We start from the raw sequence: 66,832 nt of genomic DNA, 5'->3' as shown, positions 1-66,832 counted from the left end.
GCAAGATCAAGTGGGAGTCAACATTCCATCCTTGTGTCATGTTTTGTCCCTTAGGTGTGACTTATGACCTATACTTGTTTCGGCTAACAAGTATGGTCAAACTTAGCGGTTTTCGGTTATGACTATATTTTGCATGTATGCTTGGTTGTTTGTTTTACTTTATGTAATGTGTGGTTGATAGATATTAGGATATCCATACCGTCACATAGGAACGACAACAAGCATAAAACGGGTTCTAATATATATTTGGTAATATCGCGTCAATTAGTTTAAATTAAATGGGTTTATTAAAACTAAGCGATTACTCACATATAATAAAATTGGTTTTATTATAACTAGAACCTTGAAAATTGGTTTTCAAAATCGCCATATTTCTAAATGCATGTTAGGATATGGCATAATGTTTTTCATACTAGAATATTGGAAAACTTAAAAATCCCTTTTTCATAATTACCAAGGAAACAAGTCTAACACCATCCTTTTGTAAGACACTTAACGTATTAGGAAACTTTAAATGGGATAAAGGTCACCTAACCATTTTAGAGCAAACTAATATACTTAAGGTAATATTAACATATTTGTGGGATAAAGGTCACCTAACCACTTGTATGTTAATCTTACATGTTTATACAAGTAGGACGACTTGAATTGGAAACCATGTGATAAAGGTCACCTAAGCATGGGGTCCAATGGTGTTGATGGGATAAACATGCCAACACGAAATAAGGATTTCGAATGGTCCCCATACCTCTAGAAGTTGCAAAGGGTTGCAATTGTCAAGGTTGACTACCTTGTTAAATCAAATAACGGGATAAAGGTCACCTAACCGAAATTTGATTTATCGTTGGATTCTAGAATTTAATTATTATTTTAAAATTTGGAATAAAAGGGTATTAATAATTAAATTGTTTATAATACTAAAATAAAACTTTGTTAAATTTTGTAGATGGCCGCTAACAATGCAAACACCTCTACCCATAACACCCGTAACCTATCCTTAAGAACCATCCTTGAAAAGGATCGTCTAAACCATAATAACTTTATGGATTGGTATCGCAACTTGAGAATAGTTCTCAAGCAAGAAGAGATATCATATGTCTTAGACGATCCCATTCCCGACGAGCCTAACGTGGAAGATGAGGAGGCTTATTACGATTGGGTTAAGTACACCAAAGATTCGGTGCAAGCCTCTTGCCTCATGTTGGGAACTATGATTCCCGAAATCCAAAAGGATTTCGAGCATCATGGGGCATACGACATGATAACTCAATTGAAGGAAATGTTCCTTCAACAAGCTAGAGCGGAACGTTTCGAAACGGTTCGAGCGTTTCATGCATGTCGTATGGAGGAAACCCAAAGCGTCTCATCTTATGTCCTAAAGATGAAAAGCTACATTGAAAAGCTTCGTAGGTTGAATTGTCCCGTCTCAAATGAGTTGGCTACGGATTTGATCCTCAACTCTTTGACCAAAAGGTTTGAAACCTTTGTCATGAACTATAACATGAACGGGTGGGACAAAAGCATTGGTGAGCTTCACGCAATGCTAAGAACGGCCGAAGCGGGAATGGGTAAAAGGGTTTTACCCCGTTCTAACAATCAATGAAGGCAAAAGGGGACATAACTCCAAACCCAAAGCAAGTGTTGCTAAGGGCAAGGGCCACGTCCAAGGAAAGGGAAAGAGGAAAGCCATTACGCCCTACAAACCGAAGGAAAAGAAGCAAAAGGTTGCGACGCAAGATCCATGCTTTGAGTGTGGAGAGATAGGTCATTGGAAAAGAAATTGTCCGACCTATCTCAAAGCGTTAAAAGATAAGAGGGATGCGGAGCAAACCTCAGGTATTATCTTTACTATATATGTTGAACTAAATGTTATTTCTTCAAATACATGGGTACTTGATACCGGATGTGGAACTCACATTTGCAATTTGTTGCAGGGGTTCAAAAGAAGTAAACAACTCAACAAAGGGGACATTAGTCTCTTTATGGGCAATGGAGCAAGAGTTGAAGTCCAAGCTCAAGGAGACTACATGTTAAAGCTTCCAAGTGGTTTGGAAGTAATTTTGAAAAATGTTTTGTATGCTCCTAAGTTAAGGAGAAACATTATTTCCGTGTCCCTTTTAAAACAATGTGGCTTTGATCTTAAGTTTATTGATTATGATATTCATGTTTTGATGAATGGCATATTTTATTTTAAAGCTATACCCATGAATGGTATATATGAAATAAATCAAAGTGGTATGTCACATAGTAGTTCAATGTATAATGTCAACACCAAGAAACTCAAGAAGGACTTGGGTGATTCCTATCTTTGGCATTGTCGCCTTGGACATATAAGCAAGAATCGCATGCAAACTCTTCGCAAGAGTGGTATTCTAGAAACCAATGAGTTTGATTCATTTGATGTATGTGAATCTTGTTTACAAGGCAAAATGACAAAGCAACCCTTTAATAAAACTTTTGAAAGGTCAAAAGAATTATTGGGTATCATACATTCGGATGTATGTGGTCCTTTTAGACCAATGACTAGGAATGGTGAAAGATACTTCATTACCTTTATTGACGATTATAGTCGATATGGTTATGTGTACTTAATGAAACACAAAGATGAAGCTTTTGAAATGTTCAAAGACTTCAAAGCTGAAGTAGAAAGACAACTCAAGACCACAATCAAAGTACTTCGTAGTGATAGAGGAGGTGAATACCTAAGTGGTATTTTCAAGATCATCTTAAGAGTTGTGGAATTATTTCACAACTTACTCCACCTGGAACACCACAACATAATGGTGTGTCTGAAAGGAGAAATCGTACCCTATTAGATATGGTTCGATCGATGATGGCTAGAAGCACTTTACCTCTATCATTTTGGGGCTATGCTTTACTTTCCGCTGTTCGCATATTGAATATGGCTCCAACCAAGAAAGTGGAGAAGACACCTTTTGAAGTATGGCATGGAAAGGCTCCATCGCTATCATTCTTAAAAGTTTGGGGTTGTGAAGCTTATGTAAAGCAATACACCCCAAACAAATTAGAAGTCCGATCCACTAAGTGTATCTTTATAGGTTATCCTAAAGATGATTTAGGATATTACTTTTACGATCCTAGTGAGCAAAATGTTATTATTGCTCGAAAGGGTAAGTTCTTGGAAACTAAGTTCCTTGAGGAAGGAACTAATAGTAGAACAGTGAAATTTGATGAGGATCAAGAATCACAAGATGATACACAATTGGTTGATACTAGCACTCAACAAGAGGTTGTTGAAAGTGATCAAGTGGTTGATCAAAACACACAAAACGTTCGCAGATTGGTAGAATTAGCAATCCACCTGAAAAATATGGATTTTTTGTAGAAGGTTGCTACGTGGTAGATTCGGATGAACCGACCACATACCGTGATGCAATGTCCAAGAATGATTGTGACAAATGGCTTGAAGCCATGAACGTTGAGATGCAATCCATGTATGACAACCAAGTTTGGGAATTGGTTGAACCACCACTCAACTCCAAAGCTGTTGGAAGTAAATGGGTTTTCAAAAGGAAAACTGATATGCATGGAAACTTGGATACTTATAAAGCAAGACTTGTAGCTAAGGTTTCACTCAAACTCAAGGGGTTGATTATGATGAAACTTTTTCGCCTGTGGCAATGCTAAGTCTATTAGGATATTATTTGCCATAGCTGCACATTATGATTATGAAATCTGGCAAATGGATGTCAAGACCGCTTTCCTAAATGGATATCTTGAGGAAGATGTCTATATGGTTCAGCCTGAAGGTTTTGTCGATCCAAAACATCCTAATAAAGTATGCAAGTTAAAGAAATCAATCTATGGATTGAAACAAGCATCTAGAACTTGGAATCATCGTTTTGATGAAGAAATCAAAAGTTTTGGATTCATCAAGAACGCTGATGAGGCTTGTGTGTATAAGAAAGCTAGTGGGAGTATAATTACCTTCTTAGTATTGTATGTCGATGACATTCTACTATTTGGAAATGACATTCCAACCATGGAAAAGCGTTAAGGCTTGGCTTGGAAGTAGATTTTCCATCAAGGATCTTGGTGAAGCTGCCTATATTTTGGGAATAAAGATCTATAGGGATAGGTCAAGGCGCTTGATAGGTTTGAACCAAAGTACATACATGATAAGATCTTGAAAAGGTTCAAGATGGAAAACTCCAAGAAAGGTTTTGTACCTATTCAAAGAGGGACCATATTGAGTTCAGCTCAATGTCCAAGCTCAAAGGGTGAGCAAGACATGATGAAACAAATCCCATATGCTTCTGCTATAGGATCCATCATGTATGCGATGATATGTACTAGACCGGATGTGTCATGCGCTTTGAGCATGACAAGCAGATACCAACAGAATCCAGGAGACAGTCATTGGATGGCTGTTAAGAGCATATTGAAATACCTTAGGAGGACTAAGGATATGTTTCTGATATATGGATCTGGTGAGGAAGAACTCGCTATAAAAGGTTACACGATGCGAGCTTCCAAACTGATCGAGATGATTCTCGATCACAATCTGGGTTATGTGTTCACTCTTAATGGAGGAGCTGTCTCTTGGAAGAGCTCAAAACAGGAAGTGGTAGCATTGTCCACTACAGAATCAGAATACATCGCCGCTTCATTGGCAGCTCAAGAAGCTGCATGGTTGAAGAAGTTCATTTCTGATCTAGGGGTGGTCTCTTCCATTCAAGACCCCCTAGAAATCTTTTGTGACAACGAGGGTGCGATTGCACAAATCAAGGAACCTCGTTCGCACCAAAAGACAAGGCACATAGAGCGGAGATTCAACTACATAAGGGATGAAGTTGAAAAAGGAAAGATATGTATTCGCAAAGTTGGAACTGATCAAAATCTTGCGGATCCATTCACGAAGCTCCTAGAAAGACCGGAACATGAGCGTCATGCGAGTGCTTAGGACTTCGATATTCTAGTAATTGGATTTGATCTATTTTTGTATTAAAGTTTAAAAGACTTTTGTAATTTAACTCTTTTATATGATTATGGAATCTTGAGTTAAATTCTAATTTTGCATGTTTAATCCATGAATAAGTTATCTTATTCTAAAAGTCCGTAGTCGATCACATTTGTGGGAACAAATATGAAGCAAGACTATTATGAACTAGGATTGGTGGATATTCATAAGGAATGAATATGGAGCATAGGTTTGCTGCCAAAGTTCATAGATATTTGTGGGATACAAATATTGGACTGACCCGCTCTCAATATTACTACATGGAGTCGATTGACTTGATCATTAGTAATTTTGAGTAAAGGAGAATTTCATATTATCCTTAGACCTGAGATGTATACTGGGTCTTGATTTTCACCAAGTATTACACTTTGACTCTCCCCTTCGCTATTCGTAAAAGATGGTACATAAGGATGAGCTCAGGTGGAGTACAAAGTGATAGTGAGAGGCGTATACAGTCAAGACGGAATTTGTTCCTCTTATGTGTTGAGAGTTTAGATGTCTAAGGCCTGATAAAGTTGAATTGTAAAGAGAATGATCACCTATGTCTCTTAGATTCAACATGACATCTAGTAACAAAGGGATATAATGATAGATTCACCTAAATCATATCAAGTAAGGGACTTGAAGGGATGATGTTATTGAATGGCACTTCGTCAAACACATTAGGGGTGGTGAACTGTTGTTAGGCGGTATTCACCACTTGCATTAATTTTCTATGTATCTCGTGCAAGTGGGAGATTGTTGGAATTACGTATGCCCGAGACACATAATTATACTAATGTGGCTAACTGTGTTTGATCCAAGTCGGGTCATACCCAATAACAAGCTAGACGACACCAAATGTATTCTTTTAATGATTTGATCATTTAAACGAATACCGAACACTACGTGTGTAGAAAATTGGTTTTCTAAACAAACACACTTGAGGATTTAAATAAATTATCTGGATAATTTGTTTATATAAATTAATTATTTAATTGGTTAAATAATTACATAAATGTATGTGCATTTTATAAAAATGAGTTTTATAAAATAAAAGGAGATGTTTTAAATGGTTAAAACAAAACAACAAAAAAAAAAAAAAAAAAGAAAACCGGCCACCCCATGTGGGTGGTGGTTTTGGTTCAACCAAATGTTTTGTCCTTTTGTGTGGACCATCTCTTTATACTCCACCATTCACAAGACATGCAATTTTTTTGATCTTGTCCCCATTTTGAATTCAAGAGTTGAATCAAAAAAAAAATCCTCTCTCTTTTCTTCCAAAAACTCACGGCTCATTTGGGGTTTTTTGGGAGAGCTTGGTGAGCTTGTTTAAGTGTTCATAATTCCTAGCAATCAAGTTGGTGTTGTTGCAAAAGCTTGGGGTATCACACTCTTGAGGTCTTCTTCCTTGGAGGCTTGCCATTCATCCACCATCATCTTCAACATCTTGCTTGTTCTTCTAAAGGTAGAAGAAGGTACACTTACATTTTGTGAGCATTATGTTCTTGTAATTTTGATCCTTGTTAATTGGGTTTTAGTTTTAACATAATGGTATGTTCATAACAAGATTTATAATCTAAGCTTCCGTTGCGTTTTCTAGTTAAATATGGTTAACTTGACTTTGATAAACTTGTATAAAACCCAACAATTTGTTCATCCCTTGCGCGCATCTCAATACCAGTAAGAAACGGACCCCAGGGGATACAATGTATGTAAGCATATGGACTCGTGCATACTCACTCACAGTAAAGGAAACTTAATGCATTGCTCAAAAATCTCTATAAATTCAAATTTTGATCAGCATTATAATGGTTTAAGACAAATTGTGGTGATATGGTAAATCAAACTAAGCTTGAACCAAGATTAGCGGCTGATAGTTTCTGATATTTTGTGCTCTAATTGAACAATTAATCATATCACAAAAACACCTGAAAGTTTGTTATAAGATTTAAGTGGACAACAATATCAATAACCGACTTAACGCCAATCACAATATCGCTGAAATATAAAGCTGTGATGGAAGGGCAATTTGGTCAATATGATTCTCTGCTTAAACTCACCAAAAATCCAAAAAAATATATATACTACTTTTGAAAAATCATACAAAAACACAAAAACATTTTTTTGTATTATGTTTAACTTTTTCGGATACTCTACCTGTAAATATTTTGTAACAAAAATGCAAATTACCAAAAAGATTTTTTCCTTTTCATTTACTTATTATTTAATCATTTTTTAGTTTAAGTGTTTGATCGTAAAACACGTTAAGGTATTTGATCATCGGGATACGGGATTTCCTTGATTTATTTATTAATTATTCTTTTATTTAATTGATTTATTTATTCAATTTAAAAATAAATAAATCTAGTTCGTTATTTATGAATAACGAATGGGGGTCATTTACAACGAATTAAAATTCAATTTGTTAATCTAATTCGCTTCCGCCACTCTGTAACGAATGACCTTTAGTTCGTTATACATAACTTAATGAATCAAGAATAAATTACTGCTAATTCGTTATTTATTCGTGTTAATTCTTAATGAATTAATTTTAATTTCGTTTGCCACGTGTAACAATTAAGATAACGAATCGACTGCTTCGTTATTTCAAATTTAAACGAATCAGATGATTCGCTACCTTGGAGATTGTGCCACATCAGGATATATAGGGAAGAGTGAAAACCCATTCGTCTTCACTGTTTATTTTCATCTTCCTTAAGCAAAGTTACGTTGTCCAAATTTTCTGAAAATCTCAACATCGTCTAAATTGTAATCTGTTCATTATTTCTGAATCGTAAGGTAATGGCGATTATGGCGTAATGATTTTCGTCAGTGTTGATGAACATCTTGAGGGTTAATTGATCGATTATGTAATCGGTTTTTAAGTTATACATAAAACCTGTAATATAACATGATTTTGTCCCAATGGGCAATCTGAATCTTGATACGATGTGTTTCCGAGATCCTTGTGGTCATCTGCTCGGCTTTACATCGTTGATTATGTGCTAATTGATTCAGCTTCAACCTTTGACTATTCATGTTCTTGCTAATTTTGACTTGCACTTCAATTAGTCAAACATTAAGCCTCTTTATGGCCATTCGTTATGATGTGACGAATTGGAACTAGTTTGTGTCCAATTCGTTAAAAAGAACAAACGAATCAGCATAATCGATAACGAATCAAGATTTAATTCGTTATTCCTTCACTTCTGATTCATTAGACCTACTTCGTATTATTTACTTGATAACGAATTAGTTAATTCGTTATGACGAATCAGATTATCTCACGAATGACATTTTTAAACTATTATAAAAAAAGTTTATAAATTATTATAATATTAATTTTTTAATTTATTTGTATATTATGTATTATCCATTATAGTTATGGCTGATGAACATGCTCATGATCCTCCTGCTGATGAGCCACAACAACAACAGCAAGAACAAGATCTTATGTTGCTCTTGTATGACAAGAAGCATAACATATGTGCTTTTGTCGGGACGAATTTTGCTAACAAATATGTGTTTGGTGATTTATTAGCTTTTATCAGACGTTCACCCATTTATTATGCAGTAACGGCTAGACTGACTGTTCATTTCAGTAGTGTTCGACCTTTTTGGTACTCAGCTCGCTACATAGAGTCCAAGAATCACATAGTACCTGAAGTCCAAGGACAGTCTATCACGATTACTCATGGTGTGATCTGTCGAGTTCTGCAGTTTGGGGATAACATGGATAATCCATATGAATTTGACAAAGGGTTGATTAGAGGACTATTTAATTGTGTGTTCTACGCTGGTGATCTCGACATGTCCATGTACAACAAGGCATACTTGTGTCCCACATACAAGTATCTACTACATGTGTTAATACATTGTCTTGGTGGACGAAAGGGCGGCTTTGATGAGTGTCACATCATTATACAATCAGCGTTTGTTGCATTGATTTTAAACAAGCCCTTCAACTTCTCTGAGATGATTTTTATCATCTAAAGGAGAATTGTCTTGTGGTGAATTGACGCAAGAAATTCTTAATGTATCCGCGCTTTCTTCAACTGATTTTCCAAGACTTGATTCCAAACTTGGTGATTGATCAAGGTGTAGTTGATGATGTGTTGCCATTGGAACACATGAAGGCTGATACCGTCAAGCGTATGAAGTCATATCGAAAGGATCAACAACCAAGGAATAAACGCTTGATTGGTCATCTGGTCAATCCGGCTTATGTATGTCCTCCTAATGATCGTTGGATCCACGATGACTTGGATTCTGAGCGTGAAGAAGGACCAGGTGGGAACGATGGTGATGGTGGTGATGATAATGAGGGACAACGACAAGTTAAGGTTGAGGCAGCTGCTGCTCAAGCTGCTCAACGTAAACGGAAAGGGAAAGAGGTGCTCGGTGAAGGGTCATCTAAACGTCGTGTGACAGCTGGTGTTGGTGTTTCATTTGGAGTTCAGCCTCCAAGGTCGACTGGTATTCAAAGACTAGTGGTGCCACTTACTACTAGCACCTCGGAACTTACATTTACGACCACACTCGCATCGGATCCTAGGCTTGGCATGATTCCACAATCCGTTTTATCTACAATCCCAAGGCCTACTACCGCTACATCGGTGGTTTCACCAACACCGACGATGATGCCTCCACCACCTATGGATATTTCATTTATGAGGCTAAATCGACCTGAAGGTCCTGTGCAGCCGGTGCCTCCCTCCTTTCATGCTATGCCACGTGAGACTCAGATGAACATGCTTTTGAGTCTGTTTCATCTGTATGAAAATCAGATGGCTGCTGAATGTATGGCTCAAGAGCGTATGCTAGAAAATCAGAGAAGGCTAATGGGATACGTCTCATTCTGTAAAAAGGAAACAAAGGCCCTTCGTGAGATTGTTACGTCTCAGGGGGTGAAGATTAAAGAACAGGATGATCTGATTCTACAACTTACTTGTAAAGATGATGCATTGAAGAAGCTTAGAAATAACGAAGAGGATCCAGATGCCTCGGGTGCAGGAGGAATGAGCCGAAAAAATCTCACGGTTCATCCTCTGGTGTAGGTACGAGCGGGGTTGCTAGTAATGTTGATAAAAAGTTGGTCGTTTTTCAAGACTCAGCGAATGCTAAGCCAATCGAGTCGATAAAGGCTAACCTTGTTATATTTATTGATGGTACAGGGGTGGTCAGAAGCATTATGAATGCTGATGAGATAGAAGTGGGACAGTTTGTGGAACGGTCCTTAACACGAGAGCATATTTCCATACTGATGGGTTAATATGAAAATGATCTGAACATGTTAGAGACTGAGAATAATGTGGAAGTTGAAAATGATGAGGAAATCTTGAATGATCCAACGATTCAGATGAACACGTCATTTATTTATGAAGATGAGGAGGTCGAGATTGAGGACGTGACGGCTGAGGAATACCCTGATCTCTTTCAACGCAACATTGATCAGGGTGCTCCAGTATTTACTGAAGAAAACGTCAAGCAGCCGAAGATAACTTGGAGAAAGTCTCAAAGTGCAAGAGCGTTGACACAAGGTTTGATTCGAAGTCGGATCCATCTGTTGCTGATATTCAAGGATGGTTTGCATGTAGAGACAAGAGAGCACGTAATATTATTGATACATACAGGTATGTTGATAAAGAGCTGAAAGTGGAAGCTGTTGCACGTGCTCAAGCCAATCAGATGACTTCCTTTAAAGCCGTGTCAAAAGTGCGAGGTGACATTATTTCATGGCTTTACGATTCTGATTTAAAGGTCTGTATTGTTAAATGGGAGAACGGAGTCCAGTACAATGAAAACATTACTGACGTTCTCTCATTACAGCGATGGGATGTTCGGACCCTCGCGTGTCGACTTTTCATAAACCGTGGTGGAAATTGTCCAGCATAATGGTTTCATTGACATTTGCTCTTCGAGGTCAATCATGGGTTTAAGTTCTTCAAGCCGCAGATTCCAATCCGTAAGCGTATTGACAAGATAGATCCAAGAACGGGTTGGAGGAAGCTTGTGCTTAAGGTTAAACTGTCAAAGACCATGAAGCGTGTACCAGTCAAGACGCTTAATCACCATATGTATTTATCTTTCAACCGCTGGTATTATGACAATCGTACTGGCGAGGCCGTTATTGTTTTGGGAAAGGGTTTAAAGACCAAGCTGGTTAAGATTATTGATCCAATGTAGCTCGTGAATTTGAATGAGACTGACAATGACGTGCTCTTCAAGAATAAAATATTGATCAAGTGTAGTGAAGACTATGACCGAGCAATGCAGTTTCAACGGGTTGTTCGTGTATGTCACGAGCATGGAATTCACAGTTTCCAGGATTGGCAGACGAAGCGCTTCAGATAAGTTAAAGACAAAGAGCTCAAGACGAGGGGGTGTCTGTTAGTGCACGGTTTTACGTCTCGAGTCTTTGTATTTATTGTTTTGTCTTTATTATTATTATTATAATGGAAAATTTATTAATATTATAGTCTAGTTCTTTAAAGTAACTCTAGTTCGTTAAGGGTGTTTAACGAACTAGACAGTTAAGTTAATGTTCCTCCCATTCATTAAGGATGTTTAATGAATGGGATGTAGTTCGTTATGTATTATGTCTTTGCTTGTAATGTAACGAAGTGGAGTCTCGTTACGGAATGTGTAACGAATTAGCTCCATCTTCTATAAATAGAGGTTATACCTCAGAGTAATTTAAGTTTTGGTTTTAATGTAACAACACTCTGTCCGATTCTCTCTCGATCAAAACTTCATATAATATATACATAATACTCATACTACAACTAATATAATATATATATAACAACCTAATTAAGAGTATTCAATGAACTAGATCCAGTTACACGTATTAAAATATATTAGATCTGAATTGGTAATTATACTCAGATCTAAGGTTCAAACAAGTGGTTCAAACAAATACAACACTGGTCTTTTACCGGCAGACCCTAAAGAACTGGAAATGCATTCTTTCGAATTCAATTTCCTTTGCTGCATACATTTTACAAAACCTTGGTTGCCTCGAAAACTTAGGGAGAGAATCTTTCTCTTTAGTAATGAGGTGAGAAAAACATGACGCAAAGTCGACAAAAGGCCACCATTTTGTAGAGTTTACAAAAGAGTAATGAAAAGAAGAGCAAAAAGATATGAACGATGCTTTGGATGCGTAAACTGGTCCCACGAAGGAAGATGTAGAAAAAGTCAAACTCATTCTCAATATGATTATACAAAACTAATGAGGGTGGGGGGCTATTAGGCTCAAAGTTGAACAATCCATTACAGTTGGGAGTTATGTTCAGAGCAGGATTGAGGAAGAACTTATTCACATCCTCGACAAAACTAGTCTTGACGATCTGATCTTAAAAGAGTCACTAGGTTTGTAAAAGAAAATCAGCAATCGGGAGAAAAGAGCTAACCATTGAAGACATCTTAAGACTCCTGACAATCAGCAGAATTTTTATTTACCATCCTCACCATCATTAACCTAAACCCTTGAACCACCACAAAATACCAAATCCCTACTCACACAATACCAACCTATATTACCTTCTGATCTATGCAACCCTTCACAAAGGTGGATATTTGAACTTGTTACAAGCTTATTTATCACATGTCACATTTTGGCTAAGAGTATTCACATATATACATCACAGGTATGATCATATATAAAACCGAATGTTAGTGAACATTGTTAGAGCGTGACGTTTTTCATAAACAGAAGCTCATAAAAACAAATCGCCTTTTTATATATTACTACATATATTCCCATGATTTAAGGTTGGTTATTTTGTTTTCATCTTCTTGTAACTCTGTTGGGGATGTTTAAGCTATGGTCCTAATTTGCTATTTTTAGAAAATATTTATAAGTAGCTTGCTTGAGAACAAGCAAGGTTCAAGTGTGGGGATGTTTGATGCATATAAAATTATACATCTTTTTAGCATCAAATAATCCCTAAAAACTGCAACTTCTATCAAATAATATAGTTCAAATGGCTACTTATCATGTTAAAATGTATTTATAAATCTTCAAGAAAAGACAAAATAATTGACAGCTGGACGCGGGGATGTGCCTTAGAAGACATGGGGCCGTGGTCACTTTTCAGAAAAGGCAAAAGAAAATATAACAAGACACCAAAATCACAGGGCAGTGCCTCATGAAGCACGCCCCCTGGTGATTCATCATGTACGATCTGACATAGCATTAAATGAGAGTCGACAGATTGACACGGGGGGCGTGCCTCATGGAGCACGAGGTCGTGTCTGACCTTCCAGACTGCCTATAAATAGAGGAGCATGTTGCACTCATTTGGTGTGCTTAAAGAAAACTTCTATACGGGTTTCACTTATAAAAACACACACATTACACTCATATTGAAGATCTTGTGGAGAGTTTGAAGGCTTGGAGGCTGTCATCATCATCCATCATCATTGAAGAAGGAAGATTCACCCACATTTGGTTAGATTGTTCTAGTTTGATCATGTGTTTGTTATCTTCATCTCTTTTGATGTTCATAACCATGCTCATTATGAGCTAAACTCCATTTACCATCTAATTTCTATGAAGAAGCTTTGTTCTACTTGATGATTACATTAAATATGTGATTTAGTTTAGTAAAGTACATGGTTATTTTTCAATTATTCTTTGATGAAATATGTTTATCACTTTAACTCAACAAATCAAGGTTGATGATTAACAATCATTCATGATTCACTCATGTTCTTGGAGACTAGAAATGGCAAAAACAATTCCTTGATAACTTATTCAAGATAAAACATGGATCCTTATATTGTACTTAGAAATGATGAGATATAAGTTATGATCTATTTCTCTAGTTTTGATAATTCTGAAATAACATTGTTAACACGATTGCTTAGGCTATCATGCTAGTTAAAGAAATCATATGTTAATGGAATGTGTAATTATAACATAATTAAATCAACCAAGGGGAGGTTGTGTGACTAAACTATAATCACCCGAAGCTGTTAGAATTGGTATTTGAGAAATCAAAGTCAAACATAATCTTTCTACTTTATTAAACTACCTGCCTACTTAAATTGACATTCTCGTGATAGTATGAGATTAAGCAAGGATGGACTTGAAAATATGCATGCTACTTTCTTTTATGCCATGAAATATGTTCACTTAGAAATGAGAAAGAATGGAGTGGATTCTTGATCTAGATGGTAACCTTCATATAATTGATTTACTCATTTAGAATTTCTCTTCTTGTTCACCTATATATTATATATAAGTATTTCTATTAAAGTTTAAAAATCAACCCCAAAATGATTAAACTCTCCAATTAAAGTAAAATGAAGATTTATTATTAGAAACATTTGTGTCCAGGAATCGATACTTGGTTATTACCAATACTATTCTATATATACGATAGGACACTTTCCTATTTTGTGTGTGTTTAGTCTTAGTAAAAATCACGTTTATAAATTTAAAACACGATCTTGTGCGAAAGCTAAAATTTCACCCCACACTATTTTACCACACTACACACACCACATCAAGTTTTTGGCGCCGTTGATAAGTATGTTTGGTAAACTTGAGCTTGCGGGTGCGGGATTTGATAAGTTTGGGTTAAGTACGAATAATCTTGCTTGATGAGAGGAGCTTGAAGGACGTGGAATTGATAGATTTGGACTTGATGGGCATGGGTAATGTAAAAGGGTGTCATTATAGCTGGAGCTTGGTTAGCATGTATAATCTAGGGGGCACATATCGCGGAGGTGATTAGGGTCTCCACAATGGTAGCAAGCACAGGTGGTAGGGGCATCAAATTGGGTTTAGATATTGACACATGTAATTTACTTTATTGTCTTTTAAGCTATGATACAAATTATGTTGCACTCCAGCATGTTCCGTCGTAGGTTTGGGTGTGACAAAGAAAACCCCTCCAAATAAATTAAAATAAAATAAAAAAATTATAAAACCAAAAAAAAAAAAGTAAGAAACTAAAATGTTTATCTAACATCCTCCGTTCCACTAAAAAAACAAAAAAAAATTCTCGGGGTTTAGTTTTTTTTTTCAGTTTAGTTTAGCTTTAATAAGGTTTAGGTTTTTCATGATGTGTGTGTGTGTGTAGGGTGAGGATCTTAAGAGAAATTTTTAAACTTGAGAACTTTGAGAACCATTTTGAGTAATAAAAAAACTCTATGAAATATTAAAAAATTATAAAACGAATGAATACGGAAATTTTAAAAAAGTAAAAAAAAAAAACAAAATTTTTTATTTTTCATCCCGGTTTCATAAAAAAAAACTTAATTATACACATATGTATATGTGTATTTAATCTGATTTACATAATGTACACATATGTACATTATCATTTATTTTAATTGTACATATGTGCATAAAGAATAACATTTATAAAATTAAAAAAAAATAAGTATTATACATATGTGCATAGTTTTGCTAAACCGATATATATTTTATTTTTTATGAAATAGGGATGAAAATAAAAAATTTTGGTTTTTTTACTTTTTTTTATTTTCACGTTTATTTTTGTTTTATAAATTTTTTTTATTTTTTATAAAAGAGTTTTTTTTTTGTTACAAAGTGATTCTCAAAGTTCTCAATTTCAAAATGGTTCTTACATGATCCTAATCCTATATATATATATATATATATATATATTATATATATATATGGTGAGAATCCTTTGAGAACTCGAGAACCATTTTGGAACACAAAAAAACCTCTTTAAAAACATATTTAAAAACTATTAAAGGAAAAAGAGTAAAAATACCAAAAATTTTATTTTTCATTCCGGTTTCACAAGAAAGCAAAAACTAATTATACAGATATGTATATTTTTATTTAATCTTCATTTGCATAATGTACAGTTGTACACATGTGTATATTATCATTTATTTTAATTGTACATAGGTGTATAAAAAATAACATGTATAAAATTAAAATATAAGTATTATACATATATGTATAATTTTGCTAAACAGATCTTTTTTATTTATTTTATAAAACCGGGATGAAAGATACAATTTTTTGGTGTTTTTACTTTTTTTTTATTTTATAAATTTCATGTTCGATTCATGACCCTGCATTTGATTCTAACGATACCAAGGTGATGATGAGAGAGTAGGCGTTCACTAAATTGATTCTTGAATTGAACGAGTTTTCTCTTAGCACACTACCAAGAGTGTTCATGGGCGTTACCTTAAAATATGAGGTTATTTTTTATTTTATTTTTTATTCAAACTAAGTTATTTAAAGAATTTTCCCAATAAGTAAAAAGTCTTTCGTCTCACTCACCTGCCACCAAAAACAATGAAATCATTGAGCCTTTCTTAAGTTTTTTTAATAATTATGATTTTATTGTTATGTTTATTTTTTATTTTAATAAATAAATGATGGAAGTATGCTATGTAAACTCGGTTCCATTCACACACCATAAGGAACAATGGGTGTTTGTAGCCCACCAATTTCCCATCTTCTTTCTTCCCAACAAGAACAAGAAATCATTCTTGATCATCATCTGCTGCTCTTCATCAAAAAGAATTAACAACAATACAAAGGAGACAAGTGCTGTTGTTATCCCTCCCAACAATTTCACTCTGTAGCATTCAACTGAACTCAGCGGCGTCTGTTTTCGACCCGATAACAGACGCGGAGAGTGTGGAGGTGCTTGAAAAAGGGAGGGAGTTTCAGGCACAGGGTGATTATGTTCAAGCTCTTCAATACTTCACTCAGGTAGGTAGCTATCACATTTTATGATCCATATTGTAGGATTTTTAGGTTCTTAAAGTATATACCTTGGGTTGATCAGTCTAGGGGTGTGTACGGTTCGGATTGGGTCGGTTTTGGGCTAAGTCGTTACTAGTGGTTTTATTGTACGGGATTAAATTTCATTACATAAGTTATATTTTATGTATTTGGAATTAGTACATGAACTCACACGTGTATGGCTAATGAAACTTGAACCAGCAAGTGGATCCCTTTCTCGATACCATTTTTGCTGTCAATTAGGCACCCGTGTCTTATACACGGTAAGACCTGTTAATAAATAAGTGCGTTGTGTGATTTTTTTATTTTTTTTTTTATAATTGAAATTAGTCTTCATCATTTCTCCTTATTGGTACATGAAACTTAAAACCGTCTTATAGTCATGCCATATAAAGTAGTTAAATGAGTCGTATTCATGTTTGATACTTGTGTTAAGCGCGTCGTTTCTAACCTGTTATTCATGTTAACACACGAACTGACAACCCTACATTTTTCTATGGTTATTTGTTTTCTTATAGTTTTCTATTGGGTTGTACTTGTAACACTCGTAGTTATCAAAATCCCATAATAATTTAAAACATTAATAATAGCATAAATGGTAAACTTTCGTTTACAGGTACGCAATTACATTGTTACACTAGCTCGTGACAACCTTAACATAAACATACTAACTACAAAACACGGGTATATAAAGTTTTCACCTTTCCATCTTGGCTTTCGTAGATGTATCACCTGAAAGTCAAAGGTGAACCGGCCCGACCCACTTGCAATTTTTTTATTTTAATTTTTTGATAGCATTCCTACTTTTTATTATGTTATAAGACAAATAAAAGGATCCAATTACAATATAGAGACAGGTAAGTTGGCAACAAGCTGCGCCGCCACCCCCGTGTCATTAAATCTCCGAATTGAGTTGAAGAAACACTAACCGGACCCCGGGCAGATTACTGGTAACCTGGGGGTTAGATAGATGTTTCCCACGAGGGGTTAGACCCTGAGAAGATGGTTCTTCTGATAACCTGCAAAACAGACACCGTGAGCTTGTCACTGAGAAGGGGGGGGTTCCTCCTTGTGACCACCCTCCGGCGTGAGAATCAGACTAGATTGCTCTTTAAATATAAGTGTATATTAAGAGATTGCTAGAGCAGATATCAGGTATAATATGATGATATAAGATAAGATGAGATGGTCATACCATTTGTGGTATTTATAGCCGAAGGTAGGTTTCCAAGGAGGTGTGGCCGGCTGCTACAGTGTTCCTGTTCCACCAACAGTGGCCTACGCACGTGCCCTGGTGGTAGTTGGTGGGTAGGCAGCGGCTGATAGTGACCAGGCCTGCTGTGTACTATTCCTTTTCCACCAACTGCCGGCTACGCACGTGGTATGGCAGTAGTTGGTGAGTAGGCAGCGGCTAATAGTGACACAGTACAGGAGCATGCTGCTCGCCATACTGTGGTCAATAAGCTGTCGTATCTTTAGTCAGATCTTTTTCCCATACCTCGTCAGGTACAGTACAAAAGATCTTCCCGTATCGTACGGACTGGCTTATTTGGGCGGGAGTATTCCCCCTCCCGCCCTTGTGCGGGATTGTTCCCGGCTTTGCTCATTCCCTCAGGTGACACTGAGTGATTGAGAGCTAAGTGCCTTGTGCGTGTAGCCTTGCTGCGCGGGTGGCCTTCCCTGATGGCTTGTATCCGAAGCTGCGGGAACAGGCGGAGTCCTTCACCATCGGGAGGCATTTCCTGCGGGACCAGCTTGCGTACTGCGCGTAAGGACGTCACGTCTCTGAGCATGGTTGGTCCTGCGGATCCAGTTGGTTTCTGCGCAGACGTCCCTCTTCAAGGTGAGTCTTGCGGGTCCAACTGGGCTCTGCTGGGACCTACCTCTTCAAGTCCCCCCAGTCCAATGTTCTTCTCATGAGTGTTTAATAAAGTGAGGTGAACTTTTGGACTTAAGCAAAGGGTTTTGAAAAGGGTTTTTTAAGGTTTTCCATGGGGATTCCTCCCGCGGAAGTCCTTGTCACTTGCAGAAATTCCCGAGTTTCCTGCTTGGTCTTTGGGTATGATGCGGGTAGGTCTGTAACCTCCTCGCAAGTCAGGAGCGTTGAGTCCCACTTGTGTGGATTCTCCATGAGGTTTTGGTAGTTTTGAACATAGTGATCAATTATGTTAAAACCACCAATTCCATCCTGGAGCTTCAAACAACGTAGTTCTCCACGTTCCCGCTATGCGGGGATGTTATTTCCGTTTCCGCAAGCATTGCCCAGAAGATCCTTCTTGGTTTCAATTCCCAGCGGAGCGCTAGGTATGTGAAGGGTTTTGCCTTAACACTGTACCCGCGCTCGTCTTACGGTTACTTTACTTCCAAGGTATTCCTGGCGTCAATTCCCTGCGGGTGCTAAGTATATGAAGGGTTTTGCCTTTACACTGTACCCGCACCCGTCTTATAGTTACTTGGTTGCCGAGGTATACTTGGCTTCAATTCCCTGCGGGTGCTAGGTATGTGAAGGGTTTTGCCTTAACACTGTACCCGCATCCGTCTTACGGTTACTTGTTCGCCAAGGTTTTCTTGGCTTCAATTCCCTGCGGGCGCTAGGTATGTGAAGGGTTTTGCCTTTACACTGTACCCTCATCCGTGTTACGGTTACTTGTTTGCCAAGGTTTACTTGGCTTCAATTCCCTGCGGGTGCTAGGTATTTGAAGGGTTTTGCCTTAACACTGTACCCGCATCCGTCTTACGGTTACTTGTTCGCCAAGGTTTTCTTGGCTTCAATTCCCTGCGGGTGCTAGGTATGTGAAGGGTTTTGCCTTAACACTGTACCCGCATCCGTCTTATGGTTACTTGTTTGCCAAGGTAAGGGGTATTTTCCCGCTTACTTTTTGATTTTGAATTTTGAATTTTGAAATTCGAAGAGTTGGTGGAAAGATAAGAACAGTCCAAACCTCTAAAACGTCGTGCGACGGTTTCTTCTGACTGTGTCAGGACGTGCAGGAAGTTATGGTGACGTGACAGTACATGGTCATTCCAGACGCTTTTTCAGGCACGTGGGCGCGATTTTTCTGGCGCGTGGCCGCGAAATTAATGGTATGCGTCCTGTCAACAGCTGTTGCCAGCTTGCTTTTTGCCACGTGTCATAGTTTCATTGCACCTTCGTTTTCTCTCTCTTCCGCATTAATTTCATCGCATTAATTGCGATTAGTATATAAAGGGGTAGAGGGTTCTTTGTAATCCACACTTTCACTCCTCTTCATCTTCTAAGCGATTTCCGGCGAATACTCACCTTTTCAGGCAAGCATTCTCCCGAAATCGTTTTCTTCTTCTCTTACAAGATGTCTCGTGATCTCGAATCTACAGTTGATGACAAGGGTACCGCTGGCGAGTGCCAGTGTGCTCTGCCTGGCGATCTGTATCGGTACGTCGTCAGGAAGTTCATGCTCGAGTCTCTCGAACCTGAGTTTCCTGAACCCCATCAGACGGTGTACGATGCCCCCAGCGGCAAGATCGGGGTTTATGCTGCATTCTTTGTTTATGGGAATCTTAGGTTCCCATTGACAAAGTTTGTTTACCGTGTCCTTGAGAGGCACGGTGTTCATTTGACCGAGTTGCATCCCATGGCGATCGCCAAGATTCGCCACTTCGAGTGGGTATGCCGGATACTGGGCATTGAGCCCTATGTTGACCGCCTGATGACCTTCTACACTTGGAGGTGCATCCAGGGGTGGTACACATTGACAACCCGGATCAAGGGTTTGAAGATTTGCGCAACCGACCGCAGTCTTCGTTCGTGGAAGAGGGAGTTCTTCTACCTATCTGCTCGCGCCATCCCCCTTGCCATGAAATTTAAGAACGGGCAAGTACTTCCCAGCCTTCACGCCTCCAACTACGAGGAGGCGGAATGGTTTTCGAAGATATCCCGAGTCCAATCTCCGGTTTACCGGTTTGCGGAGTCCGGGATGGTGATGTTGGGGATGAGCCGGGTGTGGAAGGCTGCGGATGCGCATAAGATCCCAATCGTCCTCGAATACGGTTCGAACTCTGTTCCTTACGGTATGCTTTCTTTCTTTTTGTTGATTTAGAATCTCTTCTAACTTTTTTCCTGTTTATTTCTGAGGGGAACGACTTGCAGTCGCTCTTGAACCCGCGGGAGGCTGACGGTCCCGCTCGGATGGGTACTCGCGCTCTAGACGAGAACGAGTTGCCCATCCTAGAACAAACGGCGGATCGGTTCGTGGAGGTCTATCCGCTAGGCCATGAGATCCTTAGCGCCCGTCGGCCAGGTAAGGCGCTATTCGACCCTCGACCCCTCAATGTTGAAACCTCTGCTGGAATTCCTCTAATCGTATGTTCTGATGAGGAATCCGCAGATGGTCCTCCATTGGTGCGGAAGAAGAAGGCTGCCGGCGGGAAGGGGAAGGAGAAGCTGGCCTCCACTGCCGATCCAGCGCCTCGGTCTGATTCCGAGACCGAGAGCGAAGAGGTGGCGGGGAATCCCGGTGGTGATAAGACCACCGCTCCGGAGGTTGCGACTGTCACCTCTGAAGAGCCAAAGAAGACGACGGTGACCGGCGCAAAGAGGCCGGCTCCATCGGGTTCGTCCCCGCCTCTCCGTACCTTTAGGCTAAAGAAAACCCGTAAGTACAACTTTAGCTTTTATCTTCATAGTTAAATATCGTTATAACACTTATCTTCTTTACGCAGGCGTGGATGTTGACGCATTCCAGGGTGGAGTGCAGAGTAGTACTTCTACGCCAATGACGGTAGGCTTGGTCAGCCTACCTGAGGCGACGACCCAGGCGCCTGCGCCTGCTTCCGCTGGTCCAGTTGCTCACTCCTTTGAGCCGACTGTTCCAGCTGTGATGACGTCACCGCCGGCTGTGAGTGCGATTTTTACAGCATCCTTCACCGAGCCGGCGGTTACTATTGCCGCGGATTCCGCGGCGGCGACCGCGGCGGCTGCTACCATGCCCCCGTCATCGGCAACGACGGCCGATCCATCAGGTACGCATGGGGCTTCTCGCCAATCTCTGCCACCTTCCCATCTGCCTGACCTCTTGGATGGATTTCCCTTGGGTTCAGGTGATGGGTTCGGCGGCTATCGGCCTGTTATTGACCCTACAGGTGCGTAGGGTTCTTTTGGCCCTTTTTATATATTTTTTCTTATCATCTTTTCCTAACTGCTTTATGTTTTTTACAGTGTCGGATTCCAATGAAGTGTATGTTCCACGATAGAACATTCGCCGAGGAACAACCCTTCGCACCCCTGTGGAGTGCGTGGAATGGGCTCGTCACGCTGCTCCCAGTGGTGCGTTGGGGGAAGCCATGGCTAGCTACCAGGAGGGTAGGCTAAGCAATGAGCTTCGGGTTCTCCTGGCCCGGATGCAGCCGTGCGTTGAGCTGCTTTGTCGTGAAAACGACAAGTTAAAAGCAGCTCGCCTTAAAGAAGTGGCTCAGGCGCGGGCTGTCCGGGAGGAGAACCAAAGGCTTTCCGCATTGGCTGCGGAAAAGGAGAAGGCCTTCAAGGCCCTCGAGGTTGAAGTTCAGGCTCGACTTGAGGCCCGTTCCAAGGCTGCCCAAGCTGTTAATGAACAGCTTCGGCTGGCTAAGGAAACTGCCAGGAACGCAACCGAGAGGGCCACCAAGGCTGAAGCTGTTGCTGAGCCTCTACGCGTGGAGAATGAAGAACTTAAAGCCAAATTAGAGGCTCTCCAGCAGGCTCATGATGCCTTGGCGATGGAAGACGCCAAAAAGCTCCAAGAAATCCTGGACCAGAGGGGGGTGCTTGACCATGCTGAGCGTAAGCTGAAGGGCGTCGAAGAGGCTGCGGCTAAAGAAGTGTTGCTTGCCAACCTCAACAAGAGTGAAGCCGATCGCGCCCATAACGAAGCTCAAGCTGCCCTCCAAGAAGCCCTGGTTGCCAAGGAATGGCTTCTTCGAGAAGCGTTGTCTTAGGTAAGCTTTTCTTGTCTTTACGCTTTTCTTTGTAAATAGAAAAGGTTTTAACACTTGTATATTTTCTTTTGTAGGTTGTGCATCGGGTCTTTGCTGAGACCACTTACGATGATGCTATGAGCGCAGCCCTCAACGCTTCTCACGAGGATGGGGAAAAGGTCGGCTTCCTGCTTGGTCTAGGGTTCGTTGAGAAAGGCATCCCGCCTTCCAACTTCCCTTTGTACAATGTTGATACTGAAGCTGTTTACGACCAAGCAGTGAATCAGTACGCCGCCTTCCCGCATCCGGTGGTGGAGAAGGTGAATGAAGTTGCTGCTGCTGATGATGGGCTAGCTATCCTTAAGGCTTTCCTTGAACTGCCACGCTCTACTGACGGTGCTGGTCCAAGTGGAAGTGGCCCTGAAGCCTGATCCTGAAGATCCCTTCCCACTGCTAGGATAGATTTAGCTTGTATAGATTTATTTTCTTGTAGGCGGGTAGTTACCCGGCCATTCTTGTAATGAATCATTGTGAAATATAAATCTTTTTGCGGGTAAGACCGCTACTTTCGTTGGGTTCCTTGCTTTGTAAACGTTGTATGACTTGCATACTTTAGTTTAAATTAGCAATTTTCCAAGTGTTTAGAATAAGTTAACCTTTGAACGTGGTAGATAGGTGTGAAGTTTTGCTTCCTCTTCCGTGATTGTGCGGGTAAGACCGTCACTTGCACGTAGTAGGATGGCTAAACTTTACCATCTGACCTGCGTGTAGGTTTTCCTCATCTTTTGAGGATAAGTTAACCTTTGAACGTGGTAGATAATAGGTGTGAAGTTTTGCTTCCTCTTTCGTGATTGTGCGGGTAGGACCGTCACTTGCACTTAGTAGGATGGCTAAACTTTACCTTTATCTGACCTGCGTGTAGGTTTTCCTCATCCTTTCTGAGGATAAGTTAACCTTTGAACGTGGTAGATAATTGTAAGGCCCCGAACCCGGTGACCCTACTTTAGCGTCGGATTTACTCATAAACACAGTTCTTCAAATCAGAGTTTATTAAAACTTTTCGCGGAATATAAAACGTCAATCATTTGTTACAAAACATTAAATCTTTTCTTTGATACCATAACACAAAACTTTATATTTAAAACATCTTTACTTCTTTCTTCAGATGCCAGCCGTTCAATCCATGCCGTGTGTCATCCTCATGCTCACTCTATAATCAGCTCACCTGCGTGCATACTAAAAGTCAGCTACGCTGAGTGAGTTCTAGTTAATCGAACGCCATACAATACATACACATACATACATACCCGTAGATACATATCCATACTTCACTAGTTACCCCTCTGTTCTACATTCATACATGCTATCATACATACATACATACATATCTACAATCACTAACCTCAGTCTACCGAGAGTACGTTCATAGTTCACCGTCTATACCTGTACTCAAGGTCGTGAACACGTACAAGGTTCGCAGTCCTTACCTATGTTCACCATTTATGGTACGTACAAGGATCGCGGTCCTTCCCTATACCATAGTACATCCACAACACGTACAAGGTTCACAGTCCTTCCCTATGTTGCAACCTAATTCATAGCACATACGAGGTTCGCAGTCCTCCCCTATGCTACAAATACAGCACGTATAAGGTTCACAGTCCTTTCCTATGCTGCAACCTAATTCGTAGCACGTACGAGGTTCGCAGTCCTCCCCTATGCTACAAATACAGCACGTATAAGGTTCACAGTCCTTTCCTATGCTGACGCCTATCTACATTACGTATAAGGTTCGCAGTCCTTATCTACGTTTACATATATCATCTACTTCACGTATAAGGCTCGCAGTCCTTAACTACGCCATCACCAGCCGAGTCTATGTCCGACAGAAACTAGAGGGATTTGCCATCCTAACTTACTATGTCGAACGTAGAACTCACATGCCATTCGTTTACCTGTATACACATACTTACATTATAACATAAGAACACTCTAGGCATTCTTTACCTCATTCATTTAACAACCATACCCCTTGTCGTTACGTGCAATATCCGAAGATCGTTCACGCCCCGACAAGTATTCATTTGAAATATTCATACATCTTCGATATATAATATTCGTACCTTTATTTTTAACCTGACAGTACGCGCAATATCCGAAGATCGTTCGCGTACCGACAAACAATCATTCATATCTATCACACATATCACATATGACATACACTTATCACTTAGGATAAATGTATTAACAACACATCGAGTATGCACACAGCCCCGAAAACATAACAAGGAATGGGGCTAGAAACTCACCTGAATTCTGCTTTTTTTTCTGATAGCTGTAAATCCCTTCTCTAACTGAGCTCGGCTGACTGTACAAGTTACACGTATCAATACTTGTCTGATCTAATCTGGTGGCCTAGTATTAGCTTACTTTAACTTATCGCTTTATAATTTATTTTCTAACCAAACTTGGCTTTAGGCGAAGTTAACCCTCGGGCGAACTTAGCTCTAGGCGAAGTTAACCTTAGGCGAACTTGGCTTCAAGCGAAGTTAAAACTTAGGCGAACTTGGCTTCAGGCGAAGTTAAACCTTAGGCGAACTTGGCTTCAAGCGAAGTTAAACCTTAGGCGAACTTGGCTTCAGGCGAAGTTAAACCTTAGGAGAACTTGGCTTCAGGCGAAGTTATCCTTAGGCGAACTTGGCTTCAGGCGAAGTTATCCTTAGGCGAACTTGGCTTGAAGGCGAAGTTACGCTTGAAGGCGAAGTTCATCAGGCGAACTTAATCTTGCAGGCGAAGTTATCGCGCTGCAGATCTGTTTGCCCATAAATCCTTCGTTTCTTAGCCAAATAACTCGATTTTGGTACCCACGGAATCGTATGATCGGCGCCTACAAATCCCAACCATCAAATCGGCCTAAAATCGACGTTTTAGGGGTCCGATTTGGGCAGTTTGGGTTTCGGGTCCGGTTAACCCATCCAATCCTAACCATTTTTAGTAATATTAGCTTTGTTGGATTTGTTCTTACCTTACCAACTCAGATCTATCAACAAAATCTCGGGTCTCGGCTTCGAATCTTGATCGGTTAGAATGTGTGTGTTTTGAGTGTGTGTATGGAATATGTGAGAAATGGTGGTTAAGGGTATTTATATTAGGGATCATGGGCTTAAGCCCATGGACTCTCCTTCCTTCGTTCATAACCCAAGTCCATAACCCATATCCATTACCCAACACTAGCCCGACCCATACCAACTCCTACTCTATTTATATCCCGATAACCCGAGTAAACTTTCCCTCTATTATTAAGTAATATAATTAATATTATCTTGGAATTTCGGGATGTTACAAGTCTTCCCTCCTTAAAGAGGTTTCGTCCCCGAAACCTAACCTATTCCCTATAAAAGGAAAACTTCTTATATTTACACACTTTATTGAATCGCCTTCGCTTTCTGAGTTATCCTTCTTACTCCCGACTTTGCAGCCATCGAATGGTGGTCATGTGTTTTAGCTATTTAAGGTAGCTTGTCCATGAGACCCTCGATGTACCAAGACTCATCTCATCCTTCTAAGGGTTTCGATTAGTACTTTTAACACTATTGTCTAAAACAACATTTCATCATAACATAATAATCATTCATAACCAAACTCAATATATTACACGTCACTGATAAACATAAGTTTTAAACCTTAACACAAAACAAGTTCTTAAGCAAATGTAATTTAATAAAACCATTGCATGAGCAATTATTCCTTCATCAGGTGTTCCTCTCCGCAGTTTCCCCAAGTCTTTATCCTTTCGCACCTCCCGCCCCTGATTCCTTGCAATCCCTAGCCATGTGGTCAGTTTTTCTGCATTTGAAGCACTTTGGACGATCAGGGCAGTCTCGAGAGTAATGCCCACCCTTTCCGCACCGATAGCACCTGTCTGTCCCAATCCTGCATTCCCCCGGGTGCACTCGCCCACACGTCTTACACGCATCCTTGTTCCCAACCTTGGCCTTCCTCTCATCAGTTGTTGTCACCATCTCGCCAGACCGCTTAGCAGAGGTAGCCCATTTCTTCTCCTTCTTTTCCCCCACCACCACATCGTCCTCAGCCAGGTCAGCATAAACCACCTCTGCAAGTTCAACAGCAGAGTCAAAAGTAGCAGGTTTATTTGCCCTGACCAACATGCGGACTTTTTGTGGCAATCCCCTCACATAACATTTGATTCTTTTGACCTCAGTGTCAACCATATCAGGCACCAACCTAGATAGTCGGTTGAATTCAGTAGTATACTCACGATGCGTCATCATACCGGCCTTTAAATTCAGGAACTTCATCTCCGTCCTTTCAACCTCGGCATCTGCACAGAACTTTTTCATCACCAACTCCTTCAGATCGTCCCATCTCAACGCCTTGATCTCATCCCTAGTCTTTCTCTGCTCCACACCTTCCCACCAATACATAGCTTCTTCCTCAAATGACTGAGTAGCATAACCCACAGCTTGGTCGGGACGGCATTCGCTAATGCGGATAACCTTGTCCATAGTGGCTATCCATTGGAGAGTAGCGATTGCGTCTCCCAACCCAGTCAGCTTTGGCGGGTCGCATCCTTTGAAGGACTTATAGTTGCACCCATCTTGGCCTCTTCTCCCGTCATCGACTTTCACAGACTTATCCTCACTCGAGGCCCCTCTTTCTCCTTCCCCATCCTTCCTACCATCACCACCCGCCCCTTCAGCAGTTCGTTCACGGCTTCCAGCAGATCCTTCGGGATTCAGGTTCTTCACAGCAGCAACTACAGCTTGAACTATGGCTGCTTGAACTGCAGGGCTAAGTTGAACTTCTTCGTTGTTGTTCTGGTCTCCTCCAGCTGCGCTTCCTTCATCTTCGGTGTGGGAAGCTTCTTCTACCGAGGGTTGCCGAACAAGACGAGGCCTGCCACGACGTCCAGCGCGACCCCCAGTTCCAACAAATTCTCCAGCTCCAGCCATTAGTATTCTAAAAGGGAAAACACAAACATCATCACTCAAGGAACTATTTAGTACAAGGATAGCAAGGCTAACAGGTAATAACAGTGGCCAGCTGTGACTAGCTGATCACGTTGCTTTCCGTGTCCTATACACTTCCCTTTATGAGTCTATTTGTGCTGGTTCTACTTAAGCAGTTAGTCAAATCAAACAATCAATTATTCCTATCCCTATCGTTCACATATCTTTTCTTTCTCATTAACATATATAATTTAATCATACACTTTACCTTTACTGATCTTGCTTGAGCGACACATGGCATTCTTGAACTGGCATCTTCTTTCCTTTCTTACTTAAATCCCATTTTCTGTTCGAGTCTAAGCATGTAGGATGCTTAAATCTCTAGAACTTATGCTCTGATACCAACTTGTAAGGCCCCGAACCCATTGACCCTACTTTAGCGTCGGATTTACTCATAAACACAGTTCTTCAAATCAGAGTTTATTAAAACTTTTCGCGGAATATAAAACGTCAATCATTTGTTACAAAACATTAAATCTTTTCTTTGATACCATAACACAAAACTTTATATTTAAAACATCTTTACTTCTTTCTTCAGATGCCAGCCGTTCAATCCATGCCGTGTGTCATCCTCATGCTCACTCTATAATCAGCTCACCTGCGTGCATACTAAAAGTCAGCTACGCTGAGTGAGTTCTAGTTAATCGAACGCCATACAATACATACACATACATACATACCCGTAGATACATATCCATACTTCACTAGTTACCCCTCTGTTCTACATTCATACATGCTATCATACATACATACATACATATCTACAATCACTAACCTCAGTCTACCGAGAGTACGTTCATAGTTCACCGTCTATACCTGTACTCAAGGTCGTGAACACGTACAAGGTTCGCAGTCCTTACCTATGTTCACCATTTATGGTACGTACAAGGATCGCGGTCCTTCCCTATACCATAGTACATCCACAACACGTACAAGGTTCACAGTCCTTCCCTATGTTGCAACCTAATTCATAGCACGTACGAGGTTCGCAGTCCTCCCCTATGCTACAAATACAGCACGTATAAGGTTCACAGTCCTTTCCTATGCTGCAACCTAATTCATAGCACGTACGAGGTTCGCAGTCCTCCCCTATGCTACAAATACAGCACGTATAAGGTTCACAGTCCTTTCCTATGCTGACGCCTATCTACATTACGTATAAGGTTCGCAGTCCTTATCTACGTTTACATATATCATCTACTTCACGTATAAGGCTCGCAGTCCTTAACTACGCCATCACCAGCCGAGTCTATGTCCGACAGAAACTAGAGGGATTTGCCCTCCTAACTTACTATGTCGAACGTAGAACTCACATGCCATTCGTGTACCTGTATACACATACTTACATTATAACATAAGAACACTCTAGGCATTCTTTACCTCATTCATTTAACAACCATACCCCTTGTCGTTACGTGCAATATCCGAAGATCGTTCACGCCCCGACAAGTATTCATTTGAAATATTCATACATCTTCGATATATAATATTCGTACCTTTATTTTTAACCTGACAGTACGCGCAATATCCGAAGATCGTTCGCGTACCGACAAACAATCATTCATATCTATCACACATATCACATATGACATACACTTATCACTTAGGATAAATGTATTAACAACACATCGAGTATGCACACAGCCCCGAAAACATAACAAGGAATGGGGCTAGAAACTCACCTGAATTCTGCTTCTTTTTCTGATAGCTGTAAATCCCTTCTCTAACTGAGCTCGGCTGACTGTACAAGTTACACGTATCAATACTCGTCTGATCTAATCTGGTGGCCTAGTATTAGCTTACTTTAACTTATCGCTTTATAATTTATTTTCTAACCAAACTTGGCTTTAGGCGAAGTTAACCCTCGGGCGAACTTAGCTCTAGGCGAAGTTAACCTTAGGCGAACTTGGCTTCAAGCGAAGTTAAACCTTAGGCGAACTTGGCTTCAGTCGAAGTTAAACCTTAGGCGAACTTGGCTTCAAGCGAAGTTAAACCTTAGGCGAACTTGGCTTCAGGCGAAGTTAAACCTTAGGCGAACTTGGCTTCAGGCGAAGTTATCCTTAGGCGAACTTGGCTTCAGGCGAAGTTATCCTTAGGCGAACTTGGCTTGAAGGCGAAGTTACGCTTGAAGGCGAAGTTCATCAGGCGAACTTAATCTTGCAGGCGAAGTTATCGCGCTGCAGATCTGTTTGCCCATAAATCCTTCGTTTCTTAGCCAAATAACTCGATTTTGGTACCCACGGAATCGTATGATCGGCGCCTACAAATCCCAACCATCAAATCGGCCTAAAATCGACGTTTTAGGGGTCCGATTTGGGCAGTTTGGGTTTCGGGTCCGGTTAACCCATCCAATCCTAACCATTTTCAGTAATATTAGCTTTGTTGGATTTGTTCTTACCTTACCAACTCAGATCTATCAACAAAATCTCGGGTCTCGGCTTCGAATCTTGATCGGTTAGAATGTGTGTGTTTTGAGTGTGTGTATGGAATATGTGAGAAATGGTGGTTAAGGGTATTTATATTAGGGATCATGGGCTTAAGCCCATGGACTCTCCTTCCTTCGTTCATAACCCAAGTCCATAACCCATATCCATTACCCAACACTAGCCCGACCCATACCAACTCCAACTCTATTTATATCCCGATAACCCGAGTAAACTTTCCCTCTATTATTAAGTAATATAATTAATATTATCTTGGAATTTCGGGATGTTACAATAATAGGTGTGAAGTTTTGCTTCCTCTTTCGTGATTGTGCGGGTAGGACCGTCACTTGCACTTAGTAGGATGGCTAAACTTTACCTTTATCTGACCTGCGTGTAGGTTTTCCTCATCCTTTTGTTAGAAATTCTGTTTTGAACCGTTCGACGCGCGGTTGTCAATAGGTTAGTGTTCAGTTCCCTTTTTCATGATTCATGCGGATAGACCGGCACTTTCATTTAATGGGACTGAACTTTTCCCCTTCAACTGACCTGCGTGAAGGTTTGTCGTTTTTTGGGTTTATGCGGGTTTTGCCGCCTTCCCCACGCAACGACTTTCCACGTATTTATGCGGTGAAAACCGGCATATCCGTGTTGAATAAATTAACCGTTCGACGCGCGGTTGTCAATAGGTTAGTGTTCAGTTCCCTTTTTCATGATTCATGCGGATAGACCGGCACTTTCATTTAATGGGACTGAACTTTTCCCCTTCAACTGACCTGCGTGAAGGTTTGTCGTTTTTTGGGTTTATGCGGGTTTTACCGCCTTCCCCACGCAACGACTTTCACACTTATGTATGCGGTGAAAACCGGCATTAGTGTTGATAGTTCATAAAAGTATAAATGTAAAATCATCAGCGTCGATGTTTTAAGGAGAATCATTTCCATTAGAAGTGGCTCTTGGCCTTTTTTTTACAAATTTGGAATTGATTTACATGCAAACTGTGTAAATTAGATCCCTTCCATGTTGTTGGGATGGGAGTGCCATCGAGCCGATACGCACCTGGTTCGGGATCTCGTTCTTTACGCAGCATGTAGTCTCCACATTGTAGCTGGAATTTTATCCGTGTTTTCCCCAGCTGGGGTTCTACACGCATCAGCCTGCTCAGCGTTCATTGCGCCACGAGGTGCGCGAGCGTCCCATCTCTGACAAATGCTTCGACCATGTCCTTTACGTCTATGCATTCTTCGGTGTTGTGGCCTTTTGTCCTGTGAAAGTCACAGTATTTACTCCGATCAGCATTGTGACGATGTCGGATTATTTGAGGCTTTGGCCATGGGAGCTCCTCGGTGGCGAATATCTCGGTGACGCTTTTGGTGAGCGGCGTCCATCTGGAGCTCTTGTTTTGACTGTACGTTATCCCTTCCGCCTAACCGATGCTGCAAGCCGGATGAGGTGTCAAAGTTTACCCTTGACTGCCAAATGCCTAGCTTCCGCTTTTTGTTTAATCGGGCGGTAAGGACGTTGTCTTCCCTTGTTTTCTGGGTGTAGAGGTTTGTGCTCTGTGGGAGATCTCTACCCAGTTGCTTCTCCGTTTCCGCAAAGCGTTTAGCTGCTGTCATGATGACATCCCATGTGGATGGCATGCCATCTTTACCCGTTAAGGTGCGGATGAGCTCTGGGTCGTTCGCGCCCTGGATAAAGGCAGCGCGAACAAGATCTTCGCTAATGTTACCCAGACTTAGCTTCTTCGAGTTGAAGCGAGTGATGAAGTCTAGCAAAGATTCATCTTTCTCTCGAATGCATTTGAGGATTGTCCATTGCTCCTCGGTATACTTTCTTTGCTGGCTAAAGTGTTGGCTAAACTTCTGTTGGAAGTCAGCCCAGTCGTAGATGTGGTTGACCGGTAGACGATCGAACCACGCTCTAGCAGCCCCCACAAGCGTCATTTGGAACATGTAACACCACGTAGGTTCCGTCCAACTACTGACGGTTGCCCCCGCTATGAACCTGTTCAAATGATCGTCTGGATCAGATATACCATCATATGTGCCTATGCTGGACATTTGTTTGGCACTTTTTGGGGCAATTGCTTCTGCAATGTCCCTTGCAAATTTGGACGTTCCCGCATTTGCAACGTTTGGTCTGAATGTTTTGGAGAAGTCTCGTGGACTTCCACCTGTGCTTTTTGGTTTGAAGGCTTGTCCAAAATGCCTTCTCGGTTGGGAATCCGTTTCCTTACGCTTCCCTTTTGCCCTATGGCGAGGGTTCGCGTCGGAGTCGGATTCCTCCGAGTCATCCAAGTAATCTTCGAATTCGTCAGCCTGTTGGACGGAACGCAAGCGTTCGTCCAACTCAGCTTGGAATTCGCTCTGACGTGCCTCCGCCCATGCCTTAACTTCATCGAGTGTTTGGCGGGGGAGTCTTGTTCGTTTCTCTAACTGGGTATCGGTGAATCCCAGTGAGCGATTATTTACTGCACTTGCCCCAGCTTGGGTAGCTGGGGTAGTGTTCGTAAAATTTACTTCACTTGCCCCGGCTTGGGTAGCCGGGGTAGTGTTTGTAAAAACTGTGTTGCCGGTATTCCCCCCAGTAGCTGGGGTTGTGGTTACCGGAATTTCTTTAACCATCTTAGAAGTTTGAAAAAACTGGAGAAAAATGAAGTTCTAGCTTTATGCACGGATGGCGCCAATGAAGAAACACTAACCGGACCCCGGGCAGATTACTGGTAACCTGGGGGTTAGATAGATGTTTCCCACGAGGGGTTAGACCCTGAGAAGATGGTTCTTCTGATAACCTGCAAAACAGACACCGTGATCTTGTCACTGAGAAGGGGGGGGTTCCTTCTTGTGACCACCCTCCGGCGTGAGAATCAGACTAGATTGGTCTTTAAATATAAGTGTATATTAAGAGATTGCTAGAGCAGATATCAGGTATAATATGATGATATAAGATAAGATGAGATGGTCATACCATTTGTGGTATTTATAGCCGAAGGTAGGTTTCCAAGAAGGTGTGGCCGGCTGCTACAGTGTTCCTGTTCCACCAACAGTGGCCTACGCACGTGCCCTGCTGGTAGTTGGTGGGTAGGCAGCGGCTGATAGTGACCAGGCCTGCTGTGTACTATTCCTTTTCCACCAACTGCCGGCTACGCACGTGGTATGGCAGTAGTTGGTGAGTAGGCAGCGGCTAATAGTGACACAGTACAGGAGCATGTTGCTCGCCATACTGTGGTCAATAAGCTGTCGTATCTTTAGTCAGATCTTTTTCCCATACCTCGTCAGGTACAGTACAGAAGATCTTCCCGTATCGTACGGACTGGCTTATTTGGGCGGGAGTATTCCCCCTCCCGCCCTTGTGCGGGATTGTTCCCGGCTTTGCTCATTCCCTCAGGTGACACTGAGTGATTGAGAGCTAAGTGCCTTGTGCGTGTAGCCTTGCTGCGCGGGTGGCCTTCCCTGATGGCTTGTATCCGAAGCTGCGGGAACAGGCGGAGTCCTTCACCATCGGGAGGCATTTCCTGCGGGACCAGCTTGCGTACTGCGCGTAAGGACGTCACGTCTCTGAGCATGGTTGGTCCTGCGGATCCAGTTGGTTTCTGCGCAGACGTCCCTCTTCAAGGTGAGTCTTGCGGGTCCAACTGGGCTCTGCTGGGACCTACCTCTTCATGAGTTTTGTAGTATACCACGCCATTCTCTCAGTTGAATGTCATTTGTGGAAGCAATGTAAAGCTTTTAAAAGCGTGGTTGACTAATTTGGTCAACAATTTTAGTAAATTTCACATTTTTGGTCATTTTCACCAATAACCACAAGGTCCACAATTAATGACTTTTTCACGAGGATTATCATCCAAGTATGTTAATAGTGATTGTCATCAAATATTGACTTATTAACTTCTTATAAGTAACAAAATTAGTTACTCAAGTCAACAGTAACAAGTCAAAGATTACTTGTGCATGATGTTGTCTAACACTTCCTCCACCCCCTAAGAATTGCAAAACTTAATACATTTTCTCATATCAGGTTGTGAGAGAATACAAAGACTTTGCTCTTTCAGAGTATGCAAGAGTCGGTAGAGCCTTAGCCTTATATGAGGTCGGGGACAAAGACGAAGCGGTTGCAGAAATGGAGGATGTTTCCATCTCTCTAAAAGGCAGTCCAGGTAACCAATTCTCTATCAAAGTCAAAGTTTATGCTTTTTTTCTTATTTATTTTTAATTTTTAATATATAATATCATATTTGTGTGTGTTGCAGAAGTGCATGCAGCTCTGGCAGCATCGTTATACTCATACAAGCATGCCTCGGTGCTTGCTGAAAACCAGTTCGCCATAGCAACTCTTTTGGATCCAAAATATTCAGACCTCACCTACGTAAAAGATACAAAGCATTGGCCTCCAAGTTTGGTTCGCTCATTGCAAGATTTCATCACACTTTCTTAATTTTCATGTCCTTGTATATTTTCTTGTGCATATCGATACAAGAACATTAAGCATATAGATACTAATATACGCGTATAAATTAAATTTCTTGTGCTTTGATTTCTACAATCTGCTGACATTACACCTTAAATTTCTGGTTTATCTCTGATTAAGTGATTAGCAAATCATTGTAGCACGTGTGACAGGCATAATGATATGTTTATCTAACATTGGTCACACAACTAGACCAATAGGTCACGAATATATAAACCAAATTGTTAAATTCTTCATATTACAATACCAGCCTTAACCACAATCAAAATCCTTCTCGTTGATTGATTGCAGTCGATTATTAGATTATGGTATTCAATTGTACCCATAACACGCGCAGATTTATAAACCGGGTTTTATGTTTCAAATTTTTGAAAAAAGAAACATGACAAAAAGAAAACAACCGAAAAGAAACCATTACAAAAAAAGAAATTCTTGGCTATTACAGGCTCTTTAAATTTGACAATCCTCATTTTTAGTCAGTAAATAAAACCATTTCTCAGCTACTACCGCAGTTCACGGCGACTATCAGTGTTTTCCACCACTAAATTCCCTCCATTATCCCATGGTCTACAAAAGCTTTATGGTCCAATCCTCAGCAACACGAACGTTAGGCTTCCGAATGGTCAAAACCGACGACCTAACCCCAGACCGAATCTGGAGAGGACCGAGCTCAACATCAGCAACATGGTTTGACGGCTCAATACGTGCAGTTTTCGGCTTGGACACGTGTCCTAGTAATATGATCCTCTCGATGGTGCAGTCAGACTCAAATTTGGATGACGAAGGCGCTAAGTTTACAGACGTAAGCTTCCCATTGGAGAATATAAACCGACGATGAATGTATGCACCTTGCTTGAACTCATAACTCTTACCATCATCTATGTAAAGTTCACCTTCAGCCGATCCCGACCCATCTACAGCAATCACCTAAAGTTCACCACATTCATTCAAAATATTAGATTATTATTGAGCTAATAATATAACCTTTAACATTATGTGCATTACTACATACCAGCGTGTACGGATCATTCTCCATCTGTACAGTGCTTCTACGGAACCGATCTTTTCTCGGAATTATGGTTCCAGATCTTTGGAAAACGGGTATATCCGCATCAGTTACCTCCACCTTTTGGGTCTTGCCACCTGTGTACGCGGTCCCACTTCTAAGGTCATACCAAGTATGACCACTTGGAAGGTATACCGTTGCATCTGTTGCACTCTGCAAACATGTTTTTCAGTTAGGAATGAAGGTGAAGGTGAGAAACATAAAAAAGACAAAAAAGAACCTGGGTGTAAACTCCTTGAACTAGAAGACCATTTCCAACCATAAATGCCTCATCGTTGTTAAACGTGGCTTCATCGTTAGGAAACTCCATCCAAAGGGGCCGCGCAACGGGGACGCCTGTGACGTTTGCTTCTCTAAATAGTGTGTAGAAATACGGAAGGTATGTGTATCGTACGCGTATAGCATCCCTCATTAACTCGGTATTACGTTCCCTGTCATCAACAAACAAGCGTGTTAGTTTTGGTACTTTTTCGGCAGTTTCTTATATACCCTTACGTACTTGGAATATATCATATATACCCATGCAAAACTAAAAGTATATAGGTGCCCTTACAAAGTGGTTAAATATCAAATATACCCATATAATAAAAAGCAACATAACAAATGACCATGTTACCCTTATATTTCTAAAACTTTAAAATCTCATATATGCGCATTTTTCGCTTCAAATTATTTATTTGCCCATTTTAGCATAATTATCTTTTGTACCTATATACAATATTTTTCTCAAGATATTAGATTGCTTATCGTTCGGTTATCATGCGATTACACCTCGTTAAATAATCAGATTCGAACATACAGATTTCATTGTTCGATTATCAGCCGCTGAGAAACAGAATAAAAGACACAATGGTCAGGCTCACTTGCTTATTTATCGTCAATGTCGATCAAAATCCAAAAAAAAATAAGGTTTAAACAAATTGAATGGAAAAGGGTAGAACGGTCATTAAGTAAAAATTAAAATAACGTTGAATATACATGATATTTTTAGTTTTGGTTGGTATATATGCAACTTTTCAAGTTTGTAACTATATATGAAATTAATCATTTTTTTATTTCGTGAAGATAAAGAATAAGGATGGTTAATACCCGAATAGCCACGGTTCCCGTCTTTTGGTATCATGATGAGCATGACCTCTAAAAAATGGCAAATAAGCAGCAACTTGGTACCCACCGAACCAGCAACTCCGTGTCGGGGTTACCAAAAAACCCACCAACATCAGCACCTACAAACACCACACACCATCCATAAATTTACCCAATAACCAAAACATCCATTCATGACCATAAAACAAACTACAAAATTACCTGAGAAGGTTATCCCGGTGAGACCAAGTGTCAAAATCATAGGAACCGAAACCCGAAGATGCTCCCATTCTGCAATATTATCCCCCGTCCAAACAGTCCCGTACCTCTGAGTCCCCGGGAAAAACGCTCTCGATAAAACAAACGGCCTATCGCTTCCTCCTTCCCGTTTCAAAAGCCCTTCAGATGTAGCCATATGGAAATAGTAACCGTACGCGTTATGCAACTCTCGGTGCTCAACGTTACCATAGTGTAAAGCATCACGAGGCATCGTCACCTGCTCAAAACAGTTTTAAACATAATTTCTAATTATTTACACAAAATGTATAACATATTAACATACAAGATACATACCTCGGGCCCGTTGAATACAGAAGGCTCGTTCATGTCATTCCAAATATACAAAGACGGAGTCGAACCGACGTACTCTGAATATGCGAACTTATCAGCCCACCACGACCGTATCTCGGGATTAACCATATCAATGTAAGAAGAGGACCCGGGCCAACACCAACCATCAAAATCCTTCCCGCTTGCATCTTTCACATAATACCCATTCTTTGAAGCCTCTTTATGTATATGATAATTATCGTCTCTCTTGATATGCGGGTCAACGATAGTAACCATACGCCTACCACGTGAAAACAAATCCTTTTGCATTTCTTCCGGATGCAGGAACAAAGCCCGGTCCCACGTGAAGTACCGTTTCCCATCCGTATGCTCAATATCGAGCCACAATACGTCGTATGGGATATCATGTTCATCAAATTTCGCATCCACGTTCTTAACATCCTCCTCGTCCCGATAATTCCACCGACACTGATGATAACCCGTTGCAAACAACTGAGGCATCGCCGACGTCCCCGTCACACTCGCGTATTGTTTAACCACATCTTTCGGCTTCGGCCCGATAAAGAAAAACGCGTCCACAATCCCGGCTTCACTCATCCACAACGTATCGATCCTCTTTTCACCAGACGGTAACGCAATCGACGACTCAGCATCCCAACCCGACGCCAACACATCAATCTGCATCTCCGCAGCATTCAACCAAAAAAACCCGGACGTCCCGTGCGCCTTCCCATGAGAAAGCATAAACGGCACCGACCCGTACAGCCCGAACGGCGACTCGTGTAAATACTCAAACACATCCAAATTAAACAACCTATACGGCTCCGAGTCCTCCACCCCCGGCCCACTCGTGGGCTTCAAAACAAGACTCGTGGCGTGCTCAGGTATCCCGTAAACAAAATCCGCCCCGTAAAAGGACACATCGAAACTAATCGATTGCGGGCCGAAGGGGCGGGTATCCGTATGACTCCGAAACCTTTCTTCCCACTCATCCCCTTCATTCTTAACCTTCAATTGCTCAAAATCAAACAGCCCATGAGTGTTAAATGACAACACCCTCTTATTATTATTATTAGTTTCTCTAACATAAACCTCAAACGGGTCGGGTCGAACAACAGCTTCAAACCCATCAAACAAATACACAACAAACGAATAATCCGAATCGCCGTCAATTACCGTTTTAGTATACCTGTTCAACCAAAGCTTGGTTGATTCAAACTCCGGGACGATGACGTCAGGTACCTGAAACCGTTTCTTACCCATATTATTATCCGGGTCTTCGTCAATTTTCATCCTTAAGATCCCATTTTGATAGACGGATAAGGAGAGGATGAGTGGATTGCCATCTGTGTGTTTGAGTTTTGCGATTAGATCGCCATCAGTGATGGTGAAATCGGTGGCCGTGAGGTTACAGTGTTGGGGTTTACGGGATCTGGCTCGTTTGCAGAAAGGGGTTTGGTTGCAGTTTCTGAATTCGTCTTTTTTCCATGAATAAACACAACTCAGGTGACAAAGAACAAGGAAGAAGATGATGAATTGGTGTGATTTCATTGTGGGTGCTTCAATTGTTGAGTGAGAGTGATCATAGGGTTTTTCAAAGTGATTGAAATGAAAGAAAGTTGGAAGAGTAGACTGATTGAGATTTGTGGGTTTGAGAGGATTATTTTTATTATTATTATTATTATAGATTTAAGAAATCCGAGTCGAGATGCTTGCGAGCTAGTTGAGATCAGACAAATAAATTGTTCGGAACAAGTTGAATCTTATCAAGTTGGAGCATTAAATAATGTTTGGGGCTAGGGATTATTATGTATTTACAATCCGATTCGAGCCACTTACAAGATAGTTGAGATCAGATAGATAAAATGTTTGGAAAAAGTCGCACGAGCATTAAGAAATGACTACACCACTCGTGGTTATAGCACTAGCCCTTTTTGTTCGAAGTTAAGGGGCCTACAAGTCGTTGTTAGCGCCATTGGTTGTTTGGAATTGCCTGACACAAGAATCTCTCATGTAAACTAGAAGCATCTGAAAAAAAAAAAGTCAGATGTCATATGTTTTTATAATATTTCTTAGTGGGCTGTTGTTTGTTTTAGTTATTCTAGTGTTTTGATAACTGAGGATTCATCATATTGTTGATGATTTGAAAGGGGGACACGCTTCTTGATATAGTGTTGTTTTGTATTGGATTGAGAACTCTATCTTAATATATAGTTATTTAGTTGTTAGGAGAAGACTCACTATCTTGACATAGCAATATTAAGAAGAATTGTAAAGCTAAGTGCTTGGTGTACTTGGTGAAGATGTTGATCACTTCATTTGAATAGTGATATGACTGTATGGGTGGCCCTTACTATTTTAGGGAGATGACTAGTGAAGAAACTCTCGATCAGTGGATGAGGGAAGGACGTAGAGTAAATTAGTTAACATTCACTTGAACCTCTATAAATTCGGTTGTGTCATCTCTAACTCTTAACTTATTTGTAAGTTGTGGAAAAGGTTTAACAAAGTCATTAGTTCACTAAAATTAGTTAAAAATCAATAAAAACTATTCATCCCTTTTTTTCTTCATAAACGTTTCTTCACTATTAATAAATGTACACATTTGGAAATATTGGTTAAACAGAAAGACTAAAGGTCTATATATCATAATGGAAAACGGTTTTAAACAATAAAACAAGATAAATGTGTTATTACAAGTGCTGAAACTATAGTGTCAAACCGAAGATGTCTGAAGCTAGATCCTAAATGATATAGATAACTGATATAAAATTATTTTGAGTTATAGGTCCGATATAATCAGTTACCAACTAATATTTATAAGTTGGACACAACCTTACTCTTTTAAAAGTATTTAAATGAGTCAAGGTTTACTTGGGATTTGTAACATTTCGGAATTTTTCATTTTTCTTATACTTGTAATCTTTACCTGACCCGGTTCGCACGTGGGTAATGCTTCAATAAATTCTTGTATTTACTAGATATTTAGTTCAATTAATTTCCTAATTTAATTAGTATTATATAATCAATTAGAACGGTATTGTTGATATTTTCGAAAAACGATTGGCGAAGTGGAAAGCTCATACTTTGACCATTGGTGGGAGGGTGATTTTAATAAAATCGGTGTTAGAAAGTTTGCCGGTTTATTATTTTTCTCTCTTCAAAGCCCATTGTAAAGTGGTTGATAAACTGGAAGGGATCATGAAGATATTTCTTTGAAGAGGTTCAATACGCTTCCTAAAGATAGGGGAGGGCTTGGTATCTCGAGCCTTAGAGATGTCAACACTTCTCTTATGGCAAAGTGGGGCTGACGGTATAAGATAGAGAAAGAAGGCCTTTGGAAAAAAGTTATTAATTCTATTCATTGGCAAAGATCGGGCAAGGGTCTTGTACCGGGTAATAAAAAGTTTTCGGGGGGTTTGGAATAATATAGCTAAGGAGTTGAATAAAGTTTCCATAGCTGGTAGCAATTTAGCACAGTTTGGATGTTTGGGTTCGGGGGGGAGAGCTTGAAGATGGAATGTCCAAACCTTTATAAACTAGAAAAAATAAGAAGTGCAAAGTTGTTGACATATTATGGCGCCAAGGAAATCAACTTAGTTGGACTTAGGAGTGGTCTAAAAATCCCTTGACGCCCGTAGAAAGAGCTGAGTGGGAGCGTTGTTTCCATATAATGGCAACTGCGGTTTGGTTAGGAGGTCCAGATCAGTGGAAGTGGTTGGGGATTCGACCAGGGAGTTCTCGGTTAACTCGGTAAAGAAGCTTTTAGTGAAGAGTAGGGATTCAAATGTTAATTTTGTGTTAAATTGGTGCAAATGGTTTCCGGAAATATTCCCATCTCGAACCGGTCGTGCTTGTTGTGTGATTCGGGAGTGGAATCTATAGATCATATTACTTCAGGTTTCTATATTTCTACTGTGGTTTAGGAAAGTATCAAAAGATGGTGCAAGGTCCATTCCAATGTTGGATCTACAGTTCTTGATTTGCTGGAGTGGTATAATAGTGTGGGGCTCGGAGACCGGGAGAAGGAGGCGTTCCTCGGGATAGTTGTTATTGCATGTTGGAGATTGTGGAAAGCGAGGAATGATAAAAAGTTTGAAGGAAAAGAGTGAAGATCGAAGAGATTATTAGAGATATAAAATCGTTAGGTTTTCTTTGGTATAAACAGAGATCTAAATATAAAATGATATGGTGGTCGAATTGGTGTAACTTCAGGTTCATGTAGTTTCTGGTTTGGTTTGTTGGTGGTGCTCCTCCGGATTGTGGAGGAGGCATGTTTCAGTGTTCCCACTAGTTTGTTTATAAAAGTTAACAGCTCGAAAAAAAACACTTAACTATGTGGATATTTCATAAATGACCCCTAACTAAACTTAAATCTAATTTTGCACTTACCACCTAAGGCTATGGTCTAATTTGCAAAATAATCAAAAACTAAAACCTTTCCCTCTCTTCTCTCCCGTCGACAGCCGCATACCCCCATATTTCTTGTTCCTTAATTCACGGCGTAATCAAAGAAATTAAGCTTTGCAAATAGTTGGCCAATTATCAAAGCGTTCATGCGAGACAACGGCTGACTCATCCTTAATACCCTATATAAAATCTTTCATAACAAAATTAAACGACTTCACACCATCCTCTTAGCAGCGCCAAGCAAACCCCTAAATCAATTTCAACATACAAAGTCGTCTAGGTCATATTCGAGTTCAAGCTGTGTGCCGCAACCCTAGTTCTTTGTTCTCTGCCTTGTTGTCATCAAAATCAGTAATTAATTGGTGTTCTTAATTCGCTTCGAACCAATAAGCATTGGCCCCAAATCAATTGTAAACAACAATAACCATTTAACCCAATTTCAGATTCTAGGGTTTGTATTTTGAATTGGGGAAGAACATAACTGTGTGTATTTGATTAACCATTTTCATCATACTAGCAAGTCAGACAACTGCCCCAGTGGCAGGTGCATATCAATTTAACACCGTGAACTGGCCTGGGGCGCGGGTTCGAGTCCTCCAAGCTCTGTTTTTGGGTTTTATTTTTCTTTAAATTCTTTTTTAATCAAATTTTTATTACGTATATACAACATTAGATAAGTATTACTTTGATAAACCGGACCCCGGTTTTCCTATTTTTTATCTTTCTAATTCATAGTTCCTTTTTCTAAATAATATATATATATATATATATATAGGGAGAGGATCATGGGAGAACTCCTTTTTATGGAGAGAACTAGAGAACTAATAATGAAATATTTTTAATTTAATTAAAAAAAATATTTTTAAAATTTTTTTTCTTTCATCCATCTTATATGTTGTTATTATTCACCACAAAAAAATATAAAAATAAAAAAATATTTAACAAAAATTAACGAGTAATGCATATATGCAATACACCGACTTTTTTTATAATGCATAAGTGCAATAGTGTGCATTTTGATATTTGAAATAGTGTTGAATAGCATATATATAGTTGTTTGTATTGTATATTTGCAATAGTGTTATATAATATACAAAAATTAAAAAAAATCGATATAGTGCATATGTGCATTAGTGTTGTATTACATATATGGGATAATGTGTTTTGCATACAATTATTAGTGTTGTATTTGTATATATTCAATAGTGTGTATTTAGATAATGTATTTGTGTTGTATTATATGCAATAAAACACTATTTTATATATACAATACACATTAATGCACATACGCATTACATCGACGGTTTTTTTTTAGGAACAATATCATCTTATTAGAAGGAGGAAAGAAAAAAAAATCACAAAATAATTTTTTTTTTAAAATAGTTAAAAATAATTCCTTACCAGTTCTCTAGTTCTCTCTTTAAAAGGAGATCTTTCTAGATCCTATCCCTATATATATATATATATATATATGAACTTGTAACATAAACGTGTTATTTTAAACACATTTTCTAATTTAAGTTAATAGAGTTATAACTTAATAGATAAATGAATTCTAACTCCTCAGACTGCAAGCTTTCATCAGTTTTTAATAATAACAAGTATTTTAACCCGCGCGATGCGGCAGGTGGGCGTTGAGGTGATATACAAAATGAAATTGGGCTTAGTTTCAAACAATAACCATAAAGCAAAACATATTATAATACCTTAAAACTGTACATACGATCAATCCAATTTATATGATCACAGCTGTATGTTAGACATACCAAAAGTTTCCCAAAACCCAAGAGCAACATCATATAACTTCAAATAACCAAGAAAAAGAAAACATTTATGTTTTTTCATCTCTTAGTTTTCAACTTGTGACTCAGTGTAGTTGTTGAAAATATAATACCTTAGCAATATTTCTAATGGTCATTAATGGCATATCTGTTGAAACCTTGTGCCCTTTCACAGCTAGTAGAAGGTAACATTCCTCAATATCAAGTCATAATATGCTCAAGAGTGAAGACATATATGAATTTCCCATACTACCCTTACATCACGAAGGGGAAATTAACCGTGTTTTCTTCAAACTATGTGTATTTATACAACCACCTTAGGGAAAAGTGGCTACTGGTTCAGACCGTGCGAAGCCCAAATCACATACTGCCTTGCAGCTGGCTTAAACCTGATGCTCATAGTTTAAACAGGTTCTTGGTTTTATTTGTATGAAGATCTTTATCTTACTAAAAAAATATAAAAAATATTAATTAATGGCTTACCTGAAATTACTAAAAGTACCTGAACATCAATGACCGGTCCTGGTTGATAAAAATTTTCCTTTTCCTTTATGAATGAAACTATCAAAAAATAAAGATATTGATAAGTCAGGCAACATTAAGAAAACACCTAATAGACAACAAAACATATTACGGACCTAAAAAACAACAAATAACAATACTAAGTCCTAACCCAGTAGACATGAGATTTGAAACCCCTATATACTGGGTTTCTTTGTTAGGGTTTCATCACCGTCATGCTGCCGTCGTCACCAAGGGTTCGAATCGGAATCTGCCAACGGAATAGACATGCGATTTAAAAGAAAGAGAGGGAGGGAGAGAGAGAGTTGGATGAATGATTGAGAGAGGAGTATGAATATATGTGTGTGGCTGAGAATAGAGTGGTAAACATAATCGTGTGGCTGAGCATAAGTAATTTCATGAGTAGTATTTTTTTAGAGATTGACACAATTTTGGTTTTTGATATAATAATAATAATAATAATGCATGGTAATAATGCATGGTAATAATTCTTACCATATTCGGTGTAGTACCGCTTTTACAACTTAAAATAAAAGAAATATTTAACGAGGCCATAAATACCCCAAATCCTTCATTAGCCATTTTTATTGTACTTGTCCGTTTATAACTCATTATACATTTAAAACTAGGAACTTTTGTCGACGTATCCTGAGTAGCTAGACCGTTTCAATCTTAATTTTTATCGCCTTCATTAATCCACTCATTAAGGTGACTTGACATACCCTTTTTTCATCTTTTAAATATTTTGGGGGAAACATGTATACGTTGTGTATTATTCGAGTTTTATTGCTGCATCTATTCAAAACACAATTCAATTTATGTTTATGTGTGATTATTGCTCTATGTGCTTAAATGTTTATTTTATTGTTTGGTGGTTTGGTAACTCATCCTCGTCTATCCTCATCTAGTATGATCATTGATGTGTGCATAATGATGCTCTCACAACTAAGCTTAAAATTTATTAAACAAGATTCCTAAAGAAACCACACAAAACCGGCAAGTGTATCGATCACTTAATAGTATAGCACTAATGAAGTCCGAGTATCGAACACAAGGACACTTGAAAACGTTGATGATCACTAAACCCTTACCAAGACTCACCTAATAATATTTAAATGATTTTTTTAGATAATTAACTACTTAACCTAACTTATTTTAACTAAATTAATTAACTAGACTTAACTTAACTTAACTAAACTCTTAACAAAACTTGGAAACTTTAACTGCAAATCGGAGAAAAACGTCTACCTAGGTAAGAATCATATTGAAGGTATAATAAGGTAATGGATTGATGAATCTCACGACACCGGTTCCTAAGGATGACACAACTAAGGTTCACTCAAGAAAGCTAGATCACCTCTCAGTCTCACTAACAAACTCTAACTTACACTTAGTTGATTTTAAGAACAAACCACGAAACGAGTTGTTAAAGTGCTCTAATGTCGACTCTCCTCTCGGTCTCACCGACACACTACCCTAATGGAGACGAATACTACGCAACAAAGGATAGATGAACAATTAAGTTTAACTTAAACTAGATCAACTAATCTCTCAAAAACCCAAACCCGACAAGAACCGAACCCGTTCTCGCGCGATCCTAATCCTAACAAGTAGAAGCTATGAGACGACCTTACTTCCTATCACCTCTCGGTCTCTAAGAAGGTGTTCACCCGCTGAATCTAATCAACTAACATACCCACTTAAACCCTACAGTTGATCACCCCGTATACAATCTCTAAACACAAAGTAAAGAGTTCAAACAAGCAACAATCAATCAAAACTAATTCAATTAATCAAAGCAAGAGGTATATGAGTATAATTAATAAAAACACAGCCACTAAACACAACCTAATTCAATGTTAAACCAAACTTTTCATTAACAATTCATGCCATGATGATCAACAATCCATATTACTCACTAAAACCTAACAATAAACATCTAACCTAGGTAGAACTAAGAAGATTAGCTACACATTAATTTTGGACAACAGCAATACATCAAATTAAACATCATATAACTCAACATAAACATAATTAAAATCATTCAAGAATCAATCTCAATCAAGAACAAGTCAATCTTCAAGTTACATGCAAAACAATTCAAAGTAAAAGATCAAATAAACAAGTTATGAATCTTGAACAAAAACACAAAGTTTATGAGAGTTATACTTAAGTATATGGCTGAGTTTATGGATGAGAAACGACCCCGAGCTGCTGTACCGAAATTACCTTAACTGATTTTTTCTCCTTAGTTTCAAAAGAACTCAAAACAAATATTTTATTCTGTTCTGCTTTCTTCCGATCGAACTATTGTGTAGGAGTTAGAATATTGAGTTTTTTTGATTTATATGTGTTTGTTGTGGCTGCCCAAGTGAGATTTAATATCAGCCACACAAACCTTGTCTCCTTAGCACCAACACAAAAGACTAAACCAACACAAAAGACACAAAATTGATTTTTATTCTTTACTTCTTATTCCGATTGGCAGGTCAGTTAGAGGTGCTTAGGGTTTTTGCTTGCTTTTGTATAATTAATATAATATGCATGTAAGGCTTTGAACTTGTGGGTTTGGGTCGGGCCTTGAGTTGTAGTCTTTAAACTTGATCAAATAAGCCCCTAAAGTTTTCAAACTTTACTCTTTTTCCCATCAACTTTCATAACCTACAAGTAAACATTCAATCTTTGTAAAATCAAGCAAAAACCATCCATAACTCTTATTAATTAAACAATTAAGTACTTAAAACATGATAAAACGATTCGGAAAGTAAGTGTGTTTTACAACACATCAAACATCCCCACACTTAAGACTTTTTCGTCCCTGAAAAAGAAATCTAGACAGGATCATAACCAAGTGAAAAACAACAAACTCCCAGATTATTTATCATTATTAAAGCACAAGAAACAGCTCGACATATTGACCGCGATTGCCGATATTGTTGTCCACTTAAACCCAGCCACCAGCCAATCAAGCCCCCTTTTTGCATTAAACATTTTAAGTCCAAAAATTAAGGCTACACCTACCCCATCTCAAACAAAAAGATCTAGAAAAACTAGAGTCGAAGCAAACTGGCTCGACAAATCACCATAAGCCAAGGACTCGTTGATGGTACTAATTAGATGCACTCGGTGATATTTTGATGGATGAATGGTCATGTGGAGGTCGTACGAGCTATTCCTAAATATTATTGGACTTTGTCCTATAAATTCCAAATTTGATATTTATTGACTAATAACCTTCGAGCCCCAATAGTGTATCCTCAAAGTCACCATCCCCAAGGTAACACGTAAATTCTAAGTCCCGTCTAGTATGTGCACTTTGGCCTCTTTTACTAATTTTAAAGAATGCTCATATGGCATTTTACAATACATAACTTTCTTCACAAGCATTTTGCTTTTCTAGAACAACTTTTGAGAATACACAAACATAACTTTCAATACATACTTTTCTTTTTCTTTCTTTTTTTTTCTCTCTTTTTTTATTTTTTATTTTTTTATTTTTTATATCACCCTAAAATATATAACTATTTCTAAGCTCGTAGAAAGAAGGACATGTGGTGTGTGCTGGTTTGAGTGCATCTAAGTATAACCATCTCATAGTTTTCAGATTATGGTGATCCTCCCTAAGCATCGAAATTCGGTTTCACCATTTTTCAAATTATTATATATATAAAAACTGCTAAAGAGGACTATCAAAGCTAGTTGGCCTACCGACACATCCCAAATCAGATATGTGAACCATCCCTTCTTTTATTATTATATTATATATTTCAAAAGTTCCGAGAGTTCGTTAGCACATTGGTAGTAATATCATTTCCTGCTTAACGTAGAACAAAAACAATTTTCAAGGGACATTTTTTTTTCTTTAAAACTCTTTTTATATATTTTTTTATTTTAATAAAACTAAGTACGAAAACGAAAAAACAAAAAACTAAGTTAAAACTTTTTATTATTTTTTTATTTTTTTCCTACAACTAAGTAAAATAAATTCCCATCCCCACACTTAGAACGAAATCGTCCTCGATGAGAACAAGGAAAAGAAATAGAATAAAAATAAAAATAAAACTTAAAGTAATCAAAAGTAAAACAGAGAACGGATTACTCCCCTGGTTTATATGCAGAATTTTCACCAGCAGTGCATCAATCGAACGACCGTATACATTTCATTCGCGTCCGCAACCTCAGAAGAACTAGTTCCAAAACGCCATCAGAGCTACCATGCCCATAATAATACCTGCAATAACTCAAACTCGCTCGCATGTAGCGGCGTACAAAACAAAAAACAAACATAAGAAATAAACATATTTTGTGTTTTTAATTTTATTTATTTATTTATTATTATTATTTTTTTAAAAATATTTTAATTAACAAAAACAAAATAAATAAAACAGATAATAAAGAAAATCATAATACAAGTTATACAACTCGGGCTACCCCCCGAGTGATGCATCCAACACGTCTACGCCTCGGTGAATGAGTCAAGGTAGAATACCTCGACTGTCTGATCAGCAACCGGCTCGCCTATGTAATGCTTCAACCTATGACCGTTCACCTTAAACTTCCCACTTTTATCTTGTATTTCACTCGTGCCATACAGAAATAACTCAGTGACTATGAACGGTCCCGACCATTGGGATTTCAACTTTCCCGGGAATAACCTCAACCGGGAGTTATACAATAAGACCTTACCCCCACACTTGAACTACTTATTACCCTTCAGCTTTCTATCATGCAGTTCATTCGTCCGCTCCTTATACCTAAATGACCGTGCATACGCGTGATCCCGGAGCTCCTCTAATTCGTGTAACTGGTGGAAATGATTGCCCTCTACGGCGGATAAATCAAGATTAACCCTCTGAAGGGCCCATGAAGCACGGTGCTCCAACTAAAAAGGATGATGACAGGCCTTCCCATAAATCATCCGAAATGATGTGGAACCAGTCGGAGTCTTGTAGGCTGTACGGAAGGCCCACAAAGCGTCATCTAATTTGTCGGACCAATCCCGACGATTCGCACTAACGGTTTTCTCAAGAATATGTTTGATTCCCCGATTACTCACTTCCACCTACCCATTATTCTGTGGGTGGTAGGCGGTTGCAAGCCGGTGGGTGACCCCATAGCGCTGCAACGCCTTCTCCAAAAAGTGAGTACCTCGATCGCTGATCAAGGCTTTCGGGACTCCAAAACGCAAGAAAAGATTTTTCAAAAATCTCACTACAACTCGGGCGTCGTTAGTGGGCAAGGCTTTGGCCTCGACCCACTTGGAAACGTAATCAACAGCCACAAGTTTGTACTTGTTCCCTCTGGACGATAGGAACGGGCCCATAAAATCAATACCCCAAATATCAAAAACCTCGCATACCTGAATCCCATTTTGGCGCATCTCATTCCGGGATGAGATATTACCGACACGTTGGCATCGGTCACAGCTTTTAACGAACAAATGAGCATCTTTGAAAATAGAAGGTGTTGAGTCAAACAATTGACCTAAGGGGGAGATTGTTGAGTCAAAGATTTGACCAAAATGAAGTACATGGAAGATTGGAATCTTCTCAACCTCCTCAGAATTCGCTAAGTATGGATCCGGGCACACCTTAGACATCCGAGCAAGCTTTTACTTAGCAGGGTATGATATTTTGTCTATCGGGCAAGGTTTACTTCAAGTAGTCTTCTTTAGTGGATATCCGAGCAAGGTTTGCAAATTAGTGCATTGCCGGGCAAGGTTCACTAGTATATGTAAATCCGAGCAAGGTTCACTTTATCAAGCAAGTCTGTTCGTCATAGCCAGGTAAGGTTCTCTCCCGAGTAAGCTTTTGGCTAACCAAGTCCATGAAGCCAAGTGATTGGAAGACCGGGCAAGGTATTCTTTAATAATTATTGTCCGAGCAAGCTTGATGTATAAATGGAATATCTCTAAGTAACATCGGGCAAGGTTCAACTCAAGCAAGGAACAGGACTCCCGAGTACACTTTGCTAATAAGTTATATTATAGCAAAGAGTTGAAATGGACCATAGAAGAAGAAAGTTGCTCGTAAGGGTTTGTCGGGCAAAGTCTGGCAAAGTCAAGAAGACTGAAGTCTACCCGGTGAGTATTTTACTTAGTAAAATACTCTTCAAGTAAAGTCTACCCGGAAACTGATCCCGGGCACACTTCTATGTTACCAAGTCATGAAGGATGGCAGAGTACACAGCGTACTCGGAGAATGAAGATTAATGCAAAGCCCACCCGGAAGACTTGTTTTACACCTAGACTATTTTCTGATTATGTAATTTGAATATGTATTTACGTTTGGGGTTTCTAGAAGGAATGACAGCTGTCCTAGGGTGGCAGACCTATAAATAGAATGTTTTAGGGCACGCCGCCAAAGAGGGACAGAAGACAGACACATTTATTAAGATAGAATATTGTGTGACGGCTGTCTTTTGTACGGAAAAACCCTCCTTCAAGAAACCCTAAATCGATTATCCACTTTGTATGATGAATGTTATATGAATGAAAATCTTTTGAGTGAATCTTGTTTGTGTTGGTTATCATTGAATACTTATTAAGCAACCGTATGTTTGTTATTGATTCCGCCTTTAACAAACGGTTATCTTTCTAAATATAGCAACCCGTCATTAACTCCCTTGTCGACACATCAATTTGTGTGAGTTATGACATGATTAAGTAAGATCCAGCTGAAATCGGGGACACTGACAAGTGGTATCAGAGCCGATTACTGCTATTTAGAAAGATTGTTGCTGATTGAAGATTTGAAGAAGAATGATGTAAGCAGACCACTGTTACATTGAAAAGTGACGTCAGCAGCACTGTTTTTCATTTTTCTTCCAGATCTACAATCTACCGGTGTTTTCTCTTCCTTATTTCAATTAAAGCTTTAATCTTTGTATTTAACTCTTGCTCAAATCACATCAGACACATCAGATCTGAGCAATCTGTTTTTAGATCTGATTATTTTGAAACTCTGTCTCTACAAAGAAACTGATTTTTGATTTCTCAAAATGTATGGATATGAGGAACAAGAGGTGTCTACTAACAAGATACCAAGGTTGTATGGACAGGAAAACTTTACCAAGTGGAAAGTACTCTATGAAGCAGCCGTATGCTACAATGATGTTGATATGTGGAACTCCATCAAAAATGGTCCACAAGGGGAAGTTGAAGAAGGTGCAAACCCAGCAGCCACTGCAGCTGTAAGAGAAAGAATGAGAAAGGTTGATGACAAGGCTTTAGCTATGTTGAAGCTAGGTCTATCTTGGGAGATACTCACCAAGGTTGCACATCATCCCAATGCCAAGGCGATGTATGATGCAATTCTTGAGATGTTTGAGGAAATGTTGAACTCAAGAACATCAAGAAGCAGAGATTGAAGCAGCAGTTAGAAAGATTCAAGTATAAAGAAGGAGAAAGGTTAAAATCAATTCTGGAAAGGTTTCTGGGAATTGTGAATGAGCTCAGAACAACAGACTATTTCATGACTGATTTTGACCTTAATACCAAGCTGCTCAACTCTATGCCAAAGGAATGGTATACTGCCTGCAAGTTCATCCTCACAAAGCACAACTTCAGTGAGCTAAAAGTAGATGATGTAGTGTGTTTTCTTCAAGCTGCTGAGATAGAAATGATAGAGAATGAAATGATAAAGGAAGAAAGACCCTGCTTCAATGTTTCAAATGCATTGATTGCACCTATGGGTAATCTGACTACCAAGAATCAACACCAGATTCCTATCATTGAAGAACCGGTTGAACTCAATTCTGATACTCCAAAATCATTTGTTGGTGTTAGCACAAATAATCAAGGAAACCAGCAAAGATTCAATGTGCAGCTGATTGATGACACTGATTCTGCCTCTATGGCAAGTGGAAATGTTCCTCACACTGGTGGTGCACATGGTTAAAGCAGTGATACACATGCTTTGCTTTCAATGTTCACTGAATCATATAAGGCTTTTGTTGCAAAGAATTTGATTCACACAAGTGTAGTGCAAGATGATCTTGAGCAGATAGATTCTGATGAATTTGGAGGACATGGATTTGAAGTGGCAAGATGCCATGTTAGCTTTGAGAAGTAAAAGGTTGTATAATAGAACTGGTAGATCTCTAGTTTCTGGTCCTAATGAAAGGATTGGATTTGACAAGTCAAAGGCAATCTGCTACAATTGCCAACAGCCAGGACATTTTGCAAGAGAATGCAACCTGCCAAGGAATTATTAGATGAATCAATTCCAGAATCAACAACCAAGAGGTCAGCAGCAATACCAGCAAAATCAGCAAAGAAACAACAACCAAAACTTCAATAACAACCAAAACTTCAACAACAACTTCAATCCCAACAACAACTACAATCCCAACTTCAACAACTTTCAGCCTCAAATGAATAATCTTAATCAAAGTATGCAATAGAATCAAGGTTTTCAAATGAACAACAGTCAAAACCTTCAAGCAGTTCAAAGTGTTCCAAACAACACTGTTCCAGCCAACCAAAATCAACAAAGAAATCAAGGAAATGTGGCAGTGACTACACAACATGAAGGAAATTTTGATTGGAGCAATCATGAAGAAGATATTGCAGATGATATCAAGAGGGCAAATGTGGCATTCATGGCCATAATTGAGAAATAAGCTGGATCATCATCCCAGGTATACTCTGCTCCTACTACTGATTTAAATGAACTTATCAATGATTTGAAAACAAAAGTAGGTGAGCTGGAAAGTGAGTGTTTTAAGAAAAAAAGTATCATCAATGCATATGAGGCAAGTGAACTAGTGAGTGAAGAAAGAATGAAAAGTTTAGAGGAAGACTGTGTAAACAGTTACAGAGCTCAGAAAAGATTCACCACTGAAATTGATGGGTTGAAGAAAATGATTATAGAAGAGAAGTTACTAAACACAAAACTGCAAGTTGACAATGAATTCTTGAAGAACTTGATTTCCATTGGAAACATCTGTGGAATTCTAAATCAAGTTAAGGAAGAAGACAAATATAAAGCAGTACCACCACCATTCAACAACAACTTTATGCCAAAAGTTGATAAAAAGAAAAGAAATGCATATCTACAACAATTCAAGGATGTCTTTCAAGACAAAGAAGAACTTGTTGATCTATACAAAAATGTTGAGGTGAGTGAAGAAGGAGAGTTTGTTATGAAGGAAGAACTGAAAGAAGAAAAGTCAATTGGAGTTCAAGTCTCTGAAGATGACCTTTAGTCAATTGACTTAAATCAAGATGACTTGAGTGATTTGAGTGATCAAATTACTGAAGAGGAACTTAAAGCTGCAGAAAGAGAAAGAAAATATAAGAAACCAGAATCAGTTGACAAACTTCCAAAGTATCCACCAGTCACTCCAAGAATGAAGAAACATAATGAAAGAATGAAAAGAGACCATGTGTCCTTTGACATATGTGAAAGAAAGAAGGTAAATTACAGTTCTGTAAGCCCTCCAAGCCAAGAGGTACTGGAAAGGATAAAGCAAAACAACAAGAAAAGGGTGCAAGAAGATGTGAATGTTGAGAACTTTATCCCTGTTTATCCTATTTTCTCTAATAATGAAGTTCTTGATATTGGAGAAGTGGAAACTATGGAAGAATATGAGAGAAGACAATCAAGACATAGAGAAAATCAAGATGAAGAACCAATGAATATAAAAAAAATTGTGTTTGTAAAAAGCAAGATTGAAAGAAAAGACATCAAGATTGAGGAATTTGTTCATTTCTCAATCAATTTTGACAGTCTAAAGAACAAGAAGACCATTGGAGTCAACGAGCCAAGACCAAGTGAAAGGTTCAAGAAACCTAAAGAGCATGAAATATTCAAAGGAAAGGTTTGGTGTAAGAAGTGTGATGAGTATGGGCATCATACAGACTCTTGTAATGAAAGACTCAAATTCAAGCCTTTTTATGTCCCAGATGAAACAAAGTATGGACAAGACTTTGTGGCCTACAAAATGAAGTATGAAAAATACTTGGGAATGGGAAAGGTTTGTGAAGAAGAAGTTCTGGAAAATAAGAGCCAAGGGAATTCACTAAAAGCAAAGACACATGTGAACAAACCTGTTAACAAGGGTAAATCTACAGTGAAGCATGTGAAAACTGTTAAGTAGGGCTCTCAACCCTTGAGAACAATCCCAAAAAGGGATACTCAATCTGTCAAATCTGATAGTTCTTAAGGATCATCAAGCAGTGAGAAGATAAGAAGAAAAGATGCATATCCTAGAAAGAAACCAACAAAACTCACTGGTGATGAGAAATTTCTGTTAAAGCATGGATTTGAACCACAAGGTTTTCTTTGGAAACCTAAAACAGAAACAAAGGTTGAGCAAGTTGCTGATGTGAGAGACTACTCTAAAAAGAAGAACTATGTGATAAAGGAGTATGCAACTGACTCAGCTGAGTACCAGATCTCAACCTCACTTGTTAAAACCCCAAGAGAGTGTGGGTATTAAACAGATAATTCAGACAATCTAGAAGTCACTCATGAAGATCCTGAACCAACTACACTCACTTCCCAAGCTGTGTCTGAAACTGAATCTGATGAGCTGCAAGTTGATAAGACTTGCACTTCATCACTCAACTAATCAAACTTTCTTTATATGTGCAGGAACAGTCCACTCCTCTGAATGATATATGGTACATGGATAGTGGTTGTTCTAGGCACATGACTTGTGACAAGAGATCTCTTGTCTATTATGAAGAAAAGTATGAAGGTCCTGTAGCTTTTGGGAGTGATGAGAATGGTGGAAAGATTGTTGGAAAAGGAATCTTAACAAATGGGAAAGTCTCATTTGATAATGTATTTCATGCTGAAGGTCTTCAGTACAACCTGCTGAGTATATCACAAATGTGTGATAAGGGATACAAAGTCAGTTTTGATTATTCACACTGTTTCATTCTAAAACCTGAATTTGTGATTCCACCTGAAATGATTATGATGATGGCACAAGAAATGGTAACTTGTATGAATTGAATATGAAAGAAGCTATTTCAAGAGGAGGTGCATGTTTTGTTTCCAAAGCCACTGAAAATGAGTCAAAATTGTGGCATAGAAAACTGTGTCATGTGAACTTGAAGAACATGAATAGACTAGTCAAAGGTGAGCATGTCATAGGCTTACCTACAAGAGAGTTCAAATTGGAAGATCATTGTAGTTCATGCTAAAAAGGAAAACAACACAAATCTACTCATAAGTCAAAACTCATCAACTCAATTGATCAAGCACTTGAATTACTTCACATGGATCTCTTTGGTCCTATGAGTGTACCAAGTATAGGGAAGAAAAGATATTGTCTTGTGATCATTGATGACTATTCAAGATACACTTGGGTTTATTTCCTAAGTACTAAGGATGAGACTGCAGAGTTGATTAAAGGTTGTGTAACAATGATTGAGAACAAGTTGAATAAGAAAGTCAAGATGATGAGAAGTGACAATGGCACTGAGTTCAAGAATGGAGCTATGCAAGAATTATGTGAAGCAAAAGGAATACAACAACAATTCTCAGCTCCTAGAACTCCTGAACAAAATGGTGTAGCATAAAGAAGAAATAGAACTTTAATTAAAGCTGCAAGAACCATGTTAGCAGATGCTAATCTGCCTGTCACTTTCTGGGCTGAAGCCATAAATACAGCCTGCTATGTTCAGAACAGGGTACTTGTAAACAAAAGGCATAACAAAACTCCATATGAAATATTTTACAACAGAAAGCCTTATATCAAGTTTTTCAAGCCCTTTGGATGCAAATTTTTTCTTCTGAACACAAGGGACTATTTGAACAAGTTTCAAACTAAATCCCTGGATTGTTTCTTTGTTGGATATTCTACACACTCAAAAGCTTACAGAGTTTATGTGAAAGAACACCTGAGTGTTATAGAATCATCTGATATTATCTTTAATGAGAATCAATTCAATACAGTTGATGGTGCATCATGGTTGTTTGATCATGAGAAGTTGATTAGGTCCTTCAAGATTTATCCTGAAGACTTTGATGAATTTTTCTACAAGACCAGTGAAATTGAAGAGAAAAAGAAGAAATCATTGGACTTGGAAGAATTATGGAAGAAGGTTGCTAGAAAATAAAAGGAGTATACTTTTGTGAAGAGTTCATCATGTGAAATTGGTGAACATGATCATGCTGAGAACATTCAAAACAATCAAAATGTCCAGAATGATCAGATTCAGAATGAGGGTGACACAAGCAACCATTCAAGTGGAGATGAAGCTGCCTCCACTGCAAGATTTCAAGATCTATTTCAAAGATTGAACTTAGAAAACAATGGTGCATCTACTTCAGGACAACATAATGATGAAGCACCAGAATTTCATGATGCAGAAGCTGATTTGACCATTGAAGAACCAGAGCTCAATGAAACAAATCTTGACACAAATTTGTCTACAAATATGATTATACAAACTCCTTATGTGGAAAAGAATCATCCTTCTGAAAACATCATTGGTGATTTGCATGAAAGAGTTACAAGAAGTCATTCTGAAATTGTAAATATCTGTCTTTACTCTTGCTTCCTATCTCAAATAGAGCCCAAGAACATTGCTTAAGCACTAAAAGACAATAGTTGGGTGGAAGCAATGCAAGAGGAATTGGCACAATTCAGAGACCTACATGTGTGGGATCTTGTTGAAAGGCCAATTAATAGATATGCAATAGGAACCAAATGGGTTTTTAGAAACAAAAGGGATGAGAGGGGTTTGGTGATTAAGAATAAAGCCAGACTTGTAGCACTGGGATGTCTTCAAGAAGAAGGAATAAACTTTGAGGAAGTTTTTGCTCATGTTGCAAGACTTGAATCTATCAGGATTTTTCTTGCATATGCTGCCTCAAAGCACATTAAAGTGTTCCAGTTGGATGTTAAGTCTGCATTTCTAAATGGAAAGATTGATGAAGAGGTGTATGTAGCTCAACCTCTAGGTTTTGATGATCCAAGGTATCCAAACAGAGTGTATAAGCTAAACAAAGCTCTTTATGGATTGCATCAAGCTCCTAGAGCATGGTATGATGAGCTGTCAAATCATCTTCTTGAAAATGGTTTCAAAAGGGGAGCCATTGACAAGACACTCTTTTACAAAAGAAAGGAATCAGACTTACTTTTGTTACAAGTATATGTGGATGACATCATCTTTGGATCTACAAATGAACAAATGTGCATGGAGTTTGAAGGGGTAATGAAATCCAAATACAGCATGAGTTCTATGGGAGAAATGAACTTCTTTCTTGGATTGCAAGTTCAACAGAAAGCTGAAGGGATCTTCATTCACCAAAACAAATATGCTCAGGACATCTTAAACAAGTTCAACTGTCATGAGTACAATACTGCTTCAACTCCAATGGACATCAAAGAAAAGATGATTGCAGATGAAAAGGGGGAGCCTGTAGATGAACATGAATATAGAGCCAAAATTGGATCTCTGATGTATCCGACTGCAACAAGACCAGATATCATGTTTGCTGTATGTGTATGTGCAAGATTCCAATCAAGTCCAAAAGTCTCCCACATGAATGTTGTTAAAAGAATATTCAGATATTTGAAAGGAAGACAAGACTTAGGGATTTGGTATCTAAAGAACCAATCTTTTGGTCTGATTGCACATACAAACAGTGATTATGATGGCTGCAACATGAGCAGAAAGTCAACCTCAGGAGGATGTCAATTTTTGGGAGAAAGGCTAGTGTCATGGCAATGCAAAAAGCATACTATAGTCTCAATCTCTACTGCAGAAGCTGAATATGTTGCTGCATCTGCCTGCCGTGCACAAGTTCTATGGATTCAAAATCAGATGCTGGACTATGGTTTGAATTTTCTGAACACCCCTATTCTTATTGACAATACTGCTTCATATTTTACTGTTAAGAATCCAGTTCAACATTCTAAAACTAAACACATTGAAATCAGACATCACTTCATAAGAGACTGCAGTGAAAAAGGTTTGATTGAAATGCAAAGAGTTGATACAAGTGACAATTTGGCTGACCTATTCACCAAACCACTTGATAGAACCAGGTTCAACTTTCTTCTGAAAGCCCTGGGCATGATCAACTCTGATGAAATCTGATTAAGGATGTGTGCCTAGCTGTGTGTCTCTCTGTGTTAACTGATTATGTTGTTAGAGATTGCACATATTGAATGTTTAGTGAATATGCTTGATTATGTTGGTTAAGTATGTTACTTGAAGTATGTTACTGAATATGTTAACTGTTATGTGCTTTGACTGATTATGTGACAAGATTGAATGGATTTATATGCTTGTTTGATTATCAGTTGTTGTGCATTTGTGATGTTAGGATAACTGTTCTTGATATGATCTACTTGTTTGAACAAGGTTTTCTGACACCATTGCTTAATTGCTTGAATATGTGCTTTATCTAATCTTCTGATGTTATTAAGATAAGTTAGAAATTGATTGTTAGTACTGTCTACTTGTCTTAATGATTTCATGTTTAATTCAGATTTGAATATGTTACAACTGTTTGTGTCAAAATATGTTTTATGTCAAAATTGAGTGATGAAATGAAGATTTTCTAATGAACTTTTACATAAATACTCTATTTTGATCAAAACATGAGCATGTTGTTTAATGGTGAAGAGATATGATAAGATTATTCAGTTCAAGCTTTAAAGAAGCTTAAAATAAGGATTTTTTTAAAGAAAGGACTCAAGTAGTTATTTTTGCTGAAAACTATGTCATTTGCCCAGTTGGAAGGATATGCACTTGTGTATGTTTGGTCCTTAAATCTCTACAGATTCAAAGGATAGCCATTGACCTGAAAACTGAATGCATTTGGGGCAATAATGACTTGTTTCTTATTCCTTCACTTAAAAATATGTCAATAGCTCTGACTTTGAAAGGACATATATTCACATGTATGTTTGGTCCTGTTGACCACTTTTGGTCAAACAGGATAGCCATTAACCTGGCAATGAAGAGATATTGGGGTGATTGAATATTAAACCGTGTTTATATGGGAAATGATAGTACATTGACTACTTAGCCAATCATATGGAATTAATAGGCTAAAAAGACCATAGTATAGTCATTAACATGTATGGTTGCTTTCTCATGATGATGTAAAATCTAAGGTGATATAAACGTAATGAATATGCTGATCTTTATGTGGAGATACATAGTTGTCTTTGCATGTCTCAAGATAAATCTCTCCAACTGATTGGCAGAAAAGTGATTACCCAGTCATACACAAGCCTGTTGTTATTTGGTCAACCAAAAATGAAACATCTTTATATATGACAAAGAACATTCTTTAAAAAACTTTTTGAGAAAATATCAAAAACAAGGGGAAGAATGAATAAATCAACCAAATGTTGATAAGTTTTTTGAATATTTTATCAAACAAGAGGGCTACAACTAGAACTACAAAGATGTTGACAAAATCAGTTTCATCTTCAATGAAAGGCATGTTATTAACAGTAAGTCCAACGTTCAACCTCTATATATGTTTGAATATCAAAAATACAAAAAAAATACAATAAGTTCTGTCATACAAAAAAAAAATACAATTTTTGTCAAAATACAGGAGGTTGGAGTCAAACTGGGGTGATCTGAGGAAAGCCAAATAAGCTTTGAGAAGAGATATGAGGCATCATAGCACAGTGTTGACCATTAATGCATTATGCTTTAAATGAACCTTAATCATATCACCAAAGAGATGAAATTCATGTTAAGTTTATACCTGCTGTTAACCTATCTATGTTGTCATAATAATGCTGAGAACGAAGTATTGAGAAAGCTACTTAGTCAATATGATTCCATTCTTGAGATCTTTTCAGAAAAAGGAAGAAACTGTTTTGAAGAGAAATATAACTGAAATTTGATCTCTAAATGCACCATTTGCTCTTAAACTATGATCTGAAATGAAAAATATATTTTGACAAAGTTGTTTAAGTCAAAAAGTGTTGCATTCTGCCTTTAATAGGCTGAATATGTTAGTTCGGGTAAGGTTTGATGTTTTATAACCTTTCCGGGCACAAAACAGTTGAATATGTTTGAATATGTTACTTCGGGTAAGGTTTGATGATTTATGACCTTTCCGGGCAAGCTTAGTCATTTTTGACTAAGTTTATGATTTTCGGGCATGCTTTGAAGTGTTTACACTTTCCGGGTAGAGTACACTGTTGTACTCATTTCCCGAGCAAGCTTGAAGTCTTGAGATGATTATGTGTTACAACTAGCTTTTAACAAGGATTTCTTGTTCCGAGCAAGCTTTGCATTTTATATGCCGATTCCAAGCAAACTTTGTGAACTTAAGATTAGTACACCGAGTAAGCTTTGTGATTTTTGTGAATATGTTGTTAGGAAAGATTTGTTAACCTTTCTGGGCACACTTAGATGTTGTTATTTAAGTTTTTCATTTTCGGGTATGGTTTGATATGTTGAAATCCCTCGGGTAAGGGCATACCTGATGATTGAATATGTGTATCCTAGTAAGCATTTTGCTAACTTAGGTGTCTCGGGCAAGCTATTTGAAATTCTATACTTAACTGTTTATGTGTTTTAATTTCATTCCTAGAATGCTTTGTGATATTTGTGTTTATGTTTTTCTTTGAAATTACAAGTTTTTTCGGGCAAACTTTGTTTTCCTGGCACACTTTATATTTCGGGTACACTTTTGTTCCCTCAATATACTTGGTAATTTCAAAACTTAACTTTCCGAGTACACTGTCTACTAGAAATTCTTTTCCGGGCACACTTTGTACAATAGGAAGGTTATTCGGGTATACTTTGCATAACAAGGTTGTTCGGGCACATTAAACATTGTAAAGGTTGCTCGGGCACACTATGCTTGATTGAATATGTTTTTGGTATGATTGTTTGATTATGATTCTTATTTCATTAGGGTTTATGCTAGATCAAATGATTTAATTTAAATTCAAGAAATGTATATGGGGATCTTAATTGATTCCAGTAAGAATGATTATTTGATATTTCATACTTGATTATTTGCCTTGTGATTAATTTCTCAAGAAATCTAGTATTTCGGGTAAGCCTTCTTCATAATATCTTGACTTTAAATTACTTTGATTGACCAAGCAAGGTTTGATATTTTTTATTTTCCAGGTAAGCTTTGTGTAAGTGGAAGTATACCGAGTAGACTTTGAAAAGAATAATTCCGAGTAAGGTTTTATTAACTTGAAAGATAAATATTGTTTTTAATATTTCAAGTGGATAATGTTACTGTTTGACAACTAATAATTCACAAAATGACAAAAAGCATTTAAAACCCACTTTCAAAAAATATATAAGAGGGAGTTTGGCAAAATTTTCAACACTTTTCCCTCTCTCTCTCCTTCCACTACAACTGTTAATCCTAAAGAAACCTAACCAACTTATCGCAACCAAACCTTAATCCAAACCCTAATCCAAACCCTAATTTGAATCAACCCTCTAATTCCGACTAGGTAAGCAATATTAATGTGTTTTCCGACCATGATTAGACTATAATGGGGTTGGATTATGTATCTGATTACTAATACTCTGTTTGTATGTTTAGGTTATAAATTTGTCGAAGAACAGGTTCTTGATGATTTCTCTCTCTCTTTCTTTTTAATTTTTTATACCTTGAAATTACTTAAAGTACTGAACTTTATGACTAATTTCACTTTGAATATGTTTGTTTAATGTGATTCAGATATGGCAGACGATGAGCTTAAATATGTCTTCGAACCAAAACACAATATGTGTGCACTGTTACAAGTCACACCTGACAATGAGCAGATGGCAAGGATGATAACTTGGATGGCAAGGTCAAATATCAGTTTCGCATTCACTGAAAGCCCTGTAATCTACAGAAATCATTCTTTAGATTTCTGGAGATCTGCAGAACTGGTTGAAGACATCAATGGTAAATGAATCGAAGCAACTGTTGCCAGACAAGAAATCCACATTACAGAAAGGTTGATAAGAAGATGTCTACGATTGAATGATGGTGATCATAATTCCATAAACTTCAGCACACCTCACTTGATGAAGATATTTGAAGAGACAATGGGGTATCAAGGAACTGTACATGATGGACAGTTTCAGAAGGGTATGTTCCCTATGTTGTACAGGTTTCTTATTCACCATGTGATCTATGGATTTGCTCCAAGGAAGGGATCATGGACCTTGATGAGTCATGACTTGGAAAATGCCACTGTTGGGATTATGTATGATCTACCCTTCAACTTTTCAAAGATGATATTTGAAGGATTAGTAGGAAACCTGAAGAAGGATGAAAAGAAAAGATTTTTTACAATATCCAAGGTTCCTACAGATAATCTTCAATAGTGAACTTCAAGATCTACCCACTATTGGAACTACACACCTGTTGCAAAACCCTGACACATATAGAAGAATCAAGAATCCAGGTGTTTCAAATATGTACAACTCAAATGTCCCATTTGAGATATTACCATTGTTGTTGAACCATGATCTGAATATGATGCCAGTGCCTGAGTTAAGCTCAGAGGAGGAAGGAGGAGATGATGATGGAGATTCTGATGATGAAGATGATGATATGAATGGAGATGATGGAGGAGCTGGAGTAGCTATGGACATTGTTGCACCTGATCAGGGGAGCAACTTGATCAAACTGAACAACCTATTCCAACACCACCGCAGTCACCACCACACATTGACCAACCAATTATACCATCACCACCGCAAATTCCACCACATCAAATCATTCACACATCACCTCAAACCCTAACCATAAGCCAACCAGAAACTTCAACACATATAACCCCAACACCACAAACACCACCAACAACAGGCCCAATTCATACTGATCCATTCATTTCAAGCCCACCTCATACACAATCACCACCACCATCCATTTTCCAATCTCACACCACAGAACAACCCGAGTTTGAACCTTTCTCTACATCACCACCTACAACACCACATTCTGACACAGACCTATTTCTGAGAAACCTGGACTTATTAAAAGAAAATGCTGAATTGAAGAGAAGAAATGAGGATGTGACTAATGAAAATGTGATGCTGTTGGAGAAGTTGGTACAAGCTAATATGAGAATTCAAGCCCTGGTGTAGGAGGTTGAGAAGACCTCAGCTGCCCCAAAACAGGGGGAGAAAGAATTTATGCCAACTATCTCAGGTATGAATATTGAAGAAACTGCAACAGTTGTGGAGACTGCTGATAGTTTAAAATTGATTATGAACAATTATGATGATGGAGAGGAAAGTAGTGAGGAGAGGAGGATTGAGGATGATGAATATGAGGGAGATAGATCAGATGTGGGTGAACAAGATTATGATTACAATGAAGAAATAATAAATGAGGAGATTGTTGAGAGAGTGGATGAGACTGAAAAGACAAATGTTGAGGAGAATGTAGCTCCAACTGATATGGCTACTGATGTCTTAACTGACATGCAAATTGGAGCTGAGACTGAAGAGTTGAATGAAGAAAATACTGCTACTAAGGAGCCTATAATTCAAACTGAACAACCTGAATGCTCCAAGACTGTAGAATTTGATGAAGAGATGAATGAGCTTGAAAGAGATATTGATAATTTCCCTCCAGAAACTGAAGAAGAATTAAAGAAAAGATTAGATAAGGGAAAAGCAAAAGTAAGTGTAGAAGAGCCTGTTGAGGCATATCAAGAAAAAGATAAGTCATTTAGAGATGATGATATTGCTGCTGCTAATGCCCTAAGAGAACAAGAGAACATCTTAAGAGAGACAAGGGATAGGGAAATTCTAACACAATCCATGACTCTTGAAGAAATTGCAGAACAGGAGATCTTGATCAAACAAGCCGAACTTGAAAAGGAAATTATTGATGATGTGGCTGATCAAGAAGCAATTGAAACTTTGATTATGATGAACAGAGTTGAGGAAGTTGACAATTCCCTAGCTATGGAGGTCAGTATGTTTCAACCCCAAAGTCAACCAGAAAAGAAGTCAGCTAAAACTACTGAACCAACCAACTTGAATACTGATGTAATGATTGAAGAAGAGATTGGTGAGTCCTTTGCTTCAATGGATGCCAAGTGTAACGATTCCGACGAAACCAGGTATACCCTAACCGGTAGACGTTAGTTACGTCATATGTAATGTCGGGTACATGAGTTACCATAGTAACTATACGAGAATACAGGGTTCACTGTATTGATTGTGCGTGAATAAATAATTCATCGTATTGAATATGCGATTAATCGATTGATAGTTATTGAAACCCGAACGAATCGAGGGTTCAATTATAGACGAGATATATGATATTTAGTGATTTTACGAAGCATTAATGCTTCGGGATAAGTAAAGTACGGCACAGAAAAAGAATTTCGATTTAATGGTACGACGGTACATTAAACGAAACCTTTAATACCAAACCGAGTAAGAGACAATCGATCAAGCCGAAAAAGATGCGCGATAATTAATAATATGATGTTTTGAGTTAATAAATGTCATGGTTTAAGTTTTTAAAGTTTTTAAATCGGTTTTATATAAATTTCATTTTTTAGCCGAAAAACAACCGTTTTGGCCTCGTTTTAAGCCGAATTAAACGTTTAACCGAGAAACGAACTGAACCAGATTATCCAAAACATTATCCGGATTACGAGAATCCAAATATGTGGCTTAAAATGAAGTTGTGGGTCCCACCCCACCCATCCAAAATTCCGATCGGAATATAGGGGTGATATACCCCTTACATTTTCTTTTTTTCATCCAACTTTTTCAACAAACCTCCAATTCTCTAAAGACCAAGAGCCTAAAACCGAGATTTTGACAAGAAAAACCGAGGTAAAATTGTGTTATGTACGTGTTTATGTTCGTTTCTTGAGTGTTCTTGCAAGAAAATGAGGTTTCCAAGTGAAAAAGGGTGAAAACCCGGGATGGAAACCGATTCTTGCATGATCAAGTGATGTATACGGGTTATACAAGGGATATTGGTCCAAGAAAGGAGTTAAACGAATCAAAAACGAATTTTTACGGTTAAATCTTTGTTTTAGTATCATAACCGTAACCATGAAAGAAATGGCTTGATCGTGAGTGTAACTTGCTTGGTATTGTGGTATGTTGATTGTAGGCTCTGTATTTAGTGGTAGATAAGGCGGAAAGACGAGTTTGTGGCTCGTAGTGGCGGAAAACGAAAGGTATATTCGGTTATGTTCGGTTTTGGGAAATTTGGACAGATTGTTGATGCTTTAGAGTTAGGTCATGAAATTTTACAGGGATATTCTAACATGAAAATAAGAGTTCTGTGAATTTTTGGTAATTTTTGGACAAAGGATGAATATTTGGTGAATTTAATGCTCGGTTTTGGCCAAAAATGGTGAAAAATAGTTAAATATTATGAAACATTCTGGAAAATTGCAGATAAGCTTTTTATATCATCTATAAGTTACACACAAAATTTTAGGTCAGTTGGAGAAGTCTAAGTAGGCTTTTCGGTTAAACGAGTTCTATGGTGTTCTAGCTCGGTTTTAGTAAAAATGATATGTAAAAGAAGATTTTGGTTCTGGAAAAATTACAGGGGACTATGTGGATGGCAGGGGACATCCAGGAAAAATTTGGGATTTTTCTAAGATCGTTTGGTATTTACGACATATTTAGTGTTTAAATGGTGTTTAAAAATAGATAAATAAATTTTAAATATAAGAATTAATTCTGGAAATATTTTTATAAAATTCCCCACTGTTAAAAAGTGATTTGTGCAAAATTTCGAGATCCGAGAGTAAACGGATAAGTATTTGTGCTAATTATCAAACTTTTAAAGTTAAAACGCGTAAACCGGTGAAGTTCGCTTAAGCGAGCTGACTGGTGTATAAAAACCCTAAAAATGGACTATTTTCATATAATTGAGTTAAACAAGTAAAAATGAATCATCCGAAAATAATTCGGATGATTTGGGTATTTTTAACCGATTTAACAGTTTCCGGTACGCCAAAGACGGAAACGGGTCCCGCGGTCAATCGGGGCGTCTAAACCGAGTACTAATTTCACCACTTTAATTAAATTATCAGTCAACAACTATTTTCGGGTCGTGTGTGACCAAACTCATTTTGAAATATAAAATTGGATAACCGTGCTAGGCACGCAAAACGGGGAAAACAAGCTATTAGAAGATTTGACTGTTGAACTCTAAACGACATCACAATCTGAGTCCGGAAAAGTGTTTCTGGGTTAACCTTGCTCCCAGAACGGGTACAGTGCTGGGTTAACAGTGTCCCCAGATGTACCGGTTAACCTGGTTAAAGTTATATTAATAATGAGTGTATAGTAACGATCATAGGGATCATATTACAGATTGGACGTGTTAACTGATAATGATTGTTGTTACCTGCTTGCATGTGCTAAGGTGAGTTTCACGAGCCCCTTTTTACTGAACTGCTTTAAATATTTTCCCGGGGCGGAAAGCATGTTTCCATCAAAATGTTTAAGTACATGCTGATCGCATGGAAATGAATGAAATTATATAATGTTTATTATACGGGAATCGTACGGTAATGTATTAAGATGGTAATTGTCTGAGTTGCTAACATTGTAAGGCCCGAAACAGTGTTCTGGGTTAACAGTGTCCCCAGAGGTTATTAAATGTGTTTCTGGGTTAACAGTGTCCCCAGAGGTTATTAAATGTGTTTCTGGGTTAACAGTGTCCCCAGAGGTTATTTGATGTGTCTCTGGGTTAACAGTGTTCCCAGAGGTTATTGGATGTGTTTCTGGGTTAACAGTGTCCCCGGAGTGAGTACAGTACTGGGTTAACAGTGTCCCCAGATAATATTATATTATGATATGGATTTATCATGGTTTACTAAAATTGTGAAACTCACCAACTATTCGTAGTTGACCCGTTTTCTCACAGGC

At 38.6% G+C, this 66,832-nt stretch overlaps 1 protein-coding gene and 2 long non-coding RNA genes across 3 annotated transcripts; 1 reads left to right on the top strand and 2 right to left on the bottom strand.

Annotated features, from left to right (window-relative positions):
• The first annotated feature begins 16,598 nt into the window (after positions 1 to 16,598).
• Positions 16,599 to 34,599, top strand: LOC143557382 (uncharacterized). Its single transcript, XR_013139567.1, has 3 exons — positions 16,599 to 16,682; positions 34,117 to 34,255; positions 34,349 to 34,599. It is a non-coding gene; the product is annotated as an uncharacterized LOC143557382 (long non-coding RNA).
• A 403-nt stretch (positions 34,600 to 35,002) lies between these two features.
• LOC143557384 (putative glucan 1,3-alpha-glucosidase) lies at positions 35,003 to 39,773 on the bottom strand. Its single transcript, XM_077046472.1, is given in 7 exon segments — positions 35,003 to 35,493; positions 35,579 to 35,785; positions 35,853 to 36,063; positions 36,722 to 36,801; positions 36,803 to 36,858; positions 36,941 to 37,214; positions 37,292 to 39,773. Coding segments are annotated over 7 exon segments (2,736 nt in total). The 5' UTR covers positions 38,840 to 39,773; the 3' UTR covers positions 35,003 to 35,133.
• A 4,013-nt stretch (positions 39,774 to 43,786) lies between these two features.
• Positions 43,787 to 44,281, bottom strand: LOC143557381 (uncharacterized). The gene is made up of 2 exons (XR_013139566.1): positions 44,176 to 44,281; positions 43,787 to 43,922 (listed from the first exon to the last, which is right to left on the bottom strand). It is a non-coding gene; the product is annotated as an uncharacterized LOC143557381 (long non-coding RNA).
• Between the last annotated feature and the right edge of the window lie 22,551 nt (positions 44,282 to 66,832).

The sequence above is a fragment of the Bidens hawaiensis genome, unplaced genomic scaffold, assembly GCF_021521415.1.
Source record: "Bidens hawaiensis isolate Kalapana, Puna unplaced genomic scaffold, B.hawaiensis_p1.1 tig00018951_1, whole genome shotgun sequence".
NCBI lineage: Eukaryota > Viridiplantae > Streptophyta > Magnoliopsida > Asterales > Asteraceae > Bidens > Bidens hawaiensis.
This window is presented reverse-complemented; position numbering and strand designations above follow the sequence as displayed.